At 37.0% G+C, this 70,817-nt stretch overlaps 13 protein-coding genes across 13 annotated transcripts; 11 read left to right on the top strand and 2 right to left on the bottom strand.

The window, feature by feature from the left end:
• Positions 1–1,017: 1,017 nt before the first annotated feature.
• Positions 1,018–5,253, top strand: GCK72_015231 (uncharacterized protein; the record flags this gene model as incomplete). Its single annotated transcript, XM_053730715.1, has 10 exons — positions 1,018–1,099; positions 1,378–1,462; positions 2,224–2,372; positions 3,342–3,454; positions 3,518–3,649; positions 3,695–3,830; positions 3,874–4,036; positions 4,117–4,327; positions 4,793–4,930; positions 4,978–5,253. The coding sequence occupies 10 exons, from the start codon at positions 1,018–1,020 to the stop codon at positions 5,251–5,253; spliced, it is 1,485 nt and encodes a 494-aa protein (XP_053585487.1).
• Positions 5,254–7,163: 1,910 nt separating this feature from the next.
• GCK72_015230 (uncharacterized protein) lies at positions 7,164–7,647 on the top strand (the record flags this gene model as incomplete). Its single annotated transcript, XM_053730714.1, has 3 exons — positions 7,164–7,252; positions 7,346–7,448; positions 7,495–7,647. 3 exons carry the CDS (start codon positions 7,164–7,166, stop codon positions 7,645–7,647), a joined length of 345 nt encoding a protein of 114 aa, XP_053585486.1.
• Positions 7,648–9,089: 1,442 nt separating this feature from the next.
• Positions 9,090–10,705, top strand: GCK72_015229 (uncharacterized protein; the record flags this gene model as incomplete). Its single annotated transcript, XM_053730713.1, has 5 exons — positions 9,090–9,224; positions 9,274–9,408; positions 9,545–9,802; positions 9,848–9,967; positions 10,595–10,705. The coding sequence occupies 5 exons, from the start codon at positions 9,090–9,092 to the stop codon at positions 10,703–10,705; spliced, it is 759 nt and encodes a 252-aa protein (XP_053585485.1).
• Positions 10,706–16,278: 5,573 nt separating this feature from the next.
• On the top strand, positions 16,279–18,669 carry GCK72_015228 (uncharacterized protein; the record flags this gene model as incomplete). The annotated part of the gene is made up of 3 exons (XM_053730712.1): positions 16,279–16,540; positions 16,821–17,167; positions 18,292–18,669. 3 exons carry the CDS (start codon positions 16,279–16,281, stop codon positions 18,667–18,669), a joined length of 987 nt encoding a protein of 328 aa, XP_053585484.1.
• Positions 18,670–26,075: 7,406 nt separating this feature from the next.
• On the top strand, positions 26,076–35,101 carry GCK72_015227 (uncharacterized protein; the record flags this gene model as incomplete). Its single annotated transcript, XM_053730711.1, has 13 exons — positions 26,076–26,216; positions 26,786–26,934; positions 29,141–29,218; positions 29,305–29,401; positions 31,064–31,125; positions 32,213–32,361; positions 33,337–33,449; positions 33,513–33,644; positions 33,692–33,827; positions 33,871–34,033; positions 34,114–34,324; positions 34,773–34,910; positions 34,958–35,101. The coding sequence occupies 13 exons, from the start codon at positions 26,076–26,078 to the stop codon at positions 35,099–35,101; spliced, it is 1,713 nt and encodes a 570-aa protein (XP_053585483.1).
• A 1,901-nt stretch (positions 35,102–37,002) lies between these two features.
• On the top strand, positions 37,003–37,485 carry GCK72_015226 (uncharacterized protein; the record flags this gene model as incomplete). Its single annotated transcript, XM_003092604.2, has 3 exons — positions 37,003–37,091; positions 37,184–37,286; positions 37,333–37,485. 3 exons carry the CDS (start codon positions 37,003–37,005, stop codon positions 37,483–37,485), a joined length of 345 nt encoding a protein of 114 aa, XP_003092652.2.
• Positions 37,486–38,990: 1,505 nt separating this feature from the next.
• GCK72_015225 (uncharacterized protein) lies at positions 38,991–40,486 on the top strand (the record flags this gene model as incomplete). The annotated part of the gene is made up of 4 exons (XM_003092594.2): positions 38,991–39,125; positions 39,176–39,310; positions 39,972–40,229; positions 40,277–40,486. 4 exons carry the CDS (start codon positions 38,991–38,993, stop codon positions 40,484–40,486), a joined length of 738 nt encoding a protein of 245 aa, XP_003092642.2.
• A 2,841-nt stretch (positions 40,487–43,327) lies between these two features.
• On the top strand, positions 43,328–44,702 carry GCK72_015224 (uncharacterized protein; the record flags this gene model as incomplete). The annotated part of the gene is made up of 4 exons (XM_053730710.1): positions 43,328–43,378; positions 44,178–44,326; positions 44,381–44,501; positions 44,664–44,702. The coding sequence occupies 4 exons, from the start codon at positions 43,328–43,330 to the stop codon at positions 44,700–44,702; spliced, it is 360 nt and encodes a 119-aa protein (XP_053585482.1).
• A 424-nt stretch (positions 44,703–45,126) lies between these two features.
• Positions 45,127–46,140, bottom strand: GCK72_015223 (uncharacterized protein; the record flags this gene model as incomplete). The annotated part of the gene is made up of 2 exons (XM_053730709.1): positions 45,127–45,371; positions 45,978–46,140. The coding sequence occupies 2 exons, from the start codon at positions 46,138–46,140 to the stop codon at positions 45,127–45,129; spliced, it is 408 nt and encodes a 135-aa protein (XP_053585481.1).
• A 730-nt stretch (positions 46,141–46,870) lies between these two features.
• GCK72_015222 (uncharacterized protein) lies at positions 46,871–48,122 on the bottom strand (the record flags this gene model as incomplete). The annotated part of the gene is made up of 3 exons (XM_053730708.1): positions 46,871–47,090; positions 47,283–47,448; positions 47,990–48,122. The coding sequence occupies 3 exons, from the start codon at positions 48,120–48,122 to the stop codon at positions 46,871–46,873; spliced, it is 519 nt and encodes a 172-aa protein (XP_053585480.1).
• Positions 48,123–48,676: 554 nt separating this feature from the next.
• GCK72_015221 (uncharacterized protein) lies at positions 48,677–51,410 on the top strand (the record flags this gene model as incomplete). The annotated part of the gene is made up of 10 exons (XM_053730707.1): positions 48,677–48,718; positions 49,139–49,272; positions 49,661–49,758; positions 49,814–49,949; positions 50,081–50,285; positions 50,337–50,415; positions 50,462–50,519; positions 50,574–50,636; positions 51,079–51,156; positions 51,245–51,410. The coding sequence occupies 10 exons, from the start codon at positions 48,677–48,679 to the stop codon at positions 51,408–51,410; spliced, it is 1,059 nt and encodes a 352-aa protein (XP_053585479.1).
• Positions 51,411–54,090: 2,680 nt separating this feature from the next.
• GCK72_015220 (uncharacterized protein) lies at positions 54,091–63,487 on the top strand (the record flags this gene model as incomplete). The annotated part of the gene is made up of 11 exons (XM_053730706.1): positions 54,091–54,384; positions 54,633–54,736; positions 55,525–56,164; positions 56,417–56,520; positions 56,567–56,663; positions 58,342–58,445; positions 58,492–58,588; positions 60,134–60,237; positions 60,284–60,380; positions 61,017–61,397; positions 63,317–63,487. 11 exons carry the CDS (start codon positions 54,091–54,093, stop codon positions 63,485–63,487), a joined length of 2,193 nt encoding a protein of 730 aa, XP_053585478.1.
• A 5,676-nt stretch (positions 63,488–69,163) lies between these two features.
• On the top strand, positions 69,164–69,863 carry GCK72_015219 (uncharacterized protein; the record flags this gene model as incomplete). The annotated part of the gene is made up of 2 exons (XM_053730705.1): positions 69,164–69,541; positions 69,591–69,863. The coding sequence occupies 2 exons, from the start codon at positions 69,164–69,166 to the stop codon at positions 69,861–69,863; spliced, it is 651 nt and encodes a 216-aa protein (XP_053585477.1).
• Positions 69,864–70,817: the final 954 nt, after the last annotated feature.

Below are 70,817 nucleotides of genomic sequence, written 5' to 3'. Positions count from 1 at the left end.
TTAAGTTCTGTTTTACTAACTTCGCAGTTATTCCAGGTTAAAATCCTTTTGTGGATAACATTTTCTTTTCTGTGACTACAAAAATTATTTAATATAGCCAATGTGAGAAAATCTTCTAATCCTCCTACACCTTTTAACTTTGACACCGCAGGAAAAATTTACTGTTTCAGTTGTTATATACTATTTTGCAGGTTTGGAAAATGTTGTTACGCCGAAATTTATTGTATTCATGCGTCAAACACCCTTTTGCTAAAAAAATTCTTAGAACTTCTATTGCGAGTCGGTTCTCTTTTTTTTTTAGAACTTTTTGATCCTTTTTCCTATTCGGTTCAAAACATTTATCAGACGTAATCCAACGTACACCATAATCCGTTAAATGTAGTGTGAGTGTCAAAGCAAAGAATTCGATAGTTGGGATAAAAACAGATATTAAATTCTAAAAATGTACTCATCTTCTCATGAAAGTGATTTGCAGGAAAAAAAGTTGATGAACTTTCTGCTCCTCAAATTTTTGTTGAACTTGGCAATATGAAACAAAAAAGTTACCGTTTCCAATATTAATTCATTATTTACAGGCTAGGAAAATGTTGGGAAATTTTCAAACATACCGATTCAGAACACATTAAACCAAAAGTACCCGTTTCAGCCTTTCAATTAATTACAATGTATCAATTTTCTCTGCTTCCATGTATCAGTTTCTAAAAAATCATACAGTGCGCTTCACATTTTTTGAAATTTCATTTTCTGGTGTCTAAATGTTCCTTTTTCCCTCAAAACATTGTTCTAGCCCCGCCTCCTTTCATGGTTTGTACGTGTTGAAGGGGAGACACACTCGTGGTTTGTGACACTGATAGAGAAATAGTGTAGAGTGGAGGAGAGAGTGCAGAGAAAAAGAGAAGTATTTGTTTGTCATTCTATTTCTCTCTCTCTTTCTCACTAATTCTATATAAATACACATGAGTTCTGTTATTTTGGTTCACCAGTTTTTAGTTTTTCTGTCAAAAGTTCAAGTCCAAAATGATATTTCTCATTCTTGGTGTTCTAACCCTACTGTATTTATTTCATCTATTCTACTGGAAAAGAAGAAATTTGCCACCAGGTGAGCATTTGTAAGAATAAGAACGTAGTATGGAAGAGTTTAAGCAAATTTCATAAGACGCGGAGCAACCAGAAATAGCTATAATAGATTTGAGATGTCACTGAAACATTGGATTTTAAGTTATACAAACACATTAATATTTTGCAAAAGTACGAGTAATAACTTTCAATTTCGAAACAGTAAGTTTTTTTCTTGTTATTTTTCACTGGAGCATCGATTATTTTTCAAAATTTCGCAGCCTTCCGATTTGCTCTTATGGATTTCTAAACAATGTTCAGGCCCTCTACCCCTTCCTCTGCTTGGAAATCTTCATTTGTTCACTGAGGACGTCAAACCAGGATACAAATTATGGGAAAAGTTGAGGTGAGAAAATGAAAACATTTGAAATTCCTCAGTCATTATTGTCGCGACAAAAAAGTTCCGACATTTTTTACCGACGCGTGTTTGCGGACTTAGTGCTAAATTATTAAATTTTGTACTGAGTCCGCAAACACACGTCGGTTAAAAATGTCGGAACTTTTTTATTTCGATAATAGTCAGTCATTGAAAATCGTAAACATAAATATACTTTGAAACGGAAAAATGTAATAGCAAATTAAATTGCAATGAAGTGCAGAACATTTGTCGTAAAAAAAGTTAAGGGCGTCAAAATGTCTCGCTCTACCGGGCTCTCATTTTTCACTATTTTACTTTGCGAGCGCCGGGTAGATTCAGGCAAAAAAAATTTATAAAAATTCCTAAACACTTCCCTCGCCCTTTTAGACAAATCATTATATTCCGTATCTTTCATAGAAATTTTGTCAAGTATCAAATATATATGTATCACTTATAATATACAGTTAGCGGACTGAGAAGATACGCATACAATATTTGAAATTTTTGAAACAGGAATGTTAAAAATTTCAAAAGTATAACAAATAGTGCTTGGGTTTTTTGCTGATACTGTTTACAATTACATATCTGTGGTTCGGATGATAATGCTCAGAAATCTTGCTGTCAATTAAAATAAAAAGAAACCATCATAGAAAGAAACAATTATGGAAGCTGTAAAACACAACTTCTATTACATTTCCCTGAAACAGAATACTTTTTATCTCCTAACACCTCAAATTCCTCTATTTTAGATCGCAATACGGACCGGTGTACACATTTTGGATGTCCTCCCTTCCCATGGTTTTAGTGACCGACTGGAAATTAATCAAGCAACATTTTATTAAGGATGGAGCGAACTTTGTGGGAAGACCAGAGTTTCCAATTAATATGGAAATCAGGAGTAAGTTTGGAAACAGAAAAAGTAGATGAGGTACAGGGTCTAGTATAGTAATACATATTTTGGGCACTTGGTTATTACATAATTTTTGAGACAGTAACATTTTTATTAAGTGTATTATGATCACTTTGATCACTTTTGATCACTTTTGAAAAAAATGTGAGTTTAAAATGTTTTTTTTAAATTTTGAACATTTTTTACCGTTTTTGAAAACTAGATAACGCGAAGGCACATTTAAGAGCACAGGGTCACAGAATGTCCAAATGAAGCAACTGCGCTCCAAAAAAATTAGCGTAAAATTAGCGCGAAATTCAAAAAAATTATCCAACAAAATTTTTTTTCGTGTATTAAAAATTTGTATTTATCTCTATTTTAATGAATTCGGATTTTTTGTGCAAAGTTTTCTCGAAAATAGCGAGAAAAATGGAAGAAAAGTCAGCTTCATTCGAAAAATTTAACTCCTTATCGTTCGTCTTACTGTGTCCACGTTATCAGGTCCCGCATGCGGGTCGCATTTTGCTGATCGGCGACTCGCTTGGCAATCTGCCAAGTCATGTGCAAACGCGCTTCACTGAGCTTCCGGTTTCGCGGGAAAATTTTTTGAATTCATATGGACAAAATTTGACCCTGTGAAGAGAGCAGTACATCAAATTATTCATTATTCTTAAGAACATTTTTTGAAACAGGACTAATTCATGAAATAGGGAGACTATGAAAAATAACGCATTGCTAGATTTTTTGTGATCGAATTTCCGGTATTTACGTAAGAAAATCGGTCAAAATGAAGTTATTCACAAAAAAAGGCCGTTTTCTGACGAAGTGAAAATAGTAGAGCAAAGTTTCACTTGCGAGATAAATTTTTAAATAATGAAAATGCAGGACGAAATACTTCGACCGAAGAATCAACTCAAAACTAACTAAAAATTTTTAACAAAATTTTTTGAAACTGTAAAACTTATAAAAGATTTCCAGAAGGACCCTACGGTATAATTGATTCTTTTGGAAATCGATGGGTCCAGCAAAGAAGATATGCTATTCATATTCTAAGAGATTTTGGATTGGGGAAGAACTTGATGGAGGAGAAAGTGAGTTTGTTGTCGATTAAATAAAAATTAATTGGAATCAGTAGAAAAATCTCTCATTTTCAGGTTCTGAGTGAAGTGGTTGCGATGATTGAAAGATTGAAAGGAATGAAGGATGATGTGGATATGCAGAGTATTTTCGATGCATCTGTCGGGTCGATTATCAATAATTTAATGTTTGGATATCGGTTTGATGAGGTATGCAGGGTTACTGTAGTTGGAGGAAACGTCTTGTTGTTTCAGAGTAACATGCATGAGTTCCTGGAACTCAAGAAGCGAATGAATAAACATTTCAAAATGGCAGCGGAGCCAATGGCAGGACTTGTTGGAATGTATCCATGGCTAGGAAATTTTCCGTTTTTCAAGCCGTATAAGACAGGTAAGCTCGCATACAAAACATCTGAATAATCATTGGTATTCAGTAATTGTCGATAACTGGACAAGTATGCTGAAAATGTTCCGCGAGCAAGCAGAAGAGAAATTGGCGACGATTGACTATGATTCAGATGAATATTCGGATTATGTTGAGGCATTTCTCAAAGAGAGAAAGAAACACGAACATGAGGAGGGATTCGGGGGGTTCGAGTGAGTGAAAATTGGTTGATTACTGTTAATAAATACATAGAAGTCATCAAATTTATCCGAAACAGCAATATATTTTCCAGAATGGAACAACTGGATAGTGTGTGTTTTGATCTATGGGTGGCTGGAATGGAAACAACTTCAAATACTCTCTATTGGTCACTTTTATATGTTCTTCTAAATCCAAAAGTACTCGAGAAAGTATATGAAGAATTGGATACAAAGATTGGAAGCGATCGGATTATTACAACTACAGATCGACCGAATCTCAATTATATCAATGCTACTATTAATGTGAGTTTGAACAAAAAGTTACTGTTTCAATTGGTATTGAAATATTTCTTCAAAAATTCCATTTTAGTTCCATCTGATTCATAACAATCAAAAAAAAAGAAAAAAGAAAGAGAAAAAATAACTCCAAAATTCTGTTAAATTTTACTGTTTCATTATAACTCAACAACTATCCAAAAACAGAAATAGCCACTTATATGATCTATGACACGATACAGTAATACTTTTTTTAAACATCAAGTTGAATTAAATTTCTTTCTTACGACTACCAAAATGGAAACCAGTTTTTTTCTAAACCCAGAAAATATATCTTAAATCCATAGATTTAAATTTTCGAAAAAGTATATTCGTGTTTTTTGAAAAAATTATACTGTTTCGTGTGAAACACATACTAAGTACTGTTTTATTTACTTTAGTGACTCATTAAACGCTCCTAATATAGTTTATTCTATTTAACTTTGTTTCCAGGAAACCCAACGTCTTGCCAACCTTCTTCCAATGAATCTCCCCCACGCAACGAGCGCCGACGTGGTTATCGCTGGCTACAGTATCCCCAAAGATACAGTAATCATTCCACAAATCAGTTCAGTTATGTATGATCCTGAGGTAACTCTTTAAGATTATAGTACCCCTCCTACTTAATTAAATTTCAGATATTCCCAGAACCATATGAATTCCGACCCGAGAGATTTTTGGAGAGTGATGGAAGTCTCAAGAAAGTGGAAGAACTCGTCCCATTCTCAATCGGAAAACGACAATGTCTTGGAGAAGGACTCGCTCGAATGGAATTATTCTTGTTCTTTTCCAATTTATTCAACAAATTTCATATTCAATTTCACGAGTCTAATCCGAGTCCGAGTGTGAAGAAAGAAATGGGAATTACCATGAAAGCGACCGGATTTAGAGTTACGATGAAGGGGAGAAATTGATGGAATTTTGGAATGAATCTGAATCTTACTAAGAAATTTTCTCAATTCAGTACATTATATTTGAACGAATTGGATATTAAATGCTCTTTATTCAATCGATCTCATAAAAATTTTGTTAGCAGTTAATCACCATATTGAAACATTTCGAATGATGCCGGGACATTGATATAGCTGAAAAAGAATCGTTATGGATTTTTCGAAAAGATTTTCACTTACGTCTCGCTTATCAATCTTTCCGTGACATACACTCTTTTTGAAATGGTGCGACGATTGAATGTGCAGTTGTGTTTGGTCAACAGGTAGAGTTCGTAGCTGGCTGATCCATCACCAACCCCCATTATCGGTACCGCTGATGTCGTGCTTGTATGTGTAATTGGTCTGATCCAGAAGTATGGTTTGAGGCAAATGGTCATTATGGTCTCTGAAACAATCGAGTTAGTCAGAGCCTGAGAAACAGATCAATGAGTAACTTACTGTTCTTCATTGTTCTTCACAACATTTGTAGCAGCATCTCGATGCTACATTTGCACAATCCAACTGTTGAAACTTCAACAAAAACGTGTTCCCGTTTGCTGCAGGAGAGATCCAAATCGACCACGATGGATTTCTAAAATATCGGTTAAATATTAAGAATAAGTGCACCTTCTATTATACCTCAGTTTGCAACAGTTCCAGAAAATTTAGAATTCAAAAAAAATCAGAAGAGAAGCAGGGCAACTAACAGATATTGTCCATTGGAAAAGTGAGAGGAATGAATTGTTCGATGGAGAACCATGTATTTATATTCTCGATTTGTTTGTTCTATTCATCTTTGCTGGCATTCGTGAGAATTTTCTCTCCATTTCTTTCCACATTTTCATTTTATTATCGCCATGCATATGATTCATGGTTGTGTTTGAATCAATATTGAAAGATGAATATAAAAATATTGTTCCACTCGATATATAACAATTTATCGGGGAAATCAATAAAAAATGAAGAAATTATCGTTTTGGATTAAAGAAGGAACATCCCGGAACACTATTAGAAAACGGCTATCTACATTAATTATACTTGAAACAGTATATTATTGTTGAAAACTTGTGAACACTTGAATATAGAGAGTTCCTGTATCAAAGTTTTCTATTAAACGATTGATCGAATCTGTGATATTTTTACTCCCGTTCTTTCTATTATGGTCAGAAAATTAAATTGTTACCGTTTCAGAAGCAATCAAAGCCTCAAGCAATGATATTATTCTTATTGTTCTCTTTTTTCTTTCCAAATTATTTAATTCAAGCTGCCTACTCGCACTCAGTAATGTTGTTTTCATCTTTTCGCCTATGTGGAAGAAAGATTTGGTCAGTTCTCAAAAATGAAACAAAAGATATGTATATATGAAAAGACTAGGAATAAGGGAACACTATTAGAAATCACTGTTTCAAAACTTCAAAAACTGTTGTGGCATGATGAGATTCTCATTGAGTAATTTGTTGAAAACTTTTTTTCACTGTTTCTAAATATCAAGAAGTTATTAGAGAATATGTAGCAATCACTGCTTCTAGAGTACATTGATATAAACGATGCATTCTTCAAGGATTAAAAAAAATTATGAAAATAAGAAAAAAGCAGACCAACAGTTAAATTTATTTTCAAACCGAAACAAAAATATTTTCTGTTTCAGAGAATTTGTATTAAATTTTTTTTTTGTAACTGTGTTTTTATTCACATTACTACACTTCTACAAGATGACAGGTTTAGAAATTTGGCGAATTAGTTTGCGTGGAACTTCTGTATTTTTTCACTGTTTCAATGTAAAGTCAAATTTTTACGTGTTGAACAAAAAACAATATGGTGATTCGTCGCGTAGGATTTTCATTTCCCAATCATAAAAAATCAACAATCGATAATCTCGATTTTTCCATCTAAAAATGACCTCAGCCTCAGCAAAAACCGGTGCTACATCTCAAGTTTCTGCAAGTGGAAGTAAGATTGGAGGGGAGCAGAGTGAAAATTCACAGTGAGTGAGGCTGCAAGTGTGCTCCATTGAAATTGGTGTGCAGTAGAGCGCAGTTGCAACAAAACGTTCATTGCAAGAATGTTTTTGCTTTAGAATCACTCAGCGATCGTTGTACGGAAATGTGAAGCCACCGAAAATGTCGGAAGAGTCGTTACCAAAACCCAATAAAAATTTGGAGCATCTTGAGAGAAAATTGGTAAGTGCGCTCTATTGACAACTCTGTTCCAGTTTGAGTGTTTCAGAAGGGAAGTCTCAGATGTGGTGTCGGATGTCTTGTTGTTGGAGTGATTCTTGCTTCTGGACTCATCTTTTTGGCATTTCTGGCGTTTCGAGAAAATGTAATCTTTCCGGATATTCCGGATATGAAAGAATTTATGACTGTTCATAACGGTTAGAGCGTTTGAATAAATACCTTGAATTGAAATGATACATGTTTTTCATAATTTTGTGAATTCGGTAAAAATCAAAAAAAATTATTCACTGTTTCAATCAAAAATGTAATAAAATCTTATTCACAATATGGTCAGTTTCTTTTAGGAACTTTTATTGAATGTCTTTTTTCTCAGTCCATCTTATCCAAATCATCTGAACCATAATTGAATAATAATAATTATAAAACTGACAATAGTTAGAAGTTACTGTTACAAATTTTATACATTCCATAAAAATGTTCTTCTCGCGGTTCTGAGAAAGATGAGATGTTCTGGAAACACTAACCACCAAAGAATCAGACGTACAGTAGGAGACATAAAAATAACAATAAGTATTGATTTAGCATAAAACGTGAAAATCGCTGAAAAACAAATGAAAAAGTCTCATACCTTTGCTGAAACAGTAAAATTTTTCAAAATTCTAAACATCTTGTTCTGGTTCGGAATAAGTTCTTATTACACTTACTAGGGAAGGTCATGGAGTCAATTCGGAGATATGGAGCGTGACTTGTATTAATGGAAAGCTGAGAAAATGCAGAGTCCAAATATAGGTATATTCAGTTTTTGCCTGCGAGGTCTGGTATTCGAGAAAAACGAGGTCAAAGTTTGGACCGCTGACAAGTCATAACTACTGGCATGCAAAACGGTCCAAACTATGATCTAGTTTCTCTCTAATACCAGACCTCGCGGACAGAAACTGAATAGATAAATTTGGAATCAACGTTTTCATAGCTTGCTTTCCAATAACACAGGTCACGTCACATAACTCCGAACTGACTCCTTCTCTAGTTCTAACTGAAGGTGTTAAAACTTTACTGTTCCAGTGTTTCTTCAAGTCAACTATCGTTATGAATTTAAGTTGATCAAGTGTCTGTTATGATATACTTAATTATATTTTTTGCTGAAACAATAAAGCTGCCGCATGTCTTCTTTTTCAAAATTGATCGTTTTGGATTTTTATTTCCGAGGAGCGCATTCGTCAGTGATATCGCTTTCAATTCATCATCAATATTATTCTGTTTCGATTGAAACAGTAATACTATTGCCTGCGTTTAACCAATTTCCATTATTCTTCTTTATACTCAAAGATTTTCCTCTCTCTATATTTGCTTACGTCGTTCTTCATGTCCTTCATGATGGCCAACGCACTATCTTACTCTAACTTCTATTTGTCTCATGTTTTTACAAACTCTTTCTCAGAGTGAGACATATTATGATGACTCCGTCGACGGTCGACTGGTACGTATGTGTCATTGTCTTGGCCCGTTTCTACATTTCAATGTGAGTTACTTTTTTTCAGCGTCTCCTTTTTCTATATACTCTACTTCATCTTTTTATCCCTCTGTCTCTCCTTATTTCATTTGAATAGTTTCACTAGAATCAATTTTTCCTTTTCAAATTCAAACATGGATTCTGAAGATAATCCTTTTTCTTCTGCTTCCAGACGTCCACCAATCCGTACTATCATAAAAGAAACCATAATTCTCGCTAAACTTCTTCCGAATCGAATCGAATATACCGACTTGACTAGAAGACGAAATGTAAGTTCCCATATACCCAATGTCCTCTAATTATCTTTTTTTAGTCCAGAACGGAGTTTCATTTCGCAGTAAAATAATCTTGAATCACGTCTACAACACCATGACATATTATTCTCACATTCCTCGTCTCACCGGAGATAATTTCGATTTCTTGGTTCGATACTTGGGAGAGGAAAGTAGCAAAGTAAGTTATATGTCTGTATGTCTGCGTTTTTTTTGTGCGTCCGTATGTGTGGCTTCCCGTGATGAGTCAGATTAGCATGTGTATTCATTTCAATGCTTTACTTCCCCCTTTCTTTCAAAAAAATCACTAATTTCAGGTCAAAAAATATCTCGATAACAAACGGAACAGAAGTTCATTGAACTCTAGAAATCTCCAGGACCCAAATCTTGTCAAATCGAGAAACTCTCGTGAAGGCATCTCTATAATTGTCAGCAGAGCAATCAAAATGTTTTCTGGAAGTGATTACAGGCGACTCTTTAACTACATCCACCATCATATCCAAGAGTACGGAGGTTTCATCAATACGGATGACGCTCTGAAGCTGAGTGAGCACACTAGAAAATCTAGAAAAAAGGTTGGAGCAGAATCACATTTAAGAAAATGCTCTGATTTTTTTCAGATAAGCTCGTACTTCTCACGTGTTCGAAACTTGTTGTCGACGAAGAGTCAATCGACGTCATCTGGATCTATTGTACAAGTGGAATCGAATGAGGATTCTGATATTGATTTGGCTCCGGTGGTAAAGGAAACTACTGTCGAAAAAATAAAGTTTCGACAAGGATTTCAAAAAAAAATTTCGCGGGCTGGAACACGCAAGCGCATAAAGTTCTGGGCGGAGCTTAAATCTGCAAGCGGCGCGGTTCTTAATTTGAAAAAAGCAACTGAAATTAGAAATGCGGCGATTGCAGTTTAAGCTCCGCCCAGAACTTTATGCGCTTGCGTGTTCCAGCCCGCGAAATTTTTTTTTGAAATCCTTGTCGAAACTTTATTTTTTCGACAGTATTGGTAGAATTGAGGAGACTATCAATGAAGTTGTGAATAACGAATCGATAACCACTTCCTTTTCTTTTCAATGATTGTAACATTTTCGCAGTATCATTCTTATATATAAAAGACAAGTGGTGTTTGTCTGTTTGTCTGAGGCACTGTCCGCAGCGGTTTTGGAAAGAGAAGAGAAACTGAGCCAGCGGGCAAAACCGAACTGGCGTGCTTTGGACAGCGACAGCCGCTTTAGACCACTCGGCCATGCGGGCACGTTTGAGAGAGGGTGGCCACGTGAATGAGGAGAGCCGACTGAATCGCCGAAGGCGAGGCAGATAGGCTGGTTATATGATAACCAGAAAAAATAAAATTTAATGTTTTCCAGGCTTCTGCTTGTGTAAAAAAAAACAGAAAAAAAAACTCGCAGAAGAAAGCCAAACATTACATCACCACCTTAGTTCAATATAGCCCTAAAGAAGTTTACACGGAACAGTGAAAATGTATTTTAGTTTTTCCATAAATTTGATTACGGACTTTGGATTGTATAGAATAGCGCTCGAAATAGGACGAGTTGGGACGTCCCGCGTCCCCGTCCCGTGCGTCCCGAATTGTCATAAAACGGTTAAAACTGAACGTATATTTTAGAAACTTTGGGAATCGTGTCCTCAATTATGTCTTCAGATTCTGTGAAAGTTTCACTGTTTTCCGACAAAAACTGACAGTTTTCTAAAATTCCCGGAAAAAAGTGGGACGCCCCATTTCGAGCCCTAGTATAGAAACCCATTTACTTTTTTCCACCTTTTTTTTTAAAGAAAAACGTTTTAATGGTTCTGTTAAAAAATTGTTTTAGCTAGTTGCTTATCAAAAAATGTTCTTCTGTTTCAGAAATCCATCAAACATTCCCAAATAATCCTGTGTTGGTCACAATAAGCTTCCAAGTGAAAAAACAGTCGAAAGAACCTATTTAGCCTCAATCACCTTTTGTTCTTTTTACTGTTAAAAAATTACAAAAATATCTAATTCACAGAAAACAGGATTATATTACCAATCTGGTAAAATACGTTTTCCAATTGATAAAGTCACAAAATTCGCCATGTTTCTGATGTTAGAAATTCGTTGAAAGAAAAAAGGATATATAGTGCTGTGTGAATATTTTTTTCCACTTGAGATCTTCCTGAAACAGTAAATTACAGTTTCAAATATTTCAAAAACCAGAAATTTGAATTCCTGTTCCAATACTCCCCCAACTATCCAAACTCCTTTTTTGTATCAAATTTTCCAGAAAAAAAGTTCAAGACATCGTCGACACATAATACCAGAGTTGCAACGGGCCGGGCCGGGCCGAAATCAGAATTTCTCCGGTCCGGATTTTCAGTTCTAAAAAAATTAAAATTTTTTTTTCGAATTTTGTCCAATTTTTTCGGAAAAAATTTTTAAAAGGGGAAACAACTACTCCTAAACTTGAGATTTTTGATATGAATCGATTCAGAAAGCCAGGAAAAAGACATTCTTTTTGTAGATTCATGTCTGAAAATGCGTCTAAAGCGAGTTATGAGACGTCAAAATGTCATAAATCGATGATAGTCGTGCACTTTTTTAGTACATTTCAATAGAAATTCTCTACGTCGTGCACGAGAAAGCAATATTTTCAAAAATTTTCAAGAAAAAATTCGAAAAATGAACAATTATGAATGCATTTCACGTACAGACGAGGAAAACTTCTATTGAAATGTACTGAAAAATTGCACGAAAAGTGAAAAAGTGAGCGATTTTTGAAATTTTGGGGTCTCATATCCCAATTTAAACGCATTTTTTACATATACTTGAGAAAAATTTTGGAAAAAAATTATTGAAAAAAAAAATCTAGTGAAAAAAATTCAAAAATTCAAATCCGGGCCGGCACTTTCTCGGGCCGGGCCGGCCCGGAATTTTGCAAGTATGCATAATACTGTATTATCCGGTGATTATGTCTAAGTCATTGTTGATGTGTCTGTTCTCTCTTACTGATAAAATAATGGGAAGTGGAAATGTTGGTGCAAAATTACAGACAATTTGGATTGCCTTAATCTTAAAGAAACCAGTAACAACGTAAAGACAATTTGTGTTAATAATTTATTTATTAATTAGCTCACTTAAAGTTACAAAATACGCGGTAAAGGGGAGCAAAAAGGAAGAATAGGAACTGGGTAAAAACCCCGTAAGAACTGCCTAGAATGAGAGAAAAAAAATTTATATTATATTGTTCGACTATATTATATTGTTCGACCATATTATATTGTTCGACTATATTATATTGTTCGACTATATTATATTGTTCGACTATATTATATTGTTCGACTATATTATATTGTTCGACTATATTATATTGTTCGACTATATTATATTGTTCGACTATATTATATTGTTCGACCATATTATATTGTTCGACTATATTATATTGTTCGACTATATTATATTGTTCGACTATATTATATTGTTCGACTATATTATATTGTTCGACTATATTATATTGTTCGACTTCCAGAAAGCCTTTGATAAGGTTGATCACCAACTTCTTATTGCCAAACTCCACTCTTTTGGTGTCCCCTCCCTTATTATTAACTGGTTTGCTGATTTCCTGAGTAACCGTTACTATTCTGTCATGGTAAACGGTCATATTGACCTCCTCTATTTCCCTCATCCCTTCCGGTGTTCCACAAGGCACATGCAGTGGTCCCCTCCTGTTTCTCATATTTATCAATGACCTCCTCTCCTCTTTCCCTCCCGACCTCCATTTCTGTGCCTTTGCTGATGATGTCAAAATATTCTCCCACAGCCCCTCTCTCCTCCAATCTGGCATTGATACTTTAGTTTCTTGGGCTAACACAAACCTTCTTCCTCTAGCCCCTTCCAAAACCACTTTGCTCCGCCTTGGTTCTCATAACATGTCCCATTCTTATCACATTGACTCCTTCTCCATTCCCGACTCTCCCGTTGTTAGAGATCTCGGTCTCCTCACCGACCCTAAACTCAAGTTCCGCGCCCACATCACCCGCACTGTCAATCTCTCTCTCCTCAGGTGTAACCAACTATTTAAGTCCTTTAAATCACTCTCTCCCAATTTCTACATTTCTTTGTTTAAAACATATGTCCTCCCTCTCCTGGAGTACTGTTGCACAGTATATTCCCCTCCTGCATCCAGCCTCCTTTCTCACTCTCTTGAAAAACCCCTCCGTCTCTACTCTCGTAAAGTCTTACAACGCTGTAACATCTCCTTTTCCTCATACCCCCACCGTCTCGAAATTCTTAACCTTGTCTCCCTTAGGCACCGCCGACTTAAATCCCAACTTCTCCTCCTTTATAACTTCATTAGTGGTGCCACATATTTCCCCCACCTCAATTATCATGTTAAAATCTCCCAATCCCCTCGTCGTCCCATGACGTTAATTTGCTGCCATCCTTCTATCCCCGATTTTTTTGCTTCCACCATTCCTATTTGGAATGCGATTACTACTAATGTCCCCCAATTCCTCCCTCCATCTAAATTCGAAACCCTCCTTAACTCCTCTATTACCCGTTTTTAGTATTTCAATTAATTGCCTGTTTTCCCCCGGTTTTCTTCTCTTAACTTGCTAACTTCATTAATTTTCTCCCGGTTATTTTACCCCTTATCCCAATTCTCTCACATTTTCCTTCATATGTTACTAGTCCATCTCGTGAGGGATGTATCTAGTCTCCCCCTTTCTTAATGTTTTTTTTCTCTGATATTCTATTTGTCAATAAATTTATTTATTTATTAAATGTGGGCTTATATAGGCATGAAAAAGGGCGTGGTTAGTGGGTCCGAAATGTGGCGCCGGCGGTAGAGCGGTATGGCGGAGTGTCGTTGTACAGTTGTTGTGGCGGGACTGTTTCACCGAAATCAAAAAAAAAAGTTCAGTGTTGAATCAATCAGTCTTGATGTCAAAAGAATAGCACTTCAGTTGCTCCGCCAATTTTCAAAATGAAAATATGTTCATGATTATTAGCACGGCACACTTCTCACAACCGCGCTCTACCGAAACCGAAGAAGATTGTGTTAAAAATTGAGAGACTCAGAGAAAGAGAGATTGAGAGATTTTTCAATTTCGGTGGAGCGCTGTTGTATGAGCTGTGCCGAGTTAATACAAGGAACTAAAATTGTAACACTTATGGAAGAATCGTTTTTACAGGAAAAATAAAAATTCAGTTGAAACAGGAAAACTTCAGAACTTTTCTGTTTCAAATTTTTCTCATTTTCTACTCGCAATTAAATTTTTCTACTTACATCTTTTGACCATTGAAATATTCGAAAATTTCAGTTTATGAGTCAAACAATTGTTCTTTGGTTCTGTAACGACAACGCTTAATCTATAATTCCCCAAACTTTGAAAATTTTAATCGCCCGTTCAAGAAGATTCCCTGCAGATTATATCTAGTTTTCCGTTCTCTTCCTTTCCTGTCTCAATCAACTGATAAAAAACAATAAAAAGGTGTTAATCTTTACTATTAACAAACACCAGATTCTGTATGTTTGTGTGTGTGTCGCCGATCCTACAGCCCTTCCTACTGGACCGATTTTCTTCAAAGTTGGACCAAAAGATCAGAAATTTCCCCCGCATGGTGCCCGTCTTTTTCTTTTTTCAAAATTCTCAAAATGACGCCTTCTGAGCCAAAAACACTGATAAAGCATAAGGGAATGAAAAACGGAAAAAGTGGCGTGAACTGTCAGCCTAAGCATCGTCATTTCTTTCCTTTCTTCTGCTTGCACGGCCGCATGGTTAGGGTTGACGTGTCGCCGCGTCCGATCTGGCAAGTAATGCGTCGTTGACTACAGTTAGTTTTTAGTTCGATCCCGGGGCCGAAGAAATATTTTTAATTTTTTTTGTTGATAGATTCTGGAAAAAAGAGGTTTCCAAACGTGTCGTCTGCTTCCAATAAGAAAAAATACGGGCCGCGTTCTAAAAAAGGATGACGTGAAAGATGTTTTGGTATCATAGGATTCAGAAAAGTAGATGTGTGTCGTGGATATCCTCCTTCGGATATATCCACGACCTTTTCCTAAATGAGATTCTTCTCGGAAATCTCTCAATTTCCTCACTCTTCAATGGATTCTTCAACCCATCGAGAACAAGTCACCAAAGCAAGGATAATTCGTGATGGCCGTGGACGAGAAGCTCGTGGAAGAGGATGCAACCGCGCTCAACGGCAGCGAGGGAAAACAATTCATTCAATTGCCGCCGCCGCCAGAATATCTCTAGCACTCTCTCATTTCCACTCGCTATCTCTACAATTGTTTCTAGAACATTTCCATGAGATTCCGCCCATCACCTTTCACACCTTTTAGGATTACTTCTAATAACTTCGCCTTTAACTTCACCCGTATCCGCACACTTCTCACAATTCCCCACTTCTAATATTCACTACTCTAATATTCTGGCCACTTATTCATCAACCTTCTGCTGTAACCCTTCGACCAAAGCAATCAATAAATGGGTCACTGATTTCACCAACTCTAGCGACACTACATTCACAATCACATCTGATAAAACTCGGTCGGATTGGAGGCCTCACCAGCCATACATCTTTCCAATCCTCCACATGGTGCATCGACCGGAAATGGAAAAAATTTTTCCAAGAAAGAACCTGGTGATCGGATGTGAAGCCGATCGGCTGCAAGAGAGTTGAAGGTTATGTAAACCTGACAATTCTCGAGCGCCGATTGCAGTAATATCGCTTCAAGTGGAACGAACAACAAGGAGCCCACAGCAGCAACAAACGGACGGAATTCGGTGAGTCGGCGAGTCGAAATGCCACGCTTTTGTCATAAGAAGGCGCTAAAATTCAACGACAACACCGCCAAAATTTCGCAACAAGCTGCAAAGGAAGGAGTCCACAGCGCAAGGAAACTGGCAGAGTAGTCGGAGAGTCGAATCGTCTTGTTCTCGATGTAAGAGAACGAAGGCGAAGAGATTCAAAGGCGAAAACCAGCGAGGAACAAATCGAAGAGTCGATGTGTCGATTATTCTGTGCGCAGGAGTAAGCGATGCAACGATTTGACGACAAAATCGGATGATTCAACGAAAACCAGAAGAAAAAGAATCAAAGCGGACCATCAAGGTGTCACGTTTCGACGCAAGAAGCGGAGATGCTACGATTCAACGACGAAGACAAGAAGTTCGAAGTCCCCAATACTGGCATTGCCACTCACTAAAGATGTACCGGACCAAAGCAGGAGATAGTCAACAAGACAATGGCGCCGTCACACCAAAGTTAAGGAGCCACAACTACAGCTGTCAAAACACAACAAGGAGTATCGAAGGAAAAGTACGATGTAAGAGCTCTGTCGGGCTGTAACTGACATCTCCGAACTGTCTCACCTGCCCCTAGCCACAAAAGAAGTCAAAGTACGGATGGGAAACGAGGAGGCCGCCAGTTGAGCCGGTGAGATGTGGCGTTGTTATAAAGAAATAACAGCGTCACGAGTGTCTCATCGTGCTCACAGTAGCGAAGAATCGAGATTGCCAAAGTACCAGCAGAAATGACCAAAAGGAAAGCAGGAAAGGACGCGGAGACGGAAAGGAAGGAAGCCGACAATGATCTTCATTGTTCAGCAAACGATACAACATCCACGCGACACATCGATCCATTGCAAGAAATTCTAGAAGAAGAGGAGATCATTGGGACGATTTCATTGAGGAGTGGAGTCGTCGGAATCAACTCGACGGACGGAAGGACCACAGCAATATCGAGCTGTACACAAGACAACCTCCTCATGGAAGGTCATCTGAGGGTCGGTATTGAGGTCGGCAGCAAGCCGAGCCGTGGAAATCGGAAGTCGTCTGTATGGGAGCACAAAGGACACGTGCTGTGGCAACATCAGGCGCAACGACAACGAGAAGCAGTCCAGCAACCGAGGCAAGGACGCGAAAACCACCACCCAGCAGAGGAGGAGATGAATGTTTAGTGGGACAATCAACTGAATCACCACCATCATCAATTGCAGTCCCGGCTCTTCGTGACAGCTAAGCCCTCATCTAATCCAAAGCTCACGGCCTCAGGTATTCTCAAAAAGCGAAGTTTCGGTATGTAATTTCTTTAGTCTAGAATTCTGTAGGCTAAATCGGTAATAGGTCATAATTATTAACAAAAATTATTTCAAAACCTTAATGACCACCGAATCTTAACCTATATGAGTTCGAAACTCGAGATCTTATATTTTAAACTTTCTTTCATGTTTCAGCCGAGAGTCCGAGCGCAATACTCTATAATATTGTGTAGAGATTCAGGCAAATAATATGTATTGATTGTTACGAAAAATCGCCGTCCCTAACTAAGTGTGTAGTATTTTTTGTAGCAGGTAGGAACATAAACTAGCTTGTCACTAGTTTAAGTACTCCTGGGTGAACTAGTGCTGGAAGCGGAACATCTTCGGCAAAGATGGAAAGCCGAACAGTACCAGCCACCTGGTCTTTTACTCTCCTAGGTCTCTTATCATTAAGTCGTAGTATTTCTCATTCTTTTAATAAACTAGATTAGCTACCTAGTGCATTATTGGTATTAGTCTTACTCCTTTTAGGTAGTTACATAGGAGCCCAAAGCTTCTACTTAAGTTACTACTATCTTAGTTCCCGGGTCGTAGAATCCCGTATAAAAATCTAGGTATCGTGCATCCACAAGCAACGAAGGTTATTTGTCAACCTACTTATAAAAAATGAATTGGTTATGCGTTGACTTACCTCAAAACACGAGGTTTGTAACTATAGCCTACTAAAAGAAGTTACAGGTCATCGTCTACATCCCATAAGACGGAGGGGAGGTCCTACTAAATCCCTTCGGTCATCGTCTACATCCCATAAGACGTAGGGGTGGTCCTGCTAAACTCCTTTGGTCATCGTCTACATACCTCAAGACGGAGGGGAAGTTCCTACTAAAGACCGACGCAATTCCTCTAAAAAAACCAACCAATTCAACCAGTCAAAAATCAATATATTCCTTATAACCCTCTCTTTTAATTAGTTATACCATTTCCCTCACCCACTCGTCGTCCCCTAAAAAGGACGCAATACTAATCACTAATTACAGACTCAGGACCCAAGATTGTACAAAGAACTCACGGAGTTCAAAAGGAAGGCCACCTTACAATCCATCGAAGGAACTTCCTGGCGACCAAAGAACTCTGTCACAACGAATGAGGACCCAGCTGACATCAGGAGAGATTCTATCGACCAGAGCAACGGAACCAAGGGAACATCCATTTCCGAGGAGACGTTCAACACGAAAATTCATGTCATGGCGATTACGAATGCGATCGATGATATGGATTCAGTTATGCTTCGACGGGAGGACCACCTGCATCAACAAGAAGAAGCTGGTACCACAACGAACATCATCCAAGTGGAATCAAGAATGGATACTATTGATTTCGTGATGAAAGCGGACTCGATAGGATTCCAATCTTGAACGACATCGTCAATGACAGAAGCCAAAGCGAAAACGATGAAGCGAATGTTGCTCGAGAACGCGCTGTAAGCGTAATCGATAACATTTCGTCATCAAACAACTTCGTCAAAGGCCAAAACACTCGATCCATCGGAAGGAAGATCGTTCAACAACAACTGACACCTCAACTGTCAACGAAACTGAACCTATGGGAGCTATGAAAAGAATCCAACTTCAACTCACGGAGACGATGGAAACTGTCAAAGAAGTCCTGATCGTTGCAAACAAAAACAATCAGCAAATGCACGCGGAACTCGATGTGAAACGTGATCAAACAACAGATCTTCTGGACGATGGAGGATTCTAACATGAGATGATCGTGCCCAGACAACATCATGCAGTCGACAAGAATCACAACGAGCCATGAACCCACAGCAAGTCCAGAGCACACTGTCAATAGGAGCCAGCAGACACCTACAAGTTATGGGTAACAGTCTGGAAATGATCGATGGAGCTCATGAAAGCTACATTGATCACATCTCGCCTCGACGTATTGACACCTTGCTGCGATTATCCAGCGTTCATTAGACACTTCGAGTGCATGATGCACAATAACGGATAGCTCAACTTCCAAACCAAGCAACTCTACTGATGAAAATAATACCAAAGGATTTTGCTGATGAACACCAACCAACGTATGCATCGGAAGAAAACTACTGGATCATCAGAAGAAACATGGAAAGACAGTTCAACCGTCCAAACACCCAGATGACCATAGCCTTCAGGAAGTTAAAGAAGTTGGAGCTTCCAGAGCACGACTTCGGTACATGAACGAGCTCTTCGAACGTATTATCGACGTACGCCAACAAACTGAAGGCCCACGGAACGAATCCAGACACGTTTTTTCCTAAACGAGCTGCAAGCAGACTTCACAGAAGACTCTCGAGGATAGCCCACCAATTGCTGCAACGAAGGGATGACACGACGCTTGAACGACTGATGTATGCTCTCCACGATGAGGTCACCACTCGACAGTAGTCCATCTGCCAGCCTTCATATGGCAACGAAAATGAAATCCGCCAAACGAACTCCACGCATGCGAATGGAGATGACGGAAATCGTTAACAAGGATGTCGTCAGGAGAGCCTCAAGCACGGAAACAGTCATCATCAACATAAGAAGGATGGCAACAGAAGCACACCACCAAGCAAGCTGATTCCATGTCAGTATTGTGACGACAAGGATAATTGTACCAGGCAGTGCAAACTTCCCTGCAGGAAAAGAAAGAGGCAGTGTCCAAGAAACGATTGTGCAACAACTGTCTTCAAGGACACACGTGGTCATCAGATGCCGATCCAAGAATCGCTACGCGAACTGCCACCTACTTCGCTCCACAGGACATGGCCCAAACACCAACCCTGAGGGATGGTCGATGCAATTACCACAGCACCGAACAATGCCAGCACAATCACAATAGTCAAGGAGTCGACAAAATAAGAAACTCCGAAGCAAACGCCGTGAAGCTACCGAACCAAACAATTCGGAAAGACTGCAAATTCTGAGAGGGGAAGAACAGTTGTCAAAGACGCGCTGTAAGCGTCGCTGATAGCGAGTTTTCCCAACTCACGAGTGCAAGTCTTCAACAACAATATCGTCAGGTGTCACAAACCCACAAAAGAAGAACATTGAACACAATCAGAAGCAGGGACCAAAGCATCATTGTCAGCAAGGATAAGAAGATAGGAAGTCCACATTGTTAGGAGCATCAAGGAGAATGTAACAACATTGGAGTCAACTACGATCAATCCACCAAAGCAAGGGAGTCAACCAACTAGTCATCATCTGCCACTACAAGGAGATCCGACAAATGTGTCTGTTGGGGCAGAGGAAGCTGAAAGTTAGGTTATCTGAAAGGATAAACTAACTCAGGCCTAAATCTACCCAACACAAAAGACACACGACTACAACTGAGTCAGAGGAAGCTGAAAGTCCTTCGCTTGTAAAGGTGGAGAGACCCAGGCCTAAATCTACTCAGAGGAAGAACCAACAGAGACAGCATCGTCGCCACATCACTTCTGATGCTTCAACCAAGGATCGCGATATCACCGTAGACTCCAAAGCAAACTCCAACGTCATCAGGCTCACCGACCAAATCTCCAAGACATTCCAAATCTTCATAGATCTAAGCTGATAGTCATGCGACAGTCCATGCCTAAGATTACTTCAACACTCTTCTCGATACACCGGAAAGGACGCTCATCAACCAATTAGCAAGTCCAAACGACTGCACTCAGCGGACTCCAAGAAGAATCGGAGGAAGTAATGTCAGACTACACTCGGTAGGACAGTGATGTGGCAATATTATTGGAACATCACCATACACCATCGCTATCGTTTGACAACTACACCCTCAACCACTGCGAATCAACTTCACTTCGCTCAGTCGATTCGTCCGCCCCCGGAGTGTCGCGGATATACCATCCTGGGTATATCCACGACCTATTTAGCCGATGCTTCGTACTTTGTTAGATGTAATAACAAGTATGAGGTGTTGAGCTAAAGTATCATCCAACGTGGCAACAACCGAAGGAATGATCCAAGATACCAAAGCAACGAGGATATGGACGAAGGATCTCAAAGAAGAACAGGAGACTTCAAGACGAATCACATCTGGGACTGGAGACGTCACGCCAATCAACTACACTACGTTTCGTTGATCCCCCTTTCCCGGAGTGTCGTGGATATCCTCCTTCGGATATATCCACGACCTTTTCCTAAATGAGATTCTTCTCGGAAATCTCTCAATTTCCTCACTCTTCAATGGATTCTTCAACCCATCGAGAACAAGTCACCAAAGCAAGGATAATTCGTGATGGCCGTGGACGAGAAGCTCGTGGAAGAGGATGCAACCGCGCTCAACGGCAGCGAGGGAAAACAATTCATTCAATTGCCGCCGCCGCCAGAATATCTCTAGCACTCTCTCATTTCCACTCGCTATCTCTACAATTGTTTCTAGAACATTTCCATGAGATTCCGCCCATCACCTTTCACACCTTTTAGGATTACTTCTAATAACTTCGCCTTTAACTTCACCCGTATCCGCACACTTCTCACAATTCCCCACTTCTAATATTCACTACTCTAATATTCTGGCCACTTATTCATCAACCTTCTGCTGTAACCCTTCGACCAAAGCAATCAATAAATGGGTCACTGATTTCACCAACTCTAGCGATACTACATTCACAATCACATCTGATAAAACTCGGTCGGATTGGAGGCCTCACCAGCCATACATCTTTCCAATCCTCCACAATGTGTCCAACCGTGTCGTTTTTTCCAGGTTGATCAATATCATATAAATACGGGCAGTTTTTTGGAGACAGCTAAAAGGTGATTGTGGATCCACATTTTTTAAAGTATTAATAGCCAATCTGCCTAGCATGTACCGTCTTATTCTTACCACGGTTTTAGCTCCGCCTAATTTTTTCATCTAAATACAGTGAAAAGCGAAAGTTGCGTGAAGTCCAGACATGGGGCCACGTAAATCCCATTGTTTTGATCTGCTGATAACTATCATTTTCCTATTCCCTTCATGGCGTCACTGCCTCTACTGTTCCTGCCAACAATTTAGTGAATGATTATGGTGCTGTTTCTCCCGTTTCCGGTAAAGGTGTGCTCCATCGCGCAGGATCAGATGGGAGATTTAAGCTCGGAGGAGTTGATGGGATACAGGACATTCAACGCATGACACAGGATGCGGTGAAGAAAAACAACAAAAAGAAGACGTCGGGCTCAATTTTTGCATATCGGCTAATCTTTTGGTCCTCTACAAGGCCGCTTGAAGAAGCGTAAATTTTCTATGGCTGGGAACTGAGATATAAAATCGCCCAACGGCCTTTTTGATAGGTTTGGCTCGGATTCAGATATGAGCGTAAAACGTGGCGGAATGGACGGGATTGAGGACGAGATGATGACACAGGAGTCAGCGTGGAAACGAGATAAGAAAAACGCATAACCTCGCTTTAGAGAGAAAGAGAGATCAACTTTTAATGAAAAATAAAGCTGCTGATTCAAATCGCATGGTAGCCAAACGAGAAGCTGAGAGTCAGGATGAGAAAGAATATAGGTTGAAATCAATGGTAGATGATACAGCAGTCCGACGATCTCTACAGTCTGACACTGAGAAGTCGAACAGCAACAGAACCAACAGTAAAATTGGAAGCAGCAGTGAAAAAAGTCCGAAGATGAGAAGGGCTTCAGTAGCTTCCCGGGCAGCTGTCAGACAATCAGAAAAGCCCGATGATGTAACGGCGAGAAGAAAGGAGCTTTTCTCGGAGTAGCTGCTACTGTGCACAACCAGACCTTCACAATTCCAGAAGGATGGATCAAATTTGTTAATATTGCAAGGGCTATACTTCAAAGCTAAGTTCAGGAACCCGATCTGTCAACGTTGACTGTAGTTAGTTGGATCAAACCCATGTGGGGACGTGTAATATTTTTTCTTATATTCAGATATAGAAAAAAAGAGTTCGAAACGTTTCGTCCGTTCTGGATTGATCCACAGAGTCGATATGGAAAATTGTTTTGTTATCGTCAGAGTCAGAAAAAACAGGGGATTCCGAACATGTTGTTCGTTTTCGGATTAATTACGATTTTCTGTAACACCTAGAAGGGTGGTGTTAAGAAGGAGGTTTAGTCGCCGTTAGGCGACGTGAACCGACTGGTTAGAGGAAATTGGGTACATGGGAACTTACATTTCGTCTTCTAGTCAAGTCGGAATATTCGATACGATTCGGAAGAAGTTTAGAGAGAATTATGGTTTCTTTTATGATAGTACGGATTGGTGGACGTCTGGAAGCAGAAGAAGCCAAAAAATTATCTTCAGAATCCATGTCTGAAATTGAAAAGGAAAAATTGATTCTAGTGGAACTATTCAAATGAAATAAGGAGAGACAGAGGGATAAAAAGATGAAGTAGAGTATATAGAAAAAGGAGACGCAGAAAAAAAGTAACTCACATTGAAATGTAGAAACGGGCCAAGACAATGACACATACGTACTAGTCGACCCCGTCGGGGAGTCATCATAATGTGTCTCACTCTGAGAAAGAGTTTGTAAAAACATGAGAAGATAGAGTAAGATTGTACGTTGGCCATCATGAAGGACATGAAGAACGACGTAAGCAAATATAGAGAGAGGAAAATCTTTGAGTATAAAAAAGAATAATGGAAATTGGTTAAACGCAGGCAATAGTGTTACTGTTTCAATCGAAACAGAATAATATTGATGATGAATTGAAAGCGATATCACTGACGAATGCGCTCCTCGAAAAATAAAAATCCGAAACGATCAATTTTGAAAAAGAAGACATGCGTCAGCTTTATTGTTTCAGCAAAAAAAATAATTAAGTATATCATAACAGACACTTGATCAACTTAAATTCACAAAGATAGTTGACTTGAAGAAACACTGGAACAGTAAAGTTTTAACACCTTCAGTTAGAACTAGAGAAGGAGTCAGTTCGGAGTTATGTGACGTGCCCTGTATTATTGGAAAGCAAACTATGAAAACGTTGATTCCAAATTTATCTATTCAGTTTCTGCCCGCGAGGTCTGGTATTTGAAAAAAACTAGATCATAGTTTGGACCGTTTTGCATGCCAGTAGTTATGACTTGTCAGCGATCCAAACTTTGACCTCGTTTTTCTCGAATACCAGACCTCGCAGGCAAAAACTGAATATACCTATATTTGGACTCTGCATTTTCTCAGCTTTCCATTAATTCAAGTCACGCTCCATATCTCCGAATTGACTCCATGACCTTCCCTAGTACACAAAATAAACATGAAGAATATTTTGACGTAATCTGGAAATAAACCCCACCTAAAAGAATGAAAAAGGTGTGTGTGGGTACACTTTAACAGCTCCATTAAACCAGTGCTTTATCTGATATTTCATTTTTCGTTTCAGTTCACTATTTGAGTCAAAATGACCAAAGCTATTGTGACTGGTCTGTTTGTGATCGCATTAGATATTGTGGTAAGTCTCGTTTTAACTTTTTTGGTGAGTACAGCCAGGAAAATGTTGTCTAACTTATCAGCAGCAGAAAGTTTCTGAGAAGATGAAAAAAGTGGGCTACAAGTGTGATGTGATTGTTCTGAAACAGTAAAGAACAATAACAGTATTTACTGGAACATTAGAATTTACAATCTTTCGTAGTTTTTTTCTCAATTTTCTACAATATTATGTTCATAAGGATTGCAACAGGTGTGGATGAGACACTACTCTAGCATAATTTCGTTTTGTAAAACTTGAAAATTCGAAACAGTAATTTTTTTTGAAAATTGATGATGACTCACTGAGTATTCAACTGCGAGTTTGGCCTAGATATTGAACTTTATAACGCTAGACGTATACATTCGATAGGACGTACACGTTTTCTGGGCCTGTTTTCTTTCAGTTTTAATGATAGTTTCGAACCACAACTCAAAACTTCCGGTCTAAAAGTTGCTAAGCAGTATTCAGCCTGTGATGATTCTTAACAAAATGAGGTTAAAACTGTGAGTTTAAAGCTGAGTATGAAGATTAGCTTAACGACAGCACAGTTATTCATATTAAAATATGTTTATTGAATAAAATATAGATAGCAATAATAAATCGGGGTAATAGAAACTGGGGAGGCTGGAATTCGGTTGACGATTATTACGGTGATCTCCTCCGGGGACCGTACTTCTATGTTGGGCCAGCGCGGGTTATATACTCAGGAAGAGCGGTTCATCAAGACTTTCTCTTTCCGATACGGCGCACAATTAGGCATACCAACTGTAGTGATATACTTGCTCTTGATGATCGCACTTCGTCGCGATACTGCGAAGCCTAGGGAAGTGTTGTTTGATCTGAAGTCTCCGTTTGAACCATTGGTCTTATCCTTTTCCTCATGTGATCGTTGTCATTTGTCATATTTCAGTTGATGTAGAGAGAGGAAGGGGGACGGATTAGAATGAGAATGGGAATTTGAGAAAAAAAGTTTGAAGGAAAAGCTGAACGTTACTGTTGATACAAAGAGAAGGGATGAGATAAGATAGAGTTTACATAAAAAAGGCAATTTAAAAAATGACGGCTTTCCCTCCTACACTGGCGCCCACGTTTTGTGGCGGAGGGTATAAAAGATCGGGAGATTATTTTTCATTGTAACAGTGTTTCGTCTGTTTTCAAATGTTCTATTATTTTTTGTCGGGAGCTATTCTCATTCCACTGGTTTTCGGTGACACTAGTTCTGTGATACCGCGTTGGAAACTTTATGGGAAGTGCGGTGAATGTGAATACTGTTTAGCTCTGGATGGGTTAGTTATCATTAAATTTTCGTTCAGTGTTTCTATTCTGTTGCTGTTAGGTACGTTTGACCGTACTTTTGTGTTGCTGATGAAATGGATATCCCTTGTTATATTCGACTCGAGTTCTTCCCTAGTGTCTCTTCCGACTGTGTTCGTCGTGTTGAATCGACGACGGAATTATCTAATTCTACTTCTTCTGCTAATGGTGGGACTGGCTATGTGGATAAATCTGGTGTAAGAACATTTGAACTGCTCTCCTTGGTTCTAGGCGGCTGACGATAATGACGGTAATATTCTCTTGAGACCATACTTCCATTTTGGGATTCCCGACGTGGGGCCCTATTGAGCCACAAGTTGGTTCCACTTTTTGATACGCCGCACAATTAGGCATTCCACTTGTGGTGGTATCTATTGGTCTTGATGATCCCACATCGTCGCAATGGTAATTTAACAATTTCGAAGTCGATGTTTACTAGAGAAGAGAATTAGTAGATCATAAAATCTTCAATACGATATGAAAAATTTTTGAGACAGTAAAAGAATTTGCCAATATCCATGTATATAGATCATTCTTTCTTGAAATCTTCTATTCAAGTGGTCTGTTTTCCATCAATTCTAGTATCAATAAGCCTCGAAACAATATTAAAAATTTCTGAGTGGATTTGAAAAATATCATATGACTAATTACACACTACTGGCAATGAGTTGTTTAAAATTATTGAAACCGCAAAAATATGCATTAATTATTTCTTTAGCCGAGTTGTTCAATGATGTTCATTTCAAAAAAAAAAAAGTATTTCCAGTCCTCTACAGCCGACCCGACTTCCTATTTCCAAGTTCTAATTCGAGAAATCGACAATCCATCTGGCAGCTTATTGGATGGAACTCTTTGTACTCCTTTCGAATTCACTGGTTTCGGATGTAACACCCTGCTTACTGGCGGAGTTGCTGTGTGAGTTTTCACAAAATTGTATTCATTTTGTTTCAAAAATATATTATGTTTCAGTGGCTCCGAGCTCGCGAACACCCTTTCTAGCACTGCATTAAATACGCACGGAGAAACAAAAATTTCAAATTTGAATCAAATTTTGAAGGATGTCAACGCGAATACTGCTACTGAGTTCACGGTTAGTTTTGTTTTTTTTCGGGGAGTTTCGAATTTGACGGCTTTAAAAAAAGAAGCTGGTCTACATTAAAGTACACAATTTGTTATACAGTGAAGATAAACAACTGTAACAGTAAAATATTTTCAAAACTTTCCAAGTAACATGTAGATCTGAGCACGCCAAGTTTTTCAGTTTTTATTGTCATTCCTACGATGTAGAATCAATACTGTGAAAGATTTGAGAAAACTTCACTCATTGTTCTGAAACAGTAAATTTTTAACGAATATCTTGTTGCAGAACAGTCTAATTGAGGTTACACTTCAGGTCTTATTTAAATAGAAAAATATGCTGTTTCAAATAAATTATTATATTTTTCGACTTTGTGATTCATCAGTAAAAACTCTGCATTCTTTGTTTAGAACTTATAACTTGGGACTGTACTCGAAAAAACTAAATGTACAATTAACAAGGGAAATTCATGGTTCTTTGTTCTCGCAGCCGGTAAGCGTTTAAGCTTTTTTCTCAAATGAAAATTCCTATTGTTTCATTTATTGTCCTAATTGGTATTCGATAGAGTACAAACGTTAAGTAAGCTTCTGGCAGATCAGTTATAGATTTTTAAGTGTTAGCTGAAGTGGTATTCACTCACAGGGTCAAATAAAGTCCATCTTTACTATTAACAAACGCAAACGGCTGTATGTTTGTCTGTCTGTCGCCGATCCTACCGCCCTTCCTACTGAACCGTTTTTCTTCAAACTTGGACCAAAATATCAGAAATTTTCACCAATTCATGCCCGTCTATTTTTTTTAGTTAGAATAGGTCTCGACTAGGTCACTAGGTCAAAAAACGTGGTTTTCAAGCCTAGCAGTGGCTTTCATTTCCGAAATAGGGAAGTAGGAGTTCACGGGGAAAATTATTTATAGAACTTTTTCATTCTGCAAATGACTTCATTTCTTAAAAGCGTGGGAAACATTGTAACAAGTAGAAGGGTGGTGTAGAAAAGGAGGTTTAGTCGCCGGTAGGCGACGTGAACCGACTGGTATGAAACATCTGCGCTCCAAAAAAGATTTTGTAAATTTAGCGCGAAGTTAAAAAAATGTATCCGAATTTTTTTTTCTCTGTGTTGAAAATTTGTATTTTCCTTTTTTGGTTCAATTTTTTGTGTGAGGTTTAACCGAAACAGAAGCGAGAAAAATGGAAGAAAAGTGAGCTTCCATCGACAAATTTACATCCCTATTGTTCATCCACGTTAGAAGCATGCGATTTAGCTGAGCGGCGACTCAGTTGGCAACGTGCCAAGTCGTGTGCAAACGCACTTCACTAGACCTCCGGTTTCGCGGGAAAATAACATGAATTCATATGGGCTAAAAATGACCCTGGATTCACTATATCTTTGCATTATCAATAGGGCCACTTTCTCCAATCTTATTGTTATCTCGTGTTGTTCGAAGTTCTTAATTAGCTCCTCATTTTGGGATTTGGATACTTTTTCTGGAAACAATGTTGTTGGAGTACCAAGGTTTGCAAAATTGATTTCCATTCTTGAAAATCATTATTTAAAAATCACTGTAAAAATCTTTGAACAGAATTAAACAATTTTTTTGATATGAAAATGAACTCACAGACACACATAGATTATTCTCTGAAAAAAAGAGCGTTGACTTTAGTACTCCTTTATTTTAAACGTATCGTCTATAGTTTTGTTGAATTGTGCAAGGTGATATCGGTGTATCAATAGAAAATTTCTTGGCGTTTTTCTTTACGAAAAGTTTTAAAACAGTAATAATATTTTTTAATTTCATGTTTCAAATGTCATTGCACTTCACCGTTTGTTCTAAAGGCAACACTGGAATAAACGTTCTTTTCATGAGAATACTGAAACAGTAATGTTAATTGGTTCTAAATATGGTTTATCAGCTTATTATTGTAGAACTGAAGGTGGTTTTCATGCTGACGTTTAATTGTAAAATCTGAAACAGAAGGACTAACTAAACTTCTGTAAATTGTAACAGTCATTTCAAAATTTCCTGAAACAGTAATCAATTTTTCAGAGGATGGTGGTATGGAAGTTGCGGTAACAATCTCAATGGATTCATGTACCCAAGTACTAATTTGGATTATTTTGTTAAGTAAGTTCACTCTGCTTTGAACAATGTAACTGCGTTGGAACTGTTCCAAGTTTTATAAACTTCTTGAAACAGTAGAATTATTCCAGAAAATTCGACTCAACACTCCTGCTCGGTATCAATATGAGAACAACTAATGGACAAGCTAAGGGTGGTTATGACGTGGAATTATTTAATATAGCCAATGTGAGAAAATCTTCTAATCCTCCTACGGCTTTTAACTTTGGCACAGCAGGAAAAATTTACTGTTTCAGTTGTTATTTACTATTTTGCAAGTTTGGAAAATGTTGTTACGCCGAAATTTATTGTAGTCATGCGTCAAACACACTTTTCCTGAAAATTATTTGAACTTCTATTGCGAGTCGGTTAATTTTCCGTTTCAAAATGTTTTCATCATTTTTTAAATACAACGTACACCATAATCCGATAAATGTAGTGTGACTGTCAAAGCAAAGAATTTGATAGTTGGGATAAAAACAGATATTAAAGGCGTATTGTGGTCTGTTGTGATGTTTTCATATCATAATGTATGAGTTTCGGTGAGTTCATTTTCATACTTCAAGAATTTTTTTATTCGGTCCACAGCCCGCTGAGAGCGAGCGCCGGATAGTTTGGTCATTGAGAAGGACGAAGAAAATTGGTGGCCGTGGCCTAGAAATTCGACTTCGAAAAAGTTGATTTTTTGAATTTTGACGGTATTTTCGATTATTTTTGTTGTATTTCTTCAATAAATTCGATAGAAAACGGCAAATATTGATAGAAAAACACTAAAAACTATCGAAAATAACGCCAGAAACAGCAGAATACTGAAAAAAACCAACGGAAAGTTTGGTCAGCGAGAATGTTCTAGAAATTTCACTTCGGCAAAGTTGTTTTTTCAGTATTCTGCTATTTGTGGCGTTATTTTCGACAGTTTTTGGAGTTTTTCTATTAATATTTGCCGTTTTCTATCGAATTTATTGAAGAAATACAACAAAAATAATCGAAAACACCGTCAAAATTCAAAAAATCAACGTTTTCGAAGTCGAATTTCTAGGCCACGGCCACCAATTTTTTTCGTCCTTCTCAATGACCAAACTATCCGGCGCTCGCTCTCAGCGGGCTGTGGACCGAATAAAAAAATTCTTGAAGTATGAAAATGAACTCACCGAAACTCATACATTATGATATGAAAACATCACAACAGACCACAATACGCCTTTAAATTCGAAAAATGTACTCATGTACTCATGGAAATGATTTGTAGAAAAATAAGTTTATTCAATGAACTTTCTGCTCGTGAAATTTTTGGCGAACTTGACATTTGAAACAGAAAAAAGTTACCGTTTCAATTATTTATTAATTTTCAGCACATGTTAAGAAAATGTTGTTCGCAAATCATAAAAGACAAATAGAGAAATTTTCAAGCATACTGTTTCAGAACACATTAAAGGAAATGTACTAGTTTCAGCTTTTCAATCACAATATATAAGTTTCGAAAAAAATTATACGAATTCACATTATTTGAAATTTCAAACGGAAAATATTGAAACCCTATACCTACTCTTATTCTGGTGTCTGAATGTTCCCATTTCCCCCAAAGCATTGTTCTAGCCCCGCCCCTTTTCATGGTTTGTACGTGTTGAAGGGGGAGACACACTCGTGGTTTGTGACACTGATAGAGAAGTAGTGTAGAGTGGAGGAGAGAGCACAGAGAAAAAGAGAAGTATTTGTTTGTCATTCTATTTCTCTCTCTCACTCTCTCTCATTAATTCTATATAAATACACATGAGTTCTGTTATTTTGGTTCACCAGTTTTTAGTTTTTCTGTCAAAAGTTCAACTCAAAAATGATATTTCTCATTCTTAGTGCTCTAATCCTACTGTATTTATTCCATCTATTCTACTGGAAAAGGAGAAATTTGCCACCAGGTAAGCATTTTTAAGAATATGAACGTAGTATGGAAGAGTTTAAGCAAATTTCATTAGACGAGGAAACAGCTAAAAATAGCTATAATAGATTTGAGATGTCACTGAAACATTGGATTTTAAGTTATACAAACACATTAATATTTTGCAAAAGTACGAGTAATAACTTTCAATTTCGAAACAGTAAGTTTTTTTCTTGTTATTTTTCACTGGAGCATCGATTATTTTTCAAAATTTCGCAGCCTTCCGATTTGCTCTTATGGATTTCTAATCAATATTCAGGCCCTCTACCCCTTCCTCTGCTTGGAAATCTTCATTTGTTCACTGAGGACGTCAAACCAGGATACAAGTTATGGGAAAAGTTGAGGTAAGAAAATGAAAAAGCCAATCATAAGTAATTGCTTAGTCATTGAAAATCGTGAACATAAAGAAAATTTGAAACGGAACATTTTTAGTAGAAAATTATGTGCCAAAAACCGCGCAAACTGGCTCTCATTTTTCCCTATTATAAAGAATAATATTTCGCGAGCACCGGGTAGAATTTTTCTCTGTAGAATGTTGAAAAGGAGAGCCCGCAGAATGATACGGGCACTTTGACGGGTCATTGCTTTCTTGCATCTAATTTTCGGACTCGCCTCTAAGAGAATTTTCAATTTACCTAAGGGTGCCGTGCTGATTCATGCTAAAGTAACAAATATTCCTAAACACTTCCCTCGCCCTTTTAGACAAATCATTATATTCCGTATCTTTCATAAAAATTGTGTCAAGTATCAAATATATTTGTATCACTTATAACATACAGTTAGCGGACTGGGATAATACGCATACAATATTTAAAATTCTTGAAACTGGAATGCTTAAATTTTCCAAAGTATAACAAATAGTGTTTGGTTTTTTTGTTGCTGATACTGTTTTCAATTACATATCTGTGGTTCGGATGATAATGCTCAGAAATCTTGCTGTCAATTAAAATAAAAAGAAACCATCATAGAAAGAAACAATTATGGAAGCTGTAAAACACAACTTCTATTACATTTCCCTGAAACAGAATACTTTTTATCTCCTAACACCTCAAATTCCTCTATTTTAGATCGCAATACGGACCGGTGTACACATTTTGGATGTCCTCCCTTCCCATGGTTTTTGTGACCGACTGGAAATTAATCAAGCAACATTTTATTAAGGATGGAGCGAACTTTGTGGGAAGACCAGAGTTTCCAATTAATATGGAAATCAGGAGTAAGTTTGGAAACAGAAAAAAAAGTAGATGAAGTACAGGGTCTAGTATAGTAATACATATTTTTGGGCACTTGGTTATCACATAATTTTTGAGACAGTAACATTTTTATTAAGTGGATTATGATCACTTTGATCACTTTTGATCACTTTTGAAAAAAATGTGAGTTTAAAATGTTTTTTCTTTAATTTTGAACATTTTTTACCGTTTTTGAAAACTAGATAACGCGAAGGCACATTTAAGAGCACAGGGTCACAGAATGTCCATATGAAGCAACTGCGCTCCAAAAAAATTAGCGTAAAATTAGCGCGAAATTCAAAAAAATTATCCAACAAAATTTTTTTTTGTGTATTAAAAATTTGTATTTCTCTCTATTTTAATGAATTCGGTATTTTTTGTGCAAAGTTTTCTCGAAAATAGCGAGAAAAATGGAAGAAAAGTCAGCTTCATTCGAAAAATTTAACTCCTTATCGTTCGTCTTACTGTGTCCACGTTATCAGGTCCCGCATGCGGGTCGCATTTTGCTGATCGGCGACTCGCTTGGCAATCTGCCAAGTCATGTGCAAACGCGCTTCACTGAGCTTCCGGTTTCGCGGGAAAATTTTTTGAATTCATATGGACAAAATTTGACCCTGTGAAGAGAGCAGTACATCAAATTATTCATTATTCTTAAGAACATTTTTTGAAACAGGACTAATTCATGAAATAGGGAGACTATGAAAAATAACGCATTGCTAAATTTTTTGTGATCGAATTTCCGGTATTTACGTAAGAAAATCGGTCAAAATGAAGTTATTCACAAAAAAATGCCGTTTCCTGACGAAATGAAAATAGTAGAGCAAAGTTTTACTTGCGAGATAATTTTTTAAATAATGAAAATGCAGGACGAAATACTTCGACCGAAGAATCAACTCAAAACTAACTAAAAATTTTTAACAAAATTTTTTGAAACTGTAAAACTTATAAAAGATTTCCAGAAGGACCCTACGGTATAATTGATTCTTTTGGAAATCGATGGGTCCAGCAAAGAAGATATGCTATTCATATTCTAAGAGATTTTGGATTGGGGAAGAACTTGATGGAGGAGAAAGTGAGTTTGTTGTCGATTAAATAAAAATTAATTGGAATCAGTAGAAAAATCTCTCATTTTCAGGTTCTGAGTGAAGTGGTTGCGATGATTGAAAGATTGAAAGGAATGAAGGATGATGTGGATATGCAGAGTATTTTCGATGCATCTGTTGGGTCGATTATCAATAATTTGATGTTTGGATATCGGTTTGATGAGGTATACAGGGTTATTATAGTTATCCAGGGAACGTCTATTTGTTTCAGAGTAACATGCATGAGTTTCTGGAACTCAAGAAGCGAATGAATAAACATTTCAAAATGGCAGCGGAGCCAATGGCAGGACTTGTCGGAATGTATCCATGGCTAGGAAATTTCCCGTTTTTCAAGCCGTATAAGACAGGTAAGCTCGCATACAAAACATCTGAATAATCATTGGTACTCAGTAATTGTCGATAACTGGACAAGTATGCTGAAAATGTTCCGCGAGCAAGCAGAAGAGAAATTGGCGACGATTGACTATGATTCAGATGAATATTCGGATTATGTTGAGGCATTTCTCAAAGAGAGAAAGAAACACGAACATGAGGAGGGATTCGGGGGGTTCGAGTGAGTGAAAATTGGTTGATTATTGTTAATAACTACATAGAAGTCATCAAATTTATCCGAAACAGCAATATATTTTCCAGAATGGAACAACTGGATAGTGTGTGTTTTGATTTATGGGTGGCTGGAATGGAAACAACTTCAAATACTCTCTATTGGTCACTTTTATATGTTCTTCTGAATCCAAAAGTACTTGAGAAAGTATATGAAGAATTGGATACAAAGATTGGAAGTGATCGGATTATTACAACTACAGATCGGCCGAATCTCAATTATATCAATGCGACTATTAATGTGAGTTTGAACACAAATTACGGTTTTAATTGGTATTGAAATATTTCTTTTTCTTTTAGTTCCATTAGATTCACAACCATCAAAATCGCGAGAAAAATAACTTTCAAATTCTTTTAAATTTTACTGTTTCATTTTAACTTAAAATCTATCCAAAAACAGAAATCACCAGTTTATAGGCTCTATAATTACATACAGTAATTTTTTTCAAAATTTTTTTCAACCAATGTTTTTACTTACTACATAATAAACGAACTACACCGAGTTTTTTTATTTAGAAAAATATTTTAAACCGATATGAAACAGATTTAAATTTTTGAAAAAGTATATCCATGTTTTTTTGGAAAACAATTATACTGTTTCATATTAAATTCATATTTAGTACTGTTTTCTTTGAGTTAGTGTTTTGTACGTCGGTCGTAAGATTTTTAATTCTTATTCCTTTTTTTAGGAAACCCAACGTCTTGCCAACCTTCTTCCAATGAATCTGCCCCACGCAACGAGCGCCGACGTGGTTATCGCTGGCTACAGTATCCCCAAAGATACAGTAATCATTCCACAAATCAGTTCAGTTATGTATGATCCTGAGGTAACTCTTTAAGATTATAGTACCCCTCCTACTTAATTAAATTTCAGATATTCCCAGAACCATATGAATTCCGACCGGAGAGATTTCTGGAGAGTGATGGAAGTCTGAAGAAAGTGGAAGAACTCGTACCGTTTTCAATCGGAAAACGACAATGTCTTGGAGAAGGACTCGCTCGAATGGAATTATTCTAGTTCTTTTCCAATTTATTCAACAAATTTCATATTCAATTTCACGAGTCTAACCCTACTCCGAGTGTGAAGAAAGAAATGGGGATTACCATGAAGGCGGCAGGATATAGAGTGACGATGAAGGAGAGATATTGATGGATTGATGGAAATAATTTAATAAATAAGTTTACTATTAGTTTGAAATCTATTTTATTTGCATTAACAAAAAATTGGAAACAGTAAATTTGAATAAGAGGTAAGTGTACAAGACAAATAGTTATCGAGTCTTTGATGTAAACGGATCAGAAAAAGTTGGCTCCGCATAGATTCTGTTGAACAAGCAACTGTTGTCCAGCCGTCCAGACCAATTGCACCAGGGTCCTCCGCATCCTTCAAAACACTAAGTGAACCCTGCCGCATCCTTGTGACGACAGTTTCTCGAGATCCTCTTGTGTGCCTGTCTTGCTGCATTTTGCACCACTACTATCCTCCACATCTTTCGTAGCAGGATCTCGGTGCTACATTTGCACAATTAAACTGTTGAAACTTCAACAGTTATGGTTTTTGCTGTAGGAGAGAGCACAATGGATTTCTAAAATATCAGTAAAATATTAAGAATAAGTGCACCTTCTAGTTTACCTCAGTTTGCAACAATTCCAGAACATTTAGAATTCAAAAAAAAATCAGAAGAGAAACAGGACAACTAACTGATATTGTCCATTGGAAAAGTGAGAGGAATGAGTTGTTCGATGGAGAACGATGCATTTATATTCTCTATTTGTTTGTTCTTTATTATTCCCTGTTGGCGTTCGTGGGAAACTTTTCTCTATTTCTTTCTACATTTCCATTTTATTATCATAATGCATATAGACATCGCGAATCACTATTAGAAAAAGGCTTTCTATTTCAATTATATTTGAAACAGTATATTATTGTTGAAAACTTGTGAGCAGTTGAAGGACACTTGCATCAAGAAATTGTGTTTCAAAGTTTTCTTTGAAAAAAAACTGTTCGAATCATCGTTATACGTTATTTCTATACTGGTCAGAAAAAGAAATTGTTACCGTTTCAGAAACAATCAAAAACTCAGGCAGTGGTATTATTCTTATTGTTTTGTTTCTTGTGTGCTTCTAAATTATCTTATCCATACTGCCTACTGACACTCACAAGTAGTGTTGTTTTCATCTTATCGACTTTGTGGAAGAAATATTTGCTCAGTTCTCAAATATGAAACAAAAGGTATCGCCATTGTCTTAAATACTGAAAATAATCCTTTAATAAAATTAAGTAATAAATTTAGATAGCTGATCGAGAAACGTAATGAAAGATAACAAATCCGTCAGGTCACATTCCTAATCAACTTTACCATGGTTTTGGATTGAAGCTATACAAAGACTAGGAATTCGGGAAAAACTAGAAATCACTTTCAAAACTTCAAAATAGTTGTAATGATGATGATAGTCTCATTAACCAGTTTCGTTTACTTCCCTTCGAAAATTTTTTCACAGTTTCTTAATTTCCCATTGTCTTTCCAGAAAATTCCAAGGAGAACTGATTATAGAATTACATCGAAATAAATTTGAACAATCCATGGTTCAAGGATTTTCAAAAATAACATGAAAATAAAATAAAAGCAGTCCAAACCGCTTGTAAATTATTTCCAAACCGAAGCATAAATATTTTCGGTTTCAGAGAATTTGTATTAAATTTTTTTCTAACTGTGTTTTTATTCACTTTATTGTACTCGGATGACAGATTTACAAATTCAATTCATTTGTTTGCGTAAACCTTCTGTATTTTTCCACTGTTTCAATGTAAGGTCAAACTTTTACGTGTTGAACAAAAAACATGCTCAGTAGCGTAGGCTTTTCATTTTCCAATCATAAAAAATCAATAATCGATAATCTCGATTTTTCCATCAAAAAATGACCTCAGCCTCTGCAAAAACCGGTGCCACATCTCAAGTTTCTGCAAGTGGAAGCAAGATTGGAGGGGAGCAGAGTGAAAATTCACAGTAAGTGAGGCTGCAAGTATGCTCCATTAAAATTGGTGTACAGTAGAGCGCAGTTGCAAAAAACGTTCATTGCAAGAATGTTTTTGCTTCAGAATCACTCAGCGATCGTTGTACGGAAATGTGAAGCCACCAAAAATGTCGGAAGAGTCGTTACCAAAACCCAATAAAAATTTGGAGCATCTTGAGAGAAAATTGGTAAGTGCGCTCTATTGATAAATCTGTTCCAGTTTGATTGTTTCAGAAAGGAAGTCTCAGATGTGGTGTGGGATGTCTCGTTGTTGGAGTGATTCTTGCTTCTGGACTCATCTTTTTGGCATTTCTGGCGTTTCGAGGAAATGTAATCTTTCCGGATATTCCGGATATGAAAGAATTTATGACTGTTCATAAGGGATAGATCGTTTGAATAAATACATTGAATTGAGATGATACGTGTCTTTTGTTGAATTTCGTTAAAATCAAAAAAATTATTCACTGTTCTAATCAAAAATGTAATAAAAGCTTATTTGAAATATGGTCAGTTATTTACAAACTGTTAGTACATCTCATCCAAATCATCTGAACTTACACTAAAAATTATGTGCTCGGTGTTCGGAGAAAAGTGGTGAAATGGGAAAGTTCTGGAAAAACTAACCACTAAAGATTCAGAAGTGCAATAGGAGACATAAAATGGTTATAAGTATCGATTTAGTACCTATCGTGATTGCTGAGAATTATATGAAAAAAGTCTAATAAAATTGTTGAAACAGTGAAAGTTTTCTAAGTTCTAAACATAATGTTTTAGTTTGCAATCCGTTCTTATTATACATAGAACTTCTTTAAGTCAAATTACTTTGTAAATTTAAGTTGATCAGTTTGCTAAAAATAGGATAATTGAGGTTGATAATTGAGTACATAGATGTTTAAATTTTACTGTTTCAGTGTTTCTTCAAGTAAACTTACTTTCTAAATTTAAGCTGATAAGGTTGCAAAAAATCGGGTTTTTCGGGCTCTGTTTCAATATATTGAATTAAATAGGCTTTCCATCCGGACGGGCGTTTCTGCGGGCGGCCCTTGCCCGCCAGGGCGGCGACCCGCCCGTGCCCGCCCTAGCCCGCCCTAGGGTAGACTGGCGTGACAAAATTTTTCTCCTTAATTTATTTTTCTCATATTATCTAATCTAATTTTGTCAAGAAACCCATCGCACTCTCTTCTCATTAAAAAAAGGAAAACAAAAAAAATTTGCAGCAAAAAAGTTCGAACTCGGGAGTATCAAATTCAAAAACAGAGTTATTAACCACTAGGCCAAACCTTCGCTTGATGAAGTGAGGGGAGAGGGAGGTGAAGAAAGGAGGGTGTCACGCCAACAAAGGTGGGGCGACAGGGCCGCTTAGGGCGGGTCGGGCGGGCATTTTGCCGCCCGGATGGAAAGCCTAGAATTAAATGTTGCACTGAAACAGTAAGGCTGCCGTCTGGTTTCGGTTTTTTTTTCAAAATTGATCTTTTCGGATTTTTAAAAGAATACGTTGGTCTAAAAGCCATAAACGAAAGTCATCCCTGCCGTTCATCAACCATTTTTTCATGTTTCGATTGAAACAGTAAATCGTTTTTCTGTTTCATACCCAACTTTTCCTATCGCTATATTTGCTTACTGATGTCCTTCATGATGGTCTACGCACAATCTTACTCTTTCTTCTCATGTTTTCACAAACTCTTTCTCAGAGTGAGACACATTATGATGACGGGGTCGACTGGTACTTATGTGTCATTGTCTTCTCGCTTTTCTTCATTTGAATGTGAGTTTCTTTCTTTTCTGCGTCTCCTCTTTCTATACGCTCTATTTTATCTTCTTTATCTCTCTGTCTCTCCTTATTTCATTCGAGTAATTCTTTCTTTAAAACATTTTTCTTTTCAAATTCAGACATGGATTCTGAAGATAATCCTTTTTCTTCTGCTCCCAGACGTCCACCAATCCGTACTATCATCAAAGAAACCATTATTCTTGCTAAATTTCTGCCGAATCGTATCGAACATATCGACTCTACTAGAAGACCAAATGTAAGTTCCATTACTACTCACAATTTTCTTTAATTATCTTTTTTGTCCAGAACGGCGTTTCGTTTCGCAGTAAAATAATCCTGAATCACGTCTACAACACCATGATCTATTATTCTCACATTCCTCGTCTCACCGGAGATAATTTCGATTTCTTGGTTCGATACTTGGGAGAGGAAAGTAGCAAAGTAAGTTATATGTCTATCTGTGTGTCTGCGTTTTTCCTGATGTCGGTGGAAGTTGTTTCTGCTGACTGAATGTCTGACATGGTTCCTCTACTTGAGAGTCCGTATTATGTTTTAATGAGATCTCGCTTTGCGCGGCAAGTCAGAATAGTGTTCATTCCCATATTTCTCATTTTCTTCCAAAAAGCCATACTTGCAAACCGGGTCAAAACGGGCAGACTGGACCGACGCATAACTCGCTTAAAACTCAATATTATAAGATGAAAAGTATACCAAAATGTACATCCCGACGATTTCTATGTTTTTTGATCGACTATGGGCCGAATGTCGGATTGTTAATGTGCCGCGGGCCGAGCTAGAATGGTTTTTTGGCCATTTTTACGTTTATGACACCTTTTCCCGGCCCGCGGCACATTAAACCTGCGGCATCCGGCCTGTAGTGGGTAACAGACGTAGAACTCGCTGAGATCTACATTTTGATATATTTTTCAGCTCATAGTATTGCGTTTTAAGCGAGTTATTCGCCCGGTTTGCAAGTATGCTTTTGCCCGTTTTTATTATGTTATAGTGATAACTAGCTCGCTTTGCGTGATGAGTAAGATTAGAATATGTATTCCTTATCATGTTATTCTCCCCCTTTTCCATCCAAAAATACTCACTTCAGGTAAAAAGCTATCTCGAGAACAAACGGAACAGAACTCCAGTGTCTGATAGAAATCTCCGAGATCCAAATCTTCTGAAATCGAGAAACTCTCGTGAAGACATTTCGCGAATTGTCCACAGAGCTATCAATATGTTTTCTGGAAGTGATTACAGACGACTCTTCAACTACATCCACCATCATATCCAAGAATACGGAGGTTTCATCAACACCGAAGACGCTTTGAAGCTGAGTGAGCACACTGGAAAATCTAGAAAAAAGGTTGGAGCAGAATTGGTATCTAAGAAAATGCTATGATTTTTTTTCAGATAAGCTCTTACTTCTCACGTGTTCGAAACTTGCTGCCGACGAAGAGTCCATCAACGAAGTCATCTGGATCTATTGAACAAGTGGAATCAAATGAAGATTCTGAAGATGACTTGGCACCGGTGGTAGAGGAAACTATTGGAAGAATTGAGGAGACTATCAATGATGTTGTGAATAACACATCGATAACCACTTACTTATGCCTCCAATGATAGTTCGTTCTTATAATATAATATGATGTATTAACCCGGAATACATACTAACCAATTTTATGATTTTTGATTGCAATGATTCCAGGCTTCTGATTTGTAGAAACATTAAAAACCCTGCTGAAAACGTAGGATTAGTTTGATCCAAAATAGCCAAAAAGATAACGTTTACAAGAAATAGTGAAATTTTTTAGATTTTGCTAATATTTAATAACGGACTAGAAAACCGAAAACTTTTATTGTTCCGCTACTTTCCACAAAAAACGAGTTGCTCATTAAAAAAATTATCTTCTGTTTCAGAAATCAATCCTAAAAAAACCTTCATTCGATTTTTGATTATTTAGCATTCCTATAATCTAAATACCCTCCGTTACTTGTTCTTGTTTTTAATGTTAAAAAATAACAGGAATATCAAATTCACAGTGAATAGGACTTTATCACCAAACTGATAAAATCTGTTTTCCGATTGATTGGTTACGAAATGCACTTTGTTTCAGATTTTAGAAATGTTTTGTTTCAAGAACACTCCGTTTGCAATTGTTTATTTCTGAAACAAAGAAAAATGCATAAATGACTGCTGTCTGAAAATGTTTTTCCCACTTCAGATCTATTAGAAACAGTAAATTCCAGTTTCAAAAATTTTGAAAACCAGAAATTTCAATTCCTGCAGCAGTACCCCCTCCTACTATCCATACTCCAGAGTTTGCAAACATCTTTTTTTAATATGAAATTTTCCAGAAAAATTTTCAAGACATCATTTCTACACATAATACTGTATTATCCACCGATTATGTCTTGTTGATGTGTCTGTTCTCTCTCACTGATAAAATAATGGAAAGTGGGAATGTTGGTGCAAAGTTACAGATAATTTGAATAACCTGAATCTCAAAAAAAATCACTGTTCCATCGAAATCATAAAAATTCATTCAGTGTTGAATGGTCAGTCTAGAGGCAAAAACAGTAGCAGCACTCCAGTTGTTCTCACAATATTCAAAATGATAATTTCTTCATGACTACAAGGTACAACAATTGTAATTCGTGGTTCATGGAAGTTTCGCATTTACAGAAAAAAATTGCATTGAGGTTGGATTAAAACAGGAAACATCACAATGTTTCTGTTTCAAATATTTCTCATTTCCTACTTATAACCAAATCTTTTGTTTAATCTAACTAGGGAAGGTCCTAGACTCGGTCGGGAGATAAGGGACGTGACCTATATCATTGGAAAGCTGAAATCACGCTGATTCCAGATATATGTTTTGTTTTTGCCCTCGAGGCCTGGTATTCGAGAAAAACAAGATCAAAGTTAGAAAAAATGACAAATTATTGCCTTTTTAACACGGGAAAATTTTTTGCAATTTTTTTGCCATTTTTTTGCAATTTTCGCGTGTTAAAAAGGCAATAATTTGTCTTTTTTTTCTAACTTTGACCTTGTTTTTCTCGAATACCAGGCTTCGAGGGCAAAAACAGAATATATATTTGGAATCAGCGTTTTCTCAACTTTCCAATGATATAGGTCACGACCCATATCTCCAGACCGAGTCGAGGGCCTTCCCTAGAAAGCTTCCCTGTATACTAAACTTATGATAAAATAATAAAAAGTGGGAATGTTGGAGCAAAATTACAGATGATTTGAAGAACCTGAATCTCAAAGAAACATCACTGTTCCACCGATAACATAAAAAAATTGTCAGTGTTGAATCGGTCAGTATTATGCTAAAAAGCGGTGGTTTAGATCAGAAACAATCGGAGTTTTCGGATTCTAAATATCTACTCAACTTTTAAACTCCTTCTCTAAAGCAAGTGCCGGCGCACACTTGACTATTCAATCTGCTTTTACAGGTTGCTGTAATTGAATCATGCGATTATGGTTACCAGTAATTTCTGTTCTGTTTCGGGGGCGGGGACTCGACTTCAAATCAAAATTTGATGTCCGGAAACACCGTAGCACTCAAGTTGCTCTGCTAATATTTAAATGACTACATGGGACAAAAATTGTATAACTTGGTTCATGGAAGATTCGCGTTTACAAGAAAAATAAAAATCTAAGTTGGATTTAAACAGGAAAAATCCAAACTTTTCTGATTCAAAAGTTCCTAATTTTCTACTCATAATTAAAATGTTCTACTCACAACCTCTTGCCCATTCGAAAATTACCATACTTGTCATTTGACGGGCCGGGCCAGGGCCGGGCCGAGGAAAAATTTTGCCGGCCCGGCCCGGCCCGGTCGGCCCGGGTGGAAAATTTTTACAAATTTTTGCGCCCCAAAAATAATTTTCAAGTACTTTTTTATCACTAAATTCACTATAGAACTAATAAAAATCATCAATTCAGTCGAATTTTTGCAGAAAATGCCCCAAAAACCACTTTTTCAAAAATAACTGCTGAAAAAGCATGTTTTTCGAAAAAAAGTTGCTTCACCCGGGCCGACCGGGCCGACCCGGGCCGGGCCGACCCGGGCCGGGCCGGTGAAAATTTGGAAATCGGCCCGGCCCGGCCCGTGACAAGTATGAAAATTACAGCTTATGTGTCAAACATAAGCACTGCCTATGATTTTCAAAACTTTAAATTTTAATCTCCTAGTTCAAGAAGATTCCCTGCAGATTAAATCTAGTTGTGCAGTTCTTTTCCCTTGTCCTTTCCTGTCTCAATCAACTGATAAAAAACAATAAAAAGGTGTTAATACACAAAATAAACATGAAGAATACTCTGATGTAATCAGGAAATAAACCCCACCTAAAAGAATGAAAAAGGTGTGTGTGTGTGGACACTTTAACAGCTCCATTAAACCATTGCCTTATCTGATATTTCATTTTTGGTTTCAGTTCAGTATTTGAGTCAAAATGACCAAAGCTATTGTGACTGGTCTGTTTGTGATCACATTAGGTATTGTGGTAAGTCTTGTTTTAACTTTTTTGGTGAGTTTAACCAGGAGAATGGTTTTTGAATCACCTGCAGCATTTTCCTGAAAATGTCAACTAATAAGTTCGAAATTCTGCAGAACATTACTCAAAAGTGGGATACAATTGTAATGTGATGGTTCTGAAACAGTAAAGAACCATTTCGATCATATTATATACTAGAACATCAAAACTCAATTTCTTTCGAAGATTCTCTTTCAATTCTCTACAAGTTTATGTTTATAAGGATTTGAAGCTCGAAACTTTGAGAAACTATACTAGTCTAACATAATTGCGTTTTGCAAAACTTAAAATTTCGAAACAGTAATTTTTGTTTTGAAATTGTTGATGACTCACCGAGTACTCAACTGCAAGCGTGTTTTATTACTCTTGGCGGCAAAATTCAACTTTGTACATAGAACCAACTTTGCGTTGGCTTATATGCACTTTCGAAATGACATGCACCACTTTTTCAGCCATTCTGTATAAGTTTTCTTGAATTATCGGTGATTTTTTGGACTGTCGCTGCGAATTGCTAGCAAAATGAGATCAAAACTGTGGTTTCAAATTTTTTAAAGTTGATATTTATCAAGAACCAGGAGATAGTTAGAAAATCATCTGAATTCATTTTTAATACGATATGAAAAATCTTTGAAACAGTAGAATAATTTTCTAATTTCCCACTAAATCTTCTCTAAAAGTGGTCAACTTTTGCATCAATTCAAGTTACAATAAGCAATAAACAGTCCCTAGTGCGTACAATGTTGTACATATTGAAAAAATTTATTTCCAGACCTCTACCGCCGACGTGACTCCATATTTCCAAGTTCTAATCCGAGAAATCGACAATCCATCTGGCAATTTATTGGATGGAACTCCGTGTACTCCTTTTGGATTCACTGGTTTCGGATGTAACACACTGTTGACTGGCGGAGTTGCTGTGTGAGTTTTCACAAACTTGTATTCATTTTGTTTCCAAAATATATTATATTCCAGTGGCTCCGACATCACGACTACCCTTTTGGGCACTGCATTGAATACGCATGGAGAAACAAAAATCTCAAATTTGAATCTTATTATGAAGGATGTCAACGCGAATGCTGCTACTGAGTTCACGGTTAGTTTTTTTTAATCGGGGAGTGTAAACCTGGAATACACTAAATAAAGTACAAAATTTGTTATACATTGAAGAGAAACACTTGTAACATTAAAATAATTTCAAAAACTTTAAATTGTAAAATGTAGATCTGAGCACACCAAAGATATTAAGTTTTTTCAGTTTCATTCGGATATAAAACCAATACTGGGAAAGATTTGAGAAGATTTTACTCATTGTTCTGAAACAGTAATTTTTTAACAATAAACTTTCTACAAACTAATCGAAATGAGTTGACACTTCAAGCCTGAATTAAAAATAAAATTTTGCTGTTTCAAATAAATTATTAAATTTTTTGACTTGGTGATTCATCAGTGTGTATTCTGCATGGTATAAACTTGCCGAGCTATAAACTTGTACTCGATTGTACTCAAATAGATAAATACAATAAGCAACGGAAATTCATGGGATTTGTAGTATTTCTATTTCAAATTTTCTCGCAGTCAGAGCAGTCAGTCAGTACAAGGTTTCTACTGTTTCATTTATCGTCCTAATTGTTTTTCGATAAAGTACTATACCTTCGTTTTCAAATCAAATTACATTTATTCATCAGTAACAAAAAAAGCTACAAAATCTTTTTTTTAAATCAAAGTTTAAAACTTCCAGTGACATCTAAAACATTAGCCAACATAAGTGCCTTCGAATGATCATAAATACACTCGATCTCCTCCACAACATATCCTAATCTCTGCTTCTCTTTTTTATTGAGATTCTTGCCGTCTCTTGCTTCATATTGGATTATCAATAGGGCTACTTTCTCCAGTCTTACTGTTATCTCGTGTTGCTCAAAGTCCTTGATTAGCTCCTCGTTTTGGGATTTAGCGACTTTTTCTGGAAACAATAAATTTTGACAAAAAAATTAACGTTATTAGTATTCCTGAAAATTATAAAAATCTCTGTTTCACACGAATGTTTCTAAAGTTACGAAATAATTAATTTGCTTCAATCAGCACTTATCCTATTCGCCGGTGGCTGACCGCTCCCTCAAAGTTCAACCCGCAGTCGCGGAGTGGGTCTCGTTTTGAAATTTCGATTTACGGCGGCTCTCTACCGTACTTTAGCCATTAAAAAGTTTATACTACGGTAGTCGCGTCGAGACCCACCCTGCGTCTCCGGGCCGAACTTGGCGGATAGGTAATACATGTGCTTTAGAACTCTATTAAAGTTAGAATCCTTAGGAAATAATGAAATTTAATAGAATAATTTCGGTATCGAATATTTCTGAAACCGTGATAATCAAAAATATAATATTAGTTTCACCGCAGCAACCATCTTATATATTACTTGAGACCGAAATATTTCATAAAATTCAGTTAATTACAGTACAAACACACTAATCTAATATTTTAATTTATGTTTGAAGCAGTTGCATTTCTGCAATTTTCTCAAAGTCTGTACTGTTTTCAAAATCAGAATTTGACAACAAAAAAAACTCACCCAATATAGTCTGCAAAATGCAAATATCCATAATAGTCCGTGGTTTCAATATTTTCTTCTTCTGCTCCTTAATTGACTTGTCAATTCCATCGAATACCGAAAGGATTGTTTTCACATTTTTCACTCCATGTGCCACGTTGTTAAACACTTTTATGGCGTCCATCTAGAACCTCTAGTAAAGAAGTTGAAAAAGATGTTTCAAGCGAAAAAAACTAATGAAGAAACATTTTTATAACCGCTTATCATCATCTGTTAACATGTTTGCTCAAAAAATGTCCTTTTTGAAACAGAAGAATTAATTTTAGGGGGAAGTGAGTAGGGTGGTAACTGATAAGAACAATTTTTATGGAGTTGATTCTTTAATTTTTCGAAAAGAAATGTTTTGTGATGTAATTAGATAATACGTTTATTTTATTTCTATTTAGATTTCTGCACAGGCACTGACTATGAAAATAAAGATGGAATTTTAATTTGAGTTGCACCAATTTGAGATTGAAGAGTTGCCGGTGGCAAGGTACCCTCATTACCCTGTAGTTCTCCGAGTCCTCACAATAAATACGCAAAGACACTCCGCCAAAAGCTCACGCGCCTACCGTATCCTCAGCGCGTCAGTTCACGTGGACACGTGTACTCCACGTGGCAAAAGTAGTTTTCTGAAGTCGGTTGGCTTTCAGAGTTAGTTCTAGTTTTAGCGTTGGTTGTTTAGCTTTTGTTTTGTAAGTTTTACGCTCTCTTATTCTATTTTCTTGCAATAAAGTATATTTATTGTAAGAAACTGTGTATTTGTCGTCTTATTTTTATTCGGAACCTATCACCCCGTATTCGTACGCGGGCAACTGAAGACAGAAGACATATTTTGTTTTAGAAACAGCAAATTGAAAAATATGTTTATTTCAAACAATATTAGCCAACATCAGTGAATTCGTCTGATCGTAGATACTCTCAATCTCCTCCACCACAAATTTCAAATCCGTTTCAGTCTCTCCCAAATGTTTCTGCATATCCGCGATTATGAATCCCATGTAAATGGTGGGTCCGCCAAGTAATAGCAACCCTGCAACTGCTCCTGCACCACATGCAGCTCGTTGTTTCTCAATCCAAAAGCCTTCGTTTCTAAATAAAAAGAAATATTAGTGTGTTACTTAAATTCTCGCGAAAAACGTATTAGCCGAGCATTTTTATTACAACCGCGCCCCACCGCAAACGAGAGAACAACTGCGAGAGACGCAGAGTTTTTCTCGCGCAGACTCAGACTCTCTCGTTTGCGGTGGAGCGTGGTTGAAAGAGAATGTGGACAGTTATTACCTTAAACACGTGAAGAGAGTGAATCGCGTGCCATCTCCCTGTGTTCCAGCAAAACCGTGATAGTGAGTATTCGTCACCAATGAGGCAACTTTTTTGAGACGTTCTGGGATACGGTGCTTCTCGAAATCTATCTTGAGTTGTTTGTTGGAGGACTCGGATACTCGTTCTGAAGGAATATTTGTTTTATAAATGATTTTTTGCAATGGTTCAATCAGAGAATCAATCAGATTTTGGCTTAAATACAGTTGAATACATTTTGGAACAGTACTTTTTTTTTAGAATTTGGAGGACCTAAATGGGACCGGAAGTTGAAAAGCAGAGAACATCCAAAACGGCTTTTTATTTCGAAAATAGATTTTTCACACATTCTGTTTAATTAAAATGTTTGTAGACACACTCTTGGTTTTTATAGTTTTCTGAAATCCTTTAGTGATTTCTAGTTTATTTTTAATTTTCTAAACCAGGAAAGACTCCAAAAGCATTTTTGAAAAGTTACCGTTTCAAAAACTTCTAATGGTTTTTGTAAACTTTCATCAAAACTAGTTCACTCATCTCTGCGTCGTAGCATATTTTTTCAAATCAAAACTTATAGAAATGCTGAGTCAAAACAGTTTCCACATCAACTAGAACACTAAAATCAAATACAGGAAGAGAAAGTTCTCCAAATGTTTACAATTCTCAGAAAAACTGAAAAGCTGCAGACATACCCAGCATAGTCTGCAATACCGCAACATCCTCCAATGTTCTTTGTTTCATCATTTTCCTTATCCTTTTCTTCATCTCGGCATCCGCTTTCTGGATTGCTTTCACGATTTCTTTGGCAGCGGTGGCGTAATCCATCTTGGTGGTTTAGCTGAAAAATGAACAGTGAAAAAAAATACAGAAAGAAACAGGTGGTGGTGAACCAAAACGTTATAATAAGACTTGTCATGGACCGGGTCGGAATCGAAGTTATTTTCCCTGCTCGTTTTGAACCAAAATTTAAATTTTTTGAATTTTTTTTTTGAAAAAGTCTAGTTTTCGACTAAAAATTGAAAATTCAATCAAAAAGTTAAGACTGGTTATCAGTTCTTTTGAAAAAAAGTCGGTAAATGTGTGAGTCACTCATTTTTATTGCTAACTGTTAGTTGTTTACAAATATTGTGTACGCAAAAAAAATTTTAGTGAAGAGAATAATAGCGATCAACTCAAGCAGTACAAAAGAGACGTAGAAAAGAGATGGCGTTTGATTGCTCATGTTAAAATAGTGACCATTGTGAAATAGAGAGTAGAAGAGAACGACTGGGTCAAAGTATCATTGCTTTGTCTAAATCTCCTCCTTCTTTTCTCATTGGACGTCTCTTTCTCAATGTTACGCAACATTCTGAGACAGAGACCGCAGGAGACATTGATTTATGGTCAAAGTGGAAAAAGAGGGAGGTTGGATGAAGAATACCGTTAGATGGAAGACGATTGTATCACTGAGCAGAAAATAAAATTGCGGAAAATCAAGAATTTTTTTTCGAAAATTCTTCGGGAAAAAATCTGTTTCAACGATTTCTCAAAACCAGCGAAACCAGTGAATTATTTGATTTGTTATGAAAATTAATTATACTCCCGTCAGAATTCATCCTATTCGAGCAGTTCTAATTTTTTTATGTAGTAAAAACTAACTTTCACACATTTACTGCACTTTAGAAAATTTTACGAATTAACTTTTTTTAACGGTGAAACAGTGTATCCTTAAACTCTGAATAACGACAATACTCATTCTTTATCTGGCTTCCAGCACTGATTTATTGATATTGTTTGGATTAAAATGCATTTTTCGCCAAGTAATAAAACAACTATGATTCTTTGAAGTTTCAAACTTTCAGGGTTTCAATGTCAGTCTGAAACTGACAACTGTCGATGGTGGAGTCATTGATCAATATAATTTCCGAGTAGACACAACGAATAGTCAAGGAATTTATGTGTATACCAGCTTGAGGCCGGGAACATTGGCTACGACGTGAGTAGACTTTATTGGAGGAATTTTCTGTTTCTCGGAAGTGATAAAATGTTTTAAAGTTTGTGAAATCTTACTTTCACAATCGTACGGTGTCATTTCACATAACAGTTGAGAACCATCTACTGTTATTAGCTCGGGACGGTTTTTACAACTGCGCTTCACCGAAATGCCCTTGAAAAATGTATCTTTTTCTCTGTGTCTCTCAACTTCGCACACAATTTTTCTCGATTTCGGTAGAGCGCGGTTGTAAGAAGCGTGCCGTGTAAATAAATAGAGTGAGATATGAACTAGTGTATAACTTTTGCACTGTTTCCATATTTTCCCACATCTGCTTTAAACTTGAAATTCCAATACTCTGTTGACTTTCCCAAACTTAGAACATTTTCAGAATCTCGATCGCCTGGGCCACCAACATTCCACCACCAAACCTCTCCACTACCACTACTTTCACTGGAACTACACCAACACTTGGACCAACAACTACTGGTGAGTCTACATGTCTGTCTGTCTGTTTATCTGTATATCCGAATGTCTGTTCCAGCTCCCAAACTTCCTGCGGATTGTGACGAAGTTGAGGACAAGACCTCAGGAATTCAAACGATTTACCCAGATGGTTCGAGTCCTGTCAACGTATATTGTGATCAAAAAACGTCAGGAGCGTATACAGTTATTCAGAGGTAACAGCAATCTGAAAATTTCAGTTTCAGAGTTTTCAGAAACAGGATTTTTTGAACTGTTTCAAAATGTTTACTTCTAAATATAATTTTTTTTGAATTTCGATAACTTTGTTATTCTACCTAATTTTCAGCCGTGGAACTACTACCAACATCACCTTCGACATTCCCTATGCCAATTACTCTGACTGGTTTGGCGAATCTGGAGTTGGAAATAACTTCTGGATGGGATTGGACAATATGAATGCATTGAGTAAAAATGGAAAGAGTTACTCACTTCAAATCGATTTGTGTTGTGGAACTGAATTGAGGGCTAAGCAGATTTATCACAACTTTAAGGTGAGTGTTTGTTCTATTGTTTCAAGAACTAAATGTAAACTTCTTTTCCAGGTTGACACCAAATTCAATCAATACAAATTGACAGCCACCGCTGATCTACCAGGGATTGGTTTGGATTATACATCTACAGGTTCATGACTCAGTCAAATATTTTAATAAAATCATCAGCTTTCCAGTAAAAGACATTGGAGCACCATTTGCAACTAATTCTACTTATATTCTACCGAAAGCAAAGTGAGTTTCTATTGTTGAACCGAATAAGCTCAAAGAATCAATTTGACTTTCAAGAGCGGAATGTGATCAATTCGATTACTATGACGATAATGATGCAGGACCATCGGTTGGATATGGGTGAGTTGGAAAGTGCGGTTTTTAAAAAATGTAAACATATCATCTATAGTTTTTGTTGAATTGTACCAGATCTGGATTTTCTATTGGAATCAATAGAAAATCCCTTGGCGGTGTTAATCAAAAAATTTTAGAACAGTAATATATTTTAAAAATTTCATGATTAAAATTCTATTGGACTTTATTGTTTATTCTGCAGACAAAAAACGAAACGTTCTAAAAAGAACATTGCCATTTTATTACAATGCTGCAACTGTAACTTAATTAGTTCCAAATATGCTGTCTCAGCTTGCCATAGTCCAACTAAACGTAGTTTTAATGCTGATGTTTAATAAAAAATTCTGAAACAGAATGTTTTCGAAAAAGTAGTAACCAATATGTGTACTAAACCACTGTATATTGTAGCATTCATTACAAATTTAAGAAACAGTAACCAATTTTTCAGAGGATGGTGGTATGGAAGTTGCGGTAATAACCTCAATGGATTCATGTATCCAAGTAGTAACCTGGATTGTTCTGTTAAGTAAGTTCAAATGTAATTGAACAAAGCAACTGTGTTTCGAATTCGTTCCATGTTTTATAAACTTCTTGAAACAGTAGAATTATTCCAGAAAATTCGACTCGACTCTTCTCCTCGGTATCAATATGAGAATAACTAATGGACAAGCTAATGGTGGTTATGACGTGGAGTTGGTGTCGTATGACCGTGTTCGCATGGCTTTATTCACGTTTGACTCATTGAATGTGGATAAGACTGATTCTTCGTTCTGTGGTTAATTCGGAAATGAGTATGATTATTGTGATGGTTTCTATAAATAAAATTTTTAAAATTATATGTTTCAAAACATACAAATATTATAAGTTCTTGCACTCGCATTACTGTTCTCACATTTTCTCGCATGTGATCCCATTTATTATTGCTCGCGTGATGACCGCAAAAAATATTAATACTTGAACTACAGTACTCTCTATGTGGAGAAACTCTACGAGTGACAACTGTTGTATTTTACATACAGTAGCGAGCATAAGTGAGTACCCCTAGGTACTTTTATGTGTAACTCAGCTGAATCATGTCCGTTTTGCCTAAACTTTTTTTTGAAAGGAAGCCAGAATATTCAGCAAAACGAATATAGGTGTTTTGAAAAACTTCCATCACTGATTTTTTCGATAATCGATTTTTCCTAATCTTGATTTGAAAATCCGAAAAAAAACTTTTTATTTTTCTCTTGGAGTTATTGAGTTTTTGATGTCAAAATGATGGAACATGTTCAAATAAACAAAAAATTATGTTGAATTGGTTTTTCAACTCCTGAGCATCGTGCTAGAGCTCCAGAAGTCAAAAGTAGTGCATTCGAAAAAACCTTCATAACTCCTCAAAAAAGGCTTCAAATTAGCCGAAACATGCACCAAAAGACGTGTCTTGAGTTTTTCTACAAACCAACATCAAAAAATTACAGATTAAGAAAAAATAATTTTTCTAATTTTTTCACTAAAATTTTTTTTTAATTCCTATTTTTTCTCAATTTCTGGTATTTTCTGACTACAACACGAACAAGGAACACATAAATGTGTTTTATTATGTGTGATAAAGCATCTTGCATGCAGTATTTGAAAGTTATGTTTGTTTTTCATCCAGAAAATACCAGAAATTGAGAAAAAATAGGAATTAAAAAAAAATTTTAGTGAAAAAATTAGAAAAATTATTTTTTCTTAATCTGTAATTTTTTGATGTTGGTTTGTAGAAAAACTCAAAACACGTCTTTTGGTGCATGTTTCGGCTAATTTGAAGCCTTTTTTGAGGAGTTATGAAGATTTTTCCGAGGACACTATTTTTGACTTCTGGAGCTCTAGCACGATGCTCATGAGTTAAGAAGCCAATTCAACATAATTTTTTGTTTATTTGAACATGTTCCATCATTTTGACATCAATAACTCAATAACTCCAAGAGAAAAATAAAAAGTTTTTTTTTGGATTTTCAAATCAAGATCAGGAAAAATCGATTATCGAAAAAATCAGTGATGGAAGTTTTTCAAAACACCTATATTCGTATTGCTGAATATTTTGACTTCCTTTCAAAAAAAAGTTTAGGCAAAACGGACATGATTCAGCTGAGTTACACATAAAAGTACCTAGGGGTACTCACTTATGCTCGCTACTGTATTCAATTTCACTTTTCTCTCGTTTTTTAAACAATTGATGATGTTTGGCAAAGATGATGAAAATAAAACACTATGTAGTTTTGAAAATATTTCGCATGAAAAAGAAGAATAAAGGCAGCTGTACAATCTGTATCATAGTTGTCCGGAATCCGGATTCCGGAAATTCCGGATTCCGGAATTCCGGGTTTTTTTTGACATTCCGGTTCCGGTTCCGGATTCCGGAAAATGAAAATTTTCATTCCGGTTCCGGATTCCGGATTCCGGAAAATGAAATTTTTCATTCCGATTCCGGATTCCGGATTCCGGTTTTTTGAAAAACTTCATTCCGGTTCCGGATTCCGGATTCCGGAAAATTAAATATTTGATTCCGGTTCCGGATTCCGGATTCCGGTTTTTCGGAAAATGGCATTCCGTACAACTATGATCTGTATGGAAACGACCTAAACTTCTGGTAGTAATACCATCGAAATAATTTTCATGAAAAAAAAATTTCAATGATTTTTCATGAAAGAAAGTATAGCTGCATTTTTAAGGAAATTCAGGCAAAGAACAACGGGTTACTGCTCCATTGGTTCTGAAAAGCTTTCAGGGCGAAAACATTTTCTAACACAAAACTTTTCACACATTTCAACTTTTTGTTTTTTTACGAATCTTCATGTCTGCATCATTAGTAGACAGACTTGTGGTTAAACGAAGCGGAGAAAAAAAACCAGATCATTTCTAGTTTGTTCTGATAAAAAATGTTGAGAGCAAAGCTCTCAACTTATGAATCATTTGCGGAAGTTTACTTCTTTTGCGGTCCCAACACAGTTTTTGTTGTAGCGAAAAGGGTTGGAAATAAGCAAATAAAATTGAATAGCATAATGATTGTAACATAATCAAAGTTATAGGAAAAGTTCTGATATTCTGGTATCGAGTTGATGGGGATATATGCATTGGAAGTATGTTCAGCCATTTCAGACAAAAAGTGATTTTCTTGGTATGTCTTTGAAGTATGTCTATACCTTTGTCTACTTCATTAGTTTCAACACGTACACATACGTGTTTTTTCCCACGGAAGTGAAAAAGACTTCAAGCGGAAATTGAACATGTCAGAAGAAGTGACTACTAGGCAACTACTGATAGAGCTCACATCAGTTCCAACATGAGTCTTACAACTGAGCAGCCTCGCTTGTTTTTTGTTTCCATCTATTCAAACCCGGAATATGAAAATTTCTCGTATCACTTTGACTACGTCACTGTCATAGTATTAGCAAGTTTCATTTGTTATATTCCAACAGTGTATGCAACTGTTAAAATGGTGCTGTTCCAGCATCCACAAAAATCATCAACTGATATTCATCCCTACGTCTACAAATCATTCCTTTGTATGCAAGTATCTAAACTTATAAGCTCTATTCTTGAGTTGATGATCATCAGATTACCACAGACAACCATTCTCACTTCTTACTACAGTACTCTGGAACGTGATAGTCCACTAAGAATTTTCGCCTCCGCATGCTTTTCACTTAACAATCTTTCTCAACTATTCACTGTTTTATTCTGTCTAATGAGACTTTTGGTTTTTTTGAATCGTCAAGCACGGTTCGAGGTAAGTTATATTGTTTTGTGATTTCTTATTATGAAGCAAATTATATCAGACGTATCGATGCATTTTTTGGATATGGTCAATCCCGTCAATTATCTTCTGTACTATTATTTATATTATTCATTTCTCAAAAGGTGTAGCCTGTATGACGTTTTTCTTTCCCTTTCAATACGGTGCTATCTTAGTCACATCCAATCTTTATGAGAGTGTATGTTTGTTTTTTGTAATTCTAATTTTTCAGAATATTTCAGAGACTTTATATTGCTATCGAGGCCATTTTTGACGCTCTTACTGCCACTTGTGTCGTTGTATTTACTTTATTAAAGTTGGTGAAACTGAAAAACATGAAACAGTTGTAAGTTTCTACTCAAAAAATTTTCTTAAAAGTAATCTGATTACAGAAGTAGTATTTCATCCAAAAACACAAAAGCAGAAAAGACGCTAACCATCACAATGTTTATTATTTTATTTCCTACTGTATTTGATTGGATCACCACTGTAAATTCATTCTCAGCTAATATTTCACTAACAAATATCATAATTCCAGGTTATAAGTCTCTATGCAACACAATATACATCCTATTTTATGTTGCTACGTCCACTTTTTCAAGATTTTCGAGTAAATGTTGTCTCATGGTATTTCTATTGGACTCATCCATATTTTAAAAAGAAGACTACTGTAACAAATTCATTGAACATTATGCCACGGAGTAATACTTAAGAAGCGAAGTTAATAATAAAAGATTTTAATATTTGATGTGAATGTTTTCATCGAAGTCATTTGTCAACCTTGGTTATCACAATAACCCGGACTGGCACTTTCTAGAATTTTCGCCCGTGCATTCGGAAGTAGATCGAAACGAACGGGATGATAACGTCAGCAAAAAAAAACAGTTCAGTGTGCAAGTTCAGATATATTATTTCCAACCAGACTGTTTGCTCAATTTTGGCCTCTTTCACCTTCTTTCTTATTTCTCGAAAATTGCCGACATTGTGACAGAGATCGGGACAAACCCCACACGCGTTTCATATATAAGAATGATATTTGCTCGTATCTTATGAACCGAATGATTTTTCAACAGATGTCTTTCAATGTCTTTCTTTCTACTCTACAAATCCCAATTCTAACTTTTCTCTTCACAGAAAGATGAACCTGATGAGATATACTTTTGTTTTGCCGTATAAACTTGTCTACTTTTTTGTCTACTTGATTATATTCAACACGTCCACATACGTGTTTTTTTTTTCGACTTCCCTTTCTTCATGCGGAAACTCGTCAGGTCAGAAGAAGAAGCGACTACTAGATATCTTCAGAAAGGGATCACATCAGTTCAACATGAATCTTTCAAATGAGCAAGTTGAAAAGTTTTATGTCTCCATCTATTTGAATCCAGAGTATGAGAATATCTCGTATCACTTTGACTATGTCACTGTCATTGTGATAGCCTGTTTTATCTGTTTTATTCCAACAATTTATGCTACCGTAAGAATGGTACTGTATCGACAACCACAGAAAACATCAACTGATATTCATCCCTACGTCTATAAATCATTCCTTTGTATGCAAGTATCTAAAGTTATCAGCTCTATCCTTTACTTGATTGTCATCAGAATACCCCAGACCACTATTCTCACTTCTTACTACAGTACTCTAAAACGTGATAGTCCACTAAGAATTTTTGTTGCCGCATACTTTTCACTTGACAATCTTTCTCAACTATTCACTGTTCTATTTTGTTCAATAAGACTCCTAGTTTTCATAAATAAAGAAGAGCGTTTGGAGGTAAGCTATATTATCTTGGGATTTGAAATTTTGAAGCAAATTATATCAGACCTATCGATGCATTTTTTGGATTTGTTCTTTCACCTCAGTTATTTTCTGTTCTATTATTTATATAATTCATTTCTTCTACGGTGTAGTATGTCTGCCGATTCTCTTTCCCTTTCAATACGGTGCTATATTAGTCACATCCAATATTTATTATGAGACTGTATGCTTATTTTCATGTATTTCTAATTTATCAGAATATTTCAGAGACTTTATTCTGTTGTTGAAGTCATTGTTAACGCAGTCATTTCTATTTGTGTCGTTGTGTTGACTTTATTGATGCTGATAAAACTGAAAAACATGAAACAACTGTGAGTTTTAACTCAAAAAATACTCCTAAAAGTAATCTGATTACAGAAGTAGCATTTCATCCAAGAACACAAAAGCAGAACGGACATTAACCATCACGATGCTTATTATTTTATTGCCTATTGTATTTGATCAGTTCTTCACTGTAAATCATCCACGTTTATTAGTTGAGCACAGTTCTTACAACTGCTCTCTACTGAAATCCCCTTGAGAAATGTATACTTTTCTCTGAGTCTCTCAATTTCTCATGAAATTTTCAATTACTACGGTAGAGCGTGGTTGTAAGAAGCGTGTCGTGCTAATAACTAATTTCCGAATATCATAATTCCAGATTATAAGTATCTATGCAGTTCAATATACATCATATTTTATGTTGCTTCGTCCCATTTTTAACGATTGTCGTGTGAATATTGTTTCGTGTTATTTCTATTGGACTCATCCATATTTTAAGAAGAAGACTACTGTAACTAACTCAGTGACTAACAAACCTACGATCCTAACTTGAAAGAGTACATATTGTGGTGAGTAAGACAATATGAATGTTCAAATAAATATTCATCGTAGGGACCGCAAAAGTAGAAAACATATACTGATGATTCATGAAAACACATGTGTAAACATTATTCCACGGAGCAATACTACAGGAGCAGCATTAATAAAATATTTTAAATTTGAATGTGAATGCTTTCATCGTAGTCAATTGTCTACCTTGGTTATCACTAACTCGGACTGACCCTTTCTAGAACTTTGATCTGTTTGTACCGAAATAAATCGAAACAAACGGAATGATAACGTCAGCGATTAAACCATTTTAGTTTGTAAGTTCAAAAAATTGTTTCCAATATTAGCTTTTTTCTAATGAACCGAATGATTTTGAACCTATGCTTGTCTGTTTGTTTTCTTTTCCACTTGTCCAAATTATATTTTCACAGAAAGATGAACCTGATGAGATATACTTTTGTTTTGCTTTATGAACTTGTCTACTTTTTTGTCTACTTCATTAGATTCAACACATACGTGTTATTTTCCCACTTCCGTTTCTTCATGTGGAAGCTCATTAGGTCAGAAGACGAAGAAGTGACTACTTGATATCTTCAGAAAGAGGTCACATCAGTTCCAACATGAATCTTTCAACTGAGCAAATTGAAAGTTTTTATGTCTCCATCTATTTGAATCCAGAATATGAGAAGATCTCGTATCACTTTGACTACGTCACTGTCATAGTGATAATCTGTTTTATCTGTTTTATTCCAACTGTGTATGCAACTATTAAAATGGTACTCTTTCGGAATCCACAAAAATCATCAACTGATATTCATCCCTTCGTCTTCAAGTCATTCCTTTGTATGCAAGTGTCTAAAGTTATCGGCTCTATTCTTGACTTGATAGTCATCAGAATACCACTGACAACTATTCTCACTTCTTTCTACACTACTTTGGAACGTGATAGTCCGCTGAGATTTTTCACAGCCGCATGCTTTTCACTTAACAATCTTTCTCAACTATCCACTGTTTTATTTTGTTTAATAAGACTTCTAGTTTTCATGAATAATCAAGAGTGTTTGAAGGTAAGTTGTATTACTTTGAGATTTCAAATTTTGAAGCAAATTATCTCAGATTTAACGTTGCGTTTTCTGGACTTGGTCAATCACCTCATTTATCTTCTGTGCTGTTATTTATATTATTCATTTCTTCTACGGAGTAATTTGTCTGCCGCTTCTCTTCCCTTTTCAATACAGTGCTATATTGGTCACATCCCAACTTTACTATGAGATTGTATGTTCATTTTTTGTATTTATAATTCAGTTATTAGAAAATTTCAGAGGCTTTCTGCTGTTGTCGAAGTAGTTTTCAACGCAGTCATTTCCATTTGTGTCGTTGTATCAACTTTATTAATGCTAGTGAAACTGAAAAACATGAAACAACTGTGAGTTTCAACTAAAAGTATGTTCTTAAAAATAATCTGATTACAGAAGTAGTATTTCATCCAAAAACACAAAAGCAGAAAAGACACTAACTATTACGATGTTTATTATTGTATATCCTACTGTACTTGATGAGTTCATCGCTGTAAATTCATCCTCATCTGAATAACTCATTTCCGAATATCATAATTCCAGGTTATAAGTCTCTCTGCTCCTCAATATACATCCTATTTTATATTGCTCCGTCCCATTTTTCAAGATTTTCGTGCGAATATTGTTTCGTGTTATTTCTATTGGAATCATCCTTATTTTAAGAAGAATACTACTGTAACAAACTCATTGAATATCACGATCTTAACTTGAAAAAGTATTGTGGAGAATAACACAATGCGAATGTTCAACTAAACATACATCTCATATGTAGAGACCGCAAAAATAGAAAACATATACTGATCGGACTGACACTTTCTAGAAATTTGATCCGTTTGTGTAAATAATAGAACATTTTAAATTTGAATGTGAATGCTTTCATCGTAGTCAATTGTCAACCTTGGTTATCACATTAACCCGGGCTGACACTTTCTAAAATTTTGATCCGTTTGTACCGAAATAAATCGAAACAAACGGAATGCTAACGTTAGCGATTAAACCATTTTAGTGTGTAAGTTCAAATAAATTTTCAATATTTGCTCGTATCTCATGAACCGAATGATTTTTGAACAGATGCCTTTCAATGCCTTCTTTTCTTCTCTACTATTGCAAACTATACCTTCTTTCTTCACAGAAAGTTTTTGCTTCTCAGAAAGATATACCAGATGAGATATGATTTTGTCTTGCTCTATAAACTTGTCTACTTTTTTGTCTACTTCATTAGATTCAACACGTACGTGTTTCTGACGACTTTCGTTACTTCATGCGGAAGCTCTTCCAGTCAGAAGAAGAAGTAAATGTTATGTAACTACTAAAAGAGATCACATCAGTTCAACATGAATCTTTCAAATGAGCAAGTTGAAAAAATGTATACCTCCATCTATTTGAATCCAGAATATGAGAATTTCTCGTATCACTTCGACTATGTCACTATCATAGTGATAGCCAGTTTTATTTTTCTCATTCCAACAGTGTATGCAACTATTAAAATGGTACTCTTCCGGAATCCACAAAAATCATCAACTGATATTCATCCATACGTCTATAAATCATTCCTTTGTATGCAAGTCTCTAAAGTTATCAGCTGTATTCTATACTTGATTGTCATCAGAATACCATTGACAACTATTCTAACTTCTTACTACAGTACTTTAGAACGCGATAGTCCACTAAGAATTTTCACAGCCTCATATTTTTCACTTGACAATCTTTCTCAACTATTCACTGTTTTATTTTGTTTAATAAGACTCCTAGTTTTCATAAATAAAGAAGAGCGTTTAGAGGTAAGTCATTTTCTAATATTTTGGAATTTCAAATTTTAAAGCATATTATATCAGACGTATCGATGCATTTTTTTTATTTGGTTAATCACCTCAGTTATCTTCTGTGCTGTTATTTATACTTTTCATTTCTCTTACGGTGTCGTCTGTCTGCCGATTCTCTTTCCCTTTCAATACGGTGCTATATTAGTCACATCCAATCTTTATAAGAGTGTATGTTCATTTTTTGTATTTCTAATTCAGTTATTAGAAAATTTCAGAGACTTTATACTGCTGTCGAAGTCATTTCATACGCACTCACTACCATTTGTGTCGTTGTATTGACTTTGTTAATGCTGGTGAAACTGAAAAACATGAAACAACTGTGAGTTTCAAATCGGAAAATATTCTTAAAAGTAATCTAATTACAGAAGTAGTATTTCATCTAAAAATACAAAAGCAGAAAAGACATTAACCATCACGATGCTTATTATTTTATTTCCTATTGTATTTGATGAGATCTTTACTGTAAATTTATCCTCATTTAATTAACTCATTTACAAATATCATATAATTTCAGATTATAAGTCTCTCTGCACCTCAATATACATCCTATTTTATGTTGCTTCGTCCTATTTTTCACGATTGTCGTGCGACTGTTGTTTCGTGTTATTTCTATTGGAATCATCCTTATTTTAAGAGGAAGACTACTGTAACAAACTCATTGAATATCACCATTCTAACTTGAATGAGTATTTTGGAAAATGTGACAATAGGAATGTTCAAATAATCATTGATCTCATACGTAGTGACCGCAAAAATAGTAAACATACACAGACGATTCATGAGAAACCAAATGGTTTTTGAACCCATGCTTTTCACTGTTTTCTAGTCCAAACTAAAACTTCTCACCCCACAGAAAGATGAACCTGATGAGATATTTTTTTTTGTCTTTCAAGTTTGTCTATACCTTTGTCTACTTCGTTAGTTTCAACGCGTACACATACGTGTTTCCTCCTTATGTCCGCCTCTTCAAGCGGAAATTGGACATGTCAGAAGAAGTGACTACTAGGTAACTACTGATAGATCAGTTCCAACATGAGTCTTACAACTGAGCAGCCTCGCCTGTTTTATGTTCCCATCTATTTACACCCAGAATTCCAGAGTGTCTCGTATAACATTGACTTTGTCACTGTCATTGTGGTAGCCACTTTTATTTGTTTTATTCCAACTATTTATTCTACCGTAAGAATGGTACTGTATCGACATCCGCAAAAATCATCAACTGATATCCATCCCTACGTTTTCAAATCATTCATTTGTATGCAAGTATCCGAAGTTCTATTTACAGTAACTGACTTCGGTGTTGTCAGAATTGCATGGACAACAGTTATGACTTCTTACTACAGTACTTCAGCACCTGATAGTCCTCTAAGAATATTTGTAGCTGCTTTCTATTCATTTGCATATCTTTCTCAACTATTCATTGTTCTATTCTGTCTTGTGAGACTTCTGGTTTTCATGAATAACCAAGATCGTTCCGAGGTAAGAAATGTTATTTTGGGATTCTGAATTTTAAAACGAATCAATTTAGACTTACCGTTTAATTTTCTGGTTTTGGTTAATTACCTCAATTATATTCTGTATTGTTATTTATATTATTCATTTCTCGGAAGGTGTAGTCTGTCTGTCGTTACACTTTCCGTTTCAGAAAGGACGCTAACAATGACAATGTTCTTAATTTTAATTCCAACTGCGTTCACTCAACTCATTACAGTAACCTAATTTTGGTCTTGCTAGTTTCCAATTCTCCTATATTCAGATAATGTGCCTCGTTGCAATACAGTACTCCGCCTATTTCCTTCTATTTCGTCCTATTTTTTTGGATTGTCGTGTGAATATTGTTTCGTGTTATTTCTATTGAACTCATCCATATTTTAAGAAGAAGACTATTGTAACTAACTCAGTGACTATCAAACCTACGATCCTAACTTGAAAAGACATATTGTGGAGAATAAGACAATGTGAATTTTCAAATTAATATTCTTCTCATACTTCTCAAAATTGTTCCATTCTTGTCGATATACCCGCCTAACCGTTTTAAATTACAATTAAACATTTTGTATCAGACGTTTTCATATTTCTACGCGGAAAACGAAATCGAAATAACGATGAAGATTGTTAGAAAGGAAGCGTTTCAGTCTGACCCAACATTCCTTTCCGGTTTTTGTATTTTAGTGTTTTGATCTTTCCTATTTTACAAGAAAAATGTCTACTCTCAAACCATTTCACAACTACCTTTTTTCGTGATGACTGGCTATAAAGAAGAATGTACATAAAGTATTCAAGAACTGCTTGTTTTCACTGAAAAGGTGTTTCTTATCACAAAAACTTCTCGAATGAGACACTTTGTTATGGTCTAGCGGAAATTAAGACAAGAAGACACTACTACTACAGCTAGCTATACAATATCTCATTCGATAACATGAAGCAGTCACCCAATGCATATAGTCTTATCAACACACTTCCAGAATATCAGAAATTCTCGTATCACTTCGACTACGTATCTATAATTGTTCTGATAACTATGATCTGTTTCATTCCCACCCTGATCTCGACTTTTAAAACAGTTTTGTATTACTATAACAATTCCGCTCAAAACTCACCGAATACCATTCATCCCTATGTTTTTAAATCTTTTGTTTATATGCAAGTTAGCAATATAGCCGACACAGTTTTTGATTTTTCAATCATCAGAATTCCACTCACTTCAGTTATCACTTCGTATTTCAGTACTATGGAATCTGATTCTCCTGTTAAATATATGATAGCTGGTTACTATTTATTTGAGTATATTTCTCAATTATTCACTGTATTATTCTGCTTAATAAGACTTTTGGTCTTTATTGACTCAAAAAATTATTTGAAGGTTGGTACAGACTATCTGAAACAAAACAATCTTCAGTTTCAGGCAAGTAGTCTCATCTTTCGAATCTTCCCAGTCCTCTCTATTATTATCTGTATCATTGCTTGTGTCCCTTATAATCTGTACGGAGTTGTTGCGATTCAATTGGACATTCCATTTCAATACGGGGCAATTGTGTTTACATCAACATTTTCCTATACAAGTGTAAAAACTTAAACTGTGAGACTGGCTCAATTTCACTATTGATTTCAGAGAATTCAATCTATTGGAAGGTTCATTTTCTTTGGTTTTGTCACAACTTCAATTTTATTATTGACTTTGACAATGTTGTGGAAACTAAGAAGTTTGAAAAACTGTAATTGTTAACTGTACATTATGCTGAAAAAAATTTCCTTTTGCAGAACCACCATCTCTAATCAAAGCATGAAAGCAGAGACCACATTGACTATCACCATGTTTCTCATCTTGATACCTTCGGTCTTGAATCAAATCATTATCGTAAGTCCTGTTTCTTAACCGAAAACATATCAATTTATAGTTAGCAAGCTTCTTTGCCACAAGTTATGCATCCTACATTATACTCATTCGTCTGATTTCAATGGATTGTCGTGTCAATATTGTCTCTTGGTATTTCTATTGGACTTATCCTTATTTCAAAAAGAGTATAGTTCCGAAAACTGTAAATGCATGGTCGGTGACTAATTGCTGAGATAAAGTATTTACATTGATAGATTTCGAATATCGCATCTTCAATACATCCTCTTCAGAGCTGTGCAGAATTCCTTCCTCCGACATCGTTCTTTCGACTTCCGGACGTTTTTTCACTTCCGACTTCCGAACTTCCTACTTCCTTTTTTGAAAAATTTACTTCCGCACAGCTCTGATCTCTTTTTTAAATATATTTCTTCGCCAATAAATCTATCTATGAGAAAATTATTTCTTTTTTAGTGAAGGACCGCAGAGCATTGCGAAAAAAAAAACGAAGGACCCAAGTTCCTACCGTAATAAGAATTGAAGTTTTGTGTTTATCATTAGAGCGCACGCCCTCAACACAGAAGTTTCAGCGCAATACAAGCTTCTCTGAAAAATCCGACGCTCTCTCTCTGAGAACACCAATTAATTTCATTCTACTCGTTATTCTGTCAAAAATATAATCAGAAAACTGAATTTTCCATTTTAAAATGTACTTTGAATGTTTTTTGAATTTTCGAAGCAATGTTTACATTTTTCCAATCTGCACTTTGTTCGACATAATCTCATTGAAAAAAGAACTCATTCAACACATAATGATGCAAAATTCAACTTAAAATGATGCGAAATCACCTTTATTTCGCAACAGATCTAGACTTGACTTCAGATGTTTGATCAATGAGATTTTCAGGAAAATATGTAAGAAAACATTTTCAAGAAAGGAGTACGCAAATCGGTTACCTAGGTGACGGGTGACCAGGTAAACCACTTTTTTTTCATCATTTCTCAACTGTCCAGTGGGTTGAAAGCATTTTAGAACTTTGGAAGTAAAACATTTTTAAATTTTAAAGAAAATATATTTTGGATTTATTGTTTCAATAATTTCGCGTTATTCAAAAATATACAAGGACAATTGATAGTATGTTGCAACATGTTGATATACTTTGGTGTCCATCCACCTGTCTGACTGTCTGTCTGTACATCCGGATGTCCACAAATCCCTCTGTCCATTTGTCCACTGTTGACAGTTGCCAGGTCCCCGATCAGGCCTCTGTCCCACTCCAAACTGAAATGCATTAATTGATTGGATAAATTATTCTAATTTATTCAATTATATTTATGTATTTTACTTTCTGTTATTAATTCCCTTTTTTCCTTGTTTTTCACTATTATTGTATTAAGAATTTATTCCTTTTTTACAGTTCAAATCGCCGCCAACTACGATGTCTGCGTCTCTACTACAGTTCAAGGCGCATGCCGTTTCCACCACGAGGAACTCCCACCACGACACACGGGAAACGACTGCCACAGTAGCTGACCGACATCCTCGCTGGCCTATTATTAATTACCCCCTTTTAGAGTTGTTGTTTTTACCACGAGAGAAGTGGGTTTGTACCGCGAATCCTTCTAGGAGGCGCTAGTCTGAACTCGCTGAGAGCTCTTAGCAAGAAACCGCGAGAATTCTCTACTGAGAATTCCTACGCAGTAGCTTTCTAATCAGTTACCTCGTTCCCCCATTATCTCTGTGCTTTGATGTAAGAGCTCGATCAGTTAAAGGTTTTAATGCCGACACTTCGTGTCATGCTTTTCCCTTAATAAACTGGTTGTTGAATAAACCGCGTAACAGTACATCGGGTCCTGCCTTCCACTGAACCACCTGAATTAGCAGGAAACCACCGAGACGTGTGACACCCTCGACGGCTAATAACCGGCGGCCTTCTATCCTTAGAAGGGGTGGCCACATTTGGTGCATCAGACCGTGTTTCCGGTCTCGCGTAGGCGAAAAAATCAATTTATTGATTTTTTCTCCGACGCGAGCGAACCAGTCGGTTGCTCATCGGTTCTCAAAAAATTCTCGAATTTTTTGGGCCCTAAAAATCGTTAACTCGATTTTATGTACATTTTCGCTAGTTTTTTCTTGAGAAAATGGCGTGAATGGGTCGAAAACTGGGTTCTCCGCCTTTTTTTCGTAATTTTCGTCGCCTCTCGTTTTGAATTTCGCGCCAATGTGGCAGCGTCCTTTAAATCGGGGGCAAACGCGCTCTAATGAGACGGACCGTTTTAGGCCCGAATTATTACCGCGAGCGGCGAAAAACAATCATTCTGTTCACTTTTCGGAGCGATTTCGTCCGATTTTTCGTGATTTTTCGCGGAAAATCCGATGGAACCCGCACGAAAAGGCGATTTTCGACCGCGAATATCCGATTTATCGGATTTTACCGCGAAAAATCGTTCTTTTTTCTCGAAAAATTCCTCTGGTTCGAGAATTCGAAATTTTTTCGAAAATTTCTCGAGTGCTCGCCATTTTTTGGGATTTTTCGGCAAAATAGAATGATTTGCATACCGAAAATCGCTATTTCTTTTAGCGAAAATGGGTAAAAAGCTCGAATTTTGAAGTTTTTCGAAAATTTCGAAATTTTTTGAGAATTTTATCATTTTTTCGCGAAGAAATATGGACCGCGGTGTATATTCGGATTCAGTATGGCTTCTGGATGCGTTCGTTTCGCATTTTTTCCTCGTTTCGGTTCAGTTTTTGGACATTTTCGGACTTTCGAAATATTTCGAAAATGCCAAAATCGATCGAAACCGGAAAAAATCGATACGATCTAATTCTGAGAAGCAATGCTTTGAGTCTGAAATGTCTCTAGTGGAAATCCACGCCGATTCGGAGCTCTGTAGTTTCGAAACCGCGAGGAATTCCTAAAAAAACCGGGGGCCCTTGGTAGCGCTGGCGCGGTCGGTTTTAAGGTATTTTTTCTTCGGGAAAGATTCCTGAAAAATCGATAGCGCTGACGCTGCCTTGGGTCGGTGATCAGCTCGAAGTGTGGAGTCGGGGAAGCGGGGATTTCTATCCTCGCGGCTCGGATTTTGCGCTTCTTGAGTGATTACAGGCGTGCCCCCTTGTGTGAAGCCTCGCATGTCGAGTAGTTGTGGGTGTGCTCACGAGTACGGGCTAGCGGTTGCTCTTCGGAGCGACCGGGGCTCGCGAAGCTCTGTGTCAGTCCCTTAGTCTCCCCCTGTGACCACCTGCACCTTCGGGTACTAACGGTCAGCCAGGAGACGGGGAAAGTCATATCTTCGCGAGAACAACTGTTCAGGTAGGGGTAAGCCGTCCCAGGCTGCATAGCCGGGGCCATGTGCTCAGAACAGTACTAGCAAGTGGTCGTGAAACACTTTAGGAGTTGACGCTCTCTCCTCGTCGGATGTTCTCGTGGTTCTCGCAGCAATGCTTGAGGATCGCTTGAGAGTAACCGGCAGTCGTTTGAGGATTGAGAGCACGACTTTACCACAATTATTTCCGACATGCTTGAGGGCTTCGTGTGTTGTAAGACGCTAGTGGGTAGCGCGTAGCTTCTTGTTGGTAGCATTTGCGATCGCTGCCGGAGCCAGAAGAAGTCGATTATCGATTTTCTTTCCGCTCCCGTAGCGAGCGCAATATGGAGAGATGAGTGATGGAGGTGCTGGGTCTCCGAAGTCCGCTCCTTCGCTTGGCGAAGGCGTCGGATTTTCGCAGATCCGCTAATCTATCAGTGTATTTCTTCTGGTGTTACTTATTGAGAATTTACCGCGCTTTCAGAGTAGTTGAGGAATAGGGATTGTAATCGATCGATAATTCCGCAGGTCCGTAGTTTTCGTTCTGAAACTGGTTGAGTTCCGGCTGAGGCCCTGATCTCGAAAGCAGTCTGCAATTTGTCAGTCACACTGCGAGTAGAGTTTCTCGGCGATCGAGCAGTTGGAAAACACGTGTTTCAGGGCGAGAGTTGGGGATATTCCGGAATTGTATGATCATTTTGAACTCTTGAACTCAAAAACTCACCGCGATCGCAGATACACGTTGTAATTTCACACTGTCTTCTGTAATGAAATGCTCGGCGTTCTGGGCTAATCGCTCATTCTCTTTGATCGTTGCATAACGTAATAGGAGGATGAACGAGGGGTTTTGACCGCGAGCACATTTGGTGTGAGTTGTTCCATAATTTGAGTGATTGGACGGTTCTCCGGTACCCGAATATTGTATCGATTCTTTTCGATATGGTATTTGAGTCCGCGATTAGAACTGACCTCGTATCTCTCGGAGAATGTGAGAAACAAAGCATCGAGTGGGCGCATTCCACATGGAACTGCACCTTTCGGAGCAGAAGACTGAGTTCGAGAGCTGGAGACTATTCTCTAGCGCTCGGGCGACAGGACATATTCAGTAGCGTTTATGACGTGAGCTGAAAGAGTCCACCCGGTTATTCCGACATTCCGGTAACATCCCCGGAGGTATGGCTACTGCTGTCTTACCTTTGGCGATTAACTCCCGAATTAATCGGAGCAGTCGGCTATGTTGTTCAGATTGTATGTTTTGTATTCCTTTTGTTGTATTCATATTTTGTATACAGGTTTCAGAGTACCGCGTGAGGAGGATGTCTTGCAGGCATCCTCTGGCCCCCCGGAGCGTGGGTAACCGCGTAACGGGAGGATTCTAACAATGGAGTAGATACGGTGAGTCTCGTGATTCGGTGTTTCAGTAGCTTCATTCGAGGATTCTACTTCACTTGTGAAGGAGGATACTCGGGTAGAGAGTGCACTCGCATCCTCTGGCCCCCCGGAGCAATGGTATTCTTTGGAATCCCGTTGCTCCAGAGGACCAATACAGCAACTGGAATGTCCGAAACTCGATGAATCTCTTTGTCTACTCTTGTGTTATCATTCGGTACCGCGAGACTATCTTTACGAAATTTATAATCTGATTCAATATAGAACTCTGAGTATCTAATAACGACTTTGAGTGATTGAGTTGAGGAGATAGCGGGTCTATAAGAAGTCTCGGCTTACGAGATATCTCAGAACCCCGTGGTCGCCTCAGGTCGTGAATTCTTGGGAGCATTCTCCGTAGAAACTCGTTTCTATCAGCGCTGTCTTTCTCACCGCGGTTTCGTATCGTTATCCCGTCACGTCGCGTGGCTTTTGTGTACTGCTTTTTATACACATTAGTGACGAGAGTAACGAAAGAAACCGGAGTGAGATTTACCGCGAAGCTTGAATTCAGACTCGATTACTCCAATTCCGTTTAGAGAAAGAGCATAAACTACGCGGTGCAGTTGTTTTCTTCGTTGTGTTGGCAGTTGAGAGAGATCTTCGTGAGTAATTTCCGAGATGGGTATAGATCTGGCGAAGGGGGTGTCCGAAAGGACGCGTTTAGTAGTCATTGAGCATATCAGAAGGGTGAGGTTTTCGAGCTTCTTCGCTTCGTGACATCGACGAAATTATTCACGGAACTCTCAATTCTCTTAGAGGTCACGGAGGAATTCGGAAGTTCTGAATTTAGTACGTAGATCACACAAGACACGGAGTTTACAATTCATCGCAAGATCCGTCATGATCTTGAAGCCTCTAGTAAGTTTAGAGTATGGTGGCTTCGGCTACTGTATCTTTGCTTTTTCGCTTAGCTTTAGAATGGTTAAGTTTGGGTTGCGCCGAACTTTTCTCGTGTTGCTCTGATAGAGTGAATCTGAGAAGGTGACTCCTTCGAAAGAATCGTTCTATTAATCTTCCAACATTCTGACCTTCGCGTTTTCGAATTCGCAGTATTTTCTCTTTTTTGAATCTTGTAGAGTCTGCCGTGCACGTTGTCGTTGTTGTTAGAACTCGTTTTCCTTCGAGATTCGCTGATCTAACCCTTGTTTTTTAAGTGACCTCGACGGAAACGATGGCTAACCGCGACGAGTCTTCTCGAAATTTTAGAATCGTGACAGCGCACCACGTTCACAGTAAGGCTAACCAGGATTCTAGGAGAGAAAATGCAGATGATGGTGTTTTAGATTTTGTCAGATCTGCTGATGGAACTCGTAGTTCACGCCCAGTCCCTCGAACGGTGGAGGCCACGGTCGACAGTCTTCTCGAGTCCATCGATAAGGCTACGTTGATCAGTGACCGACTCAACGACTTCATGAAGGATAACTCCATGGAAAAGATCGAGAACCGCGTCACTCAGAAAGTCCTTGCGCAGTTGAGACAAGAAAAAGGAGAGACCTCGTGCGCTATGAAGGAGCTTCGCATCTTGCGCGCCCGAATTGAATCGCAGAAGGTAACTAATTTTGTTCTAAATATCCCAACGTCAAACCCCGATGTTGCAGAAATTTGCGAAATTCTACGAGAAGGTTTCTATTGGCATCCAGAAGGGAGAGGTCAGCACCGCGGAAGTCGATACTGGCATCGACTTATTCGATGCCATGTTAACCATGGAAGCAGATTCGGATTCTTCAAGAGATTCGAAAGAAGCCTCTGACGGCGAGCCAAGCTCCCCGTACGAAGTTTCGGTCGCATTGCTCGAAGAGCCGTATGTTAGACCACGTGATGGAGCCCAGCCAGAAAACTTTCTCGGCTATACGCTCAATTACGAGACCTAATCATACGAACCCGTATCTTCCTTTCATACAACGACTTCTACCGCGTGTTATATCTCTCTCTTCTAATACCTCTGACCTACACCTCGCTGCAACATCTTCACTTCATCGGACTACAATCTAGGATCATCTTCTATCCGTTAATTTTTGTTGTTTGTGTTTACTCTTTAGTAAATATGTTCTGATATAATGAGCCAGTTCCCGCGAACTCGTGTTTTTTGTGTTCTTGCATATTTTCTTATTGTTTAACTGGTACCTACCAGACATACTTAAAATTTTCGGATTTTAGATATCTCTAGACATCTCCAAAGTTCGGACGTTCGAGTCAAAATGAGTTCGAATCCACAAGAATATGTTGCCCCTGGAACGAAGGAATCTAGCGATTTCGACAGCAGTGAGCACATCTTCAAATGTGAGACCACGAATTCAACGACTATGACCACGGTGTGCAGAGTGGATCGTTCGCGCAGCAGTTCAGGAAACTCGGCAATAGAGTAAGTTCCTTTGCCAGCCTCTAAGAGTCTCCGGACTTTAATTTGTTGTATTTGTGGATTCCGCGACAAATTGGTCCATAATGTGAACGTATGACCGAATTTTCATAAGAAAAAGAAAGCTCGTATATTTGATCTATTTTGTCTAATTTGTTGCTGAATTCACGAAGTATGACAGCTAACTACTAATGTTCATTTGGTTATATAGTCATTTCGGTGGATGAATTATAAATATCGAGAGTTGGGAAGGAAGCGCACTTCATTCTAAACTCTTCACGAGCCAGCAGGCAGCTGATGCTTTATGCATGTTACTAGATACAATCTCGGTGTAGTCGTTTTTAATGAGCTAGCTCATTACGCACCTGAGGTCGATCAAGTTCCTCGTCGATTGTATGGTTTAGATCCAAAGAGATGAAGTTTTAGTCAAGTCGTTAACCATGAGCCCCGTTTTTGGACCGGGAATCGT

This window comes from Caenorhabditis remanei, chromosome IV (assembly GCF_010183535.1).
Source record: "Caenorhabditis remanei strain PX506 chromosome IV, whole genome shotgun sequence".
NCBI lineage: Eukaryota > Metazoa > Nematoda > Chromadorea > Rhabditida > Rhabditidae > Caenorhabditis > Caenorhabditis remanei.
This window is presented reverse-complemented; position numbering and strand designations above follow the sequence as displayed.